General features: G+C 27.9%; 2 long non-coding RNA genes across 2 annotated transcripts; one reads left to right on the top strand and one right to left on the bottom strand.

The window, feature by feature from the left end:
- Nucleotides 1–14140: 14140 nt before the first annotated feature.
- On the bottom strand, nt 14141–44963 carry LOC136081636 (uncharacterized). The gene is made up of 4 exons (XR_010638968.1): nt 44721–44963; nt 34936–34971; nt 14561–14602; nt 14141–14425 (listed from the first exon to the last, which is right to left on the bottom strand). It is a non-coding gene; the product is annotated as an uncharacterized LOC136081636 (long non-coding RNA).
- On the top strand, nt 23782–24451 carry LOC136080942 (uncharacterized). The gene is made up of 2 exons (XR_010638748.1): nt 23782–23944; nt 24312–24451. It is a non-coding gene; the product is annotated as an uncharacterized LOC136080942 (long non-coding RNA).
- Nucleotides 44964–72089: the final 27126 nt, after the last annotated feature.

The following is a 72089-nucleotide window of genomic DNA, read 5'->3' as shown; positions in this document are numbered from 1 at the left end:
CGGGCAACAATTTTATAATTATTAATTAAACAATGCATCCCGATTTGCACTTTTTTAGATGATTCACGTCTTTAAATATTAGTTTCAATTTTCTTATTGATTGCTTATGATAGATTTACTTTACTTTAGTATGTTAAAAGTTTTATTACTTTATCTGATTGCCATTTGAGCTCACTACTTTTGTCTTTAGGATAAAAAAAATTTTTTATCTGAAAAGCAGTGCTGTGATATAATGTTGCAATAACTAAGTTACGCTTCTCTACTTAATTTGAAGTACATTCTGCAATTGCCATGCTAACATAATGCCTTTCAAGTTTTAACGAATCACCGTGTGTCTTCGGCTAAGCTACTTCTGCAAAATGTATTTTATTTAGTTTTTTCAAGCTTTGTCTTATACCTTAACCAAAATATTTAGATCACAAGCAACATAACGTTTTAGCTTGCCTTTACAAATATGAAAACACGAATATCTTTTGAAAAATAGTTTTAGGTGTAGAAAGTGAATTTAAATGTAAAAGTTTGGTTAATCATTTTCTTGTTTATATTTGCTTTAACTAATTTTCTTTACAGTTGTTGATCAAAGTTTTGAACTAGGTTTTTTGTTATGAACGATTCAAAACTTACTTTACCTGATACTGTTTATTTTTGGTACATTTATTAGTAAATTTAAAAAAAGAATTATCATGAGTAAAAACTTTTAAAAAAAAAACTTGGAAGTTTGTTAACGAAAACAACTATTAAAATCCTTTGAAACTGAAAAGGTAAACTTCAACAAATGGTGTTTTAAAAAAAGAAGCAATTAAGAACAAATCATTTTTGAACAAATTCATGCAAATATGCTATTAAAAGTGGCGAAAACATAAAGAAATAAGGTTGCTAATATCGCTATTATAAATTACCATGTTGCATTTGTATCTTTATATAGGGACATTTTATTCATTTTCAAAGAAAGGTAAAGTAATACTTGAGATCTAGAATATTCAAATAGTTAGAATTTAAAAAATATTTTTTTAATATTTTTTTGACACCTTAACTACTAACGTTTTGAAAAATACTCTAAATAACCAATTCATTTTTTTATACTCTATTATTCAATACCATTTTTTCGTTTAAGTGCACGAGCCCCGATCCCACCAAATATTTTCCACCCGTTTTCCATATTAAGCAGAACAAGTTTTCAGCCTTCAATGATAATATTAAAAAATTCCTACTTAAAAGCTAAAGCAGTTACCCATAAAACTATACAATAATGAGTCTATTAACCTAATAGGTTATTATTCTTATTTTCTTTTTTTTTTTTACATTTGTTGATCATTTTACGATATTATTTATTATACATTGCCAAAAACAAAAATATTAAACTTTCACAAATTTTTGATGAACGATATAACAAATATAAAACAAGGTATCTGAATGAAGATCAAAGGATCTTGTCATCAGAACCTTAAATAAGTTCAAACAAGCATTTAACAAAGGTAACAACAATAATATTAAACTTCTACAAACTTTCATAGTATATAGCATATAATCAAAGGAGAGATCACGCGGATCTACTCGCCAATTTTTTTATATAAACGTGTACGTACCAATATATAATAAAATGTTAAGTAAAAAGTATAACAATAAACAAAATAAATAAGAATAAACTTTTAATAAATGTAAATAAGTAAAGGTAAAGTTATTAATTCATATTATTAATAATAACATAATACGTCATCTAATGAACAAATTAGGGTTTTTAATTTAACTTTAAAAAGACGAAAAGTAATGGGTAGTTCAATATCAAAATTCGGCAAATTTATTCCAAAGGTGTGGTGCCGAATAGGCAATACAAAATTGATAAAAATTCGTTTGGCAAAAATGTTCATTTAAAAAAATCAGTATTTTTCAAATTGTATTTGTTGATAAGTTTCGGAGTAAAATTATCTTTGAAGACAGATAAGAAAAAATCAGTTTTTCACTAGCATAGAAAGAATAAAATATTATATATATTTCGCTCGTATATACTTAAAATTCTCATTTCAATAAAATAATGTTTTGTGTGAGAAAAGCGATTTGCAAAGCAGATTAAACGGATTGCAAGTTTCTGACGGCGATAAAGACGTTGCAATTAATTATAGTTAACAATTTGTTATAGTTATTGTTACAGTTAACAATTAACTATTCTTATAGCCGTAAGTTTACATATAATGTATGCAACAGTAAAAAGAAAAAACACCCCACTATTAACAACCAGTTTTATAAACATTTATTTCAAACTTTTTCCACAACCAGGAGTCTAGTCTACTTTAAAAAGAAAGTACACTGGAGTAGAAAGCTCAGGTTGTTTGTTCCATAACTTCGCTGATCTATTATGCAACTGATTGTGTCTTGAAAAGCAGTTTGGAACGCCTTGTTTTAGAACGGTGACTAAGAGACAAGGAGTTAAAAAATTTTGGCAGATGTATATCATTAACTATATCAAAACGATGTATTGATTTATAAACTTGTAGTAGACTGTATTGTAGCAAGGATGTATAACTGACTGGAGAGAGAACGAAGTTAAAATATGTAATTTCTTAAGGAAGAGCCTTGTCTAGATAAGAATTGGTAGTATTTTTGTTGGATTTTCAAAAAGGTATTTTATATCCCTATATTTCGAATACAGCAATTTGTTTTTAAGTCCAGCAAAAATACTAAAACACAACATAAAATCCTGGAAAAATATATTTAGTTCCTAGCGGAAAAAACGTTCTTTAAGAACGTAACAAACCTATTGCTAAACGGGAAACCAAAAAATTCAACCAAGAAGTAGAGAATGTCTAAAACTTTGATTTTATACCTAGTATTGAGGTATTTAAAAAACGATTAGTTTACATAGATCATGATTTTTGTTGTGATTCCTACTTGATAGTTGGAACAATTATTAAAAACTTATCCAGTTAACTTACCCATTCTACCTTTAAGAGAGTAATTCATTTTAATTACAAAGACTGTACTAGGATTTTAAACGATTTTTTGCTTCATTCTTCCTCCATACTACTATACCTCTTTGATTGTAGGCGCCTAAACACAAGTGATGGTAGATTTAATTTTCTTAGCTTTGCAGTATTGAAGATGCCATATGCTGCAAACAATTAAAACAAAAAAAGAAAGAGCTGGAAACCCATTTTGTTGCTTTGCATTAAACAGATTCAACCAAGACTATATCAGTTTTTTAAAAAAGGAGCCCAAATAGCCGCTGCATATTCAATGTATTATCTTATAAACACTTAATATACCTTGAGAGCTATATTTTCATAAATGAATGTTTATGAAAATATAGTTATAGCCTTTTTAGCAGACTAAGAATTTGTATGAATTTAGAGACAACTGTGTGCTCCATTTGTGGTTAAATGTGGAAATGATTGCCACATTACGCAACTTACCAGAGCCTTTTAGGCATTGGTTTATACCTTGGTCATTTTGCAGAAGATAAGAATTTTTAAGGGTTGGTTCGAACGTTATGAGTAACACAGAATTTTGAAACAGAATTTCGAAAACCTAGCAGACAAGTGCAGGTCTGGATGAAGTTAACCCTGATGTTGTAAAAGCGGTCTCATATATTATAGAGAAACCTCTTTTTAAAATTTTTAATCTTTCCCTATAAAACGGCATTTTTCCTGACCAGCTAAAATTAGCAAAAATAATTCCGATATACAAAGGCGGTGATGACTCAATAAAATCTAACTACAGACCAATTTCCATACTTTCTTGTTTTTCCAAAATACTAGAGCGTAATATGCACAACAGACTGTACAATTATCTTGAAAAAAACAAGATTCTTTATCATAAACAGTTTGGATTTCGCAACAACCATTCCACGGAACATGCAGTAATTGATCTTGCCAACCAAATTTTAAATGGTTTTGATAACGACAGTTACACACTCGGAATTTTTCTAGATCTATCAAAAGCATTTGATACTGTCAACCACAAGATTCTAATTTATAAACTACACAATTATGGAGTAGTTCACTCCAATTTAAAGTGGCTGCAATGTTATTTACAAAATCGTAAACAAGGAGTACCATATGACTTAACATGCACCCCATTTGAATCAATAAATTGCGGAGTTCCCCAAGGATCAATACTTGGACCCCTGCTGTTTTTAATTTATATTAGTGCTATTTATTTGTCTTCAAAAATACTTAATTATAATATTTTTGCTGATGACACAAAATATTTTTTCACTCGAATTAATCAAATAAAAGTTTCACTCGAATTAATCATAAATATGAAACAAGACATTCAATGAGTAATTACTACATCCCACTAACATCACTCAAAAAATCTGACTTCTCGACTATATGCCGGGGACCGCGCTTGTGGAATTCGGTTCTTGACGAAAATATGAAAAAAATAAAATCTATTGCTACATTTAAAAGAACTATAAAAAAACACTTACTAAATTTAAACATTACGTACATTCTCTAAATTTAAACATTACGTACATTTTTTTTTAAAAAAATCGAAATAATTTTGTATTTTTAATTTTTTATGTACTTTATTTAATTTTAATATTGTATTGAATATGTATATGCATATGAAGCGAATTAAATTTTTTTTTTTTTTTTGTATATTGTCTTAAATATGTATACGAATATGTACAGATTTGTAATTTTTTATTTGTTATTTTATATTTTAACTTTATCTTCTTTTTTTAACTTTAAGTTCTTTTTTAACCTTCTAAAATTTCTAACCAAATTTTTTTTTTTTTTCAAACTTATTAATTTCACTATTTTATGTAATATTGAAAGATGTAAAATTTAATTGTATTTTTTTTGTATTTCACAAAGGGGCTTGATGTTAAGTAATTTTGACTTCTACTTGCCCCAGTCAGCTTGTAATTATATATATTTGTTTAAATTTATAGATAACATTGTAAAATGTGTAAAATGACGAAATAAATAGAAATTCTAATTATTTTAATGGATTTGCAGTGGACCTTTATAAGCATTTTTTAGCAGCTTATTGGAGTTTTGCTGAGTGTATATGAGTGGTCAAACACTTAAGTGTTTGACTATACCGAGCGTATAGTCTTATACCGAGCGTAGATGATCCTGCAGATCAACAAAATTAGTATGCAGTAAGGTTTAAAAAAAAAATTGGCATCATGCACTGGCAAGCAAAAGTTTCCGGCCACAACATTTTGTACTCAAGCTAATTAAAAAAAAAAGGTTTTTAATCACTATAGGTTGTTAGTATGAAATAAAGCTAAAAAAATAATATCGTAAAAGAATATTATTTATATTTGTGAAAGCATTTTTTATTATAGTTTTTATATTTACACGTAAAAGGTTTTCCAGTCAGCAGAATAATGTTCAAAAGCTAGTTTAGAAATGATAATGCGTTAAATGTTTACATTTAGTTCTTAGAAGGTTCGAAAAGCCTCGCCATACACAAATTCGTGAGAAAGTCTAAAAAATTTCAAAAGAAGAAAAATCTTGTCGTGAAATTGCTTCACTGCTTTCGATAGGTATATCAATCGTGAAGGATATTATTGTAAAATACCGTTGTGAATATGGTTTAAAAGGTTGTCCGTGTTGTAAAAGACTTAGAAAAACATCTAAAAAATTTTTAGAAAAACATTTTAGAAAACAGCTTGCTATTATATGCTGAAAAATCAATCCCGTAAAATTGGATATTTCAGCAAGATAATGACTCCAAACACACACCGAAGTTCTTAAAATAGTGGTCTTCGGCTTTAAATGTGTCAATGTCACATCTTTGTGTAGCTGTTATCACTGCAAAGGGTATGGCTACAAAATATTAATATAAAAGTATAATTTAATTACATTATAGAACATGTGGACCAATACTTTTTCTAACAATACAAATTAATATTTTGCATGTGTAAATATAATAATCGTAGTAATAAATATATTCACTAACACAAATAATATTTTTTTACTGTATTGTTTTGTCTCCTATTTCTTATCCTAACATCTGATTATGATTGAAAACCATTTGACTTTTTTAAAATAAATCAAAGTAAAAGATGTCACTGGCAGCAAACTTTTGCTGCCATTGTATCTCAGAAGTTGCAAGATCATTTGTGTAGAGAATGAAGAGGAGCGGGCCGAAAACAGAAACCTAATGAACACCACAGAAAGTATCAATTTATTTATCGGGGCATCACAAACTTATAAAATGTAGTAATTGTTTTTATAAGAAATTATCTTATTAAACTTTTTTTATTTTGTATTTAAGGTTCTTTTTAAGAAAAAAAAGTCGAAAATAGCGTAAGAACACTTTAGGAATTGGACGTCTTGATTTTTAGACTATAATCACTGAAAAAAAATGTTTGTTTTTATTACATGTCTAATAACAAATAAGATTAGAATATTTGCGCAATTTAAAAGTTCTGAATATCATTAGTTGAAAAAATGTAAGTCGGGTCTGGATATAATGGGTCCGCCTATTATAAGACCCATACCCAATCCATTCGGTTATTGGGTCTGGGTCTGGTGGGTTTTGTGACCATAATAACAAGACACACCCCGGTTTAAACGGTTTTGGTTGGGCCTTAGTCAAGAAAAACTTTGTTGTCTTTTAAGACTTTTTAAGTACCAACCCACCATTAATTAATTGTCGCCTAATTTTATTTGAAATGTTCAAAGGTTTCTTATCAAATTTTAAATTTACTTTAAAACTTTTAATTTTTTTATATATGTTTATGTTTTCACAACTATGTATGGGTTGCAATTTTTTACACCGAGATAAACAAAACACGCTTTAATTTAAAATGCTATAGTTAAAAAATACTGTCAAGATCTACGTAAAAAAAAAGTTAATTAAAAAGAACAATCCCATGCAATTATCAACATTAGAAGAAAGATTTTTGAATTTAGTTTTTAAAGAAATTTTCTGTATTAGTGTTCATTCTCTTACAGACAATATATTATCTGTCGCTTTTATCCGCGATAAGAGATAGAGAAATAAGATTTTTTTTTTTACCGGGGTATAATAAAGTTTCCAGGTGCTCTTGTGTTAAATTTATTGATGTTAATATCAAAGAGATTTTCCTTAAATCGCGTCGGAACTATTCTCATTAAATGTTTTAGCATTAATGATATGTTAGCGTAGATCTAAATTTGATATTTCATTTGTTCTATAAGGCGTTTAGTATAAGTGAGATTGTTTTTATGATAAATTAATCTATAAGCGTTTTTTTTATCTTCGATACATTGACATTAAATTAGATCCCCGTTCTATGTTGGCATATATAAGTTAGATATCTATAAACGAAAAGTAATGAAGTTTTAAGTTTTTTTGTGATTATATTCATTTAACTTTAATAAATATGCGGCGCTTTTTAAATACTTTTATGTTAATGACGTTCATGTAAGCTGCCGATGAAATGTTTTAATTAATGAATACACCACAAAAATTTTGGATTCTTTCAACTTTTGTCAGTACTTAGTAAAGTAGTTTGTCAGTACTTAGTAAAGTTTTTAGTTGACTCCAAAAAAATAAAAAGTAATGTATGGTAGATGAATAAAACAAAGATAAGTTTTTGGATGCTTTAGAAAGGTTATTTAATGTAGATAAGTTCTTTGAAGCCTTTAGAAAGGTTGTTTAATGTAGATAGATTTTTTGGAGGCTTTAGAAAGTTTGAAGGTTAGGAAGGTTTTTTAGGTGGTTCCCCTTAAAAAAATGTTTTTCAAAGAAAAATCAAAAATGTGTATTTCTTATTTCTGAAAATGCCATTTTAAACTATTTCTTATAATATATTATTTGATAAATCCAATGAAGTATAAAGCTCCCAGAGGGCACAGTACGTTTTTAAAACGTTCTTTGGACGTTTTTATTAGGTTTAAACCTTATAAAAACGTCTAAAAAACGTTTTATAAACGTACCGTGCCCACTGGGATGAACAACTAGGATTTTAGAAATTGAAAATTGCATTCTTTTTTTTGTCTTTTAAGTTTAAAACTGCATTTTTTACAGTTTTGAGTACTACAAACATATTTTCACAAATATATATATTTTTTTGTATTTTCTTTTTTTTTTTTGTTTGTTTATTATAATATTTAATACAATATTTACAAATATATCAATAAGAAAAATTACATGCAAAGAAATCGTTAAAAAAAATAAATAATAAAGAATAAAGATAAAGAACGCGGATACTCAAAGAAGACCATACAGGTCTTGTCACCGAGAACCGCTGTTGAAGAACTTTGAACTTAATTTAGATTTTAGAAAAAACAAAATTAAATAAATATAAATTTTAAACTTTGCTTTAGTTATGGTCTTTACGGCTTGAATTAAAATACCAATTCTTCTGAACCGCAGGACTCAAGCGAAAACAATAGTATCAAAATATTCTTGATAAACAAATTCGTCTCGCATCTTACTCGCAACTATACGATCACTGACTCTTGTTACTCAAATGTATCTTACAATTACACTAATCTTAATTGTTAATTAATTAATAAATAAACGAAAATAGTAAGAATATGATTGCATTAGGTACATCCAAATGCAATTTAAGGTTGTCCAAAAGATTGTGTAGAAGAATTTATCAAATGTTAGTGCGTTTACGTTTACACTTCCACTAACAAAAATGCTAAACCACTGTCAAAGGATGGTTAACTTCCAAAAGTATCATACATACAATATTTGCAGACACATCCATTCACATGCATCAATTTTTTTTTTCATAATTTTTTTTTTTTTATTGATATTTTTTTTTAACTTTTTATTTATTTTTTTTATTACAAAATTAAATTCAATATTAAAAGTATATACCGTTTGTAATACAAATCATTTACAAATATTACGAATTAAAATAAAAATTAAAGTAAACAAGTAAGTAATAAATGACTACTGTACAAATAAAGTCAGTGCAACTTTTAACAAAATTCAAATAATGGTGTTTAAATATAGTTTCTCACATAAACTTTAAATCAATATTGTATAAAAGTAAAATATAAATGAGTGATGACAAAACTGGGTATAATTAAAAGTATATAAATATATTTTCAATTGAGAAAATTACTTTTTTTAATTTTCTTTTGAACATGTAATAATTCCATTCATGAGGAAAATCAAAATTTTTTAAAACTATTTGGTTCCATAAAAAAGCTCCACGAAAAGAAATGCAAAATTTACGAAAGTTTGTTTGAAATTTTGGTTGTTTAATAAAATTATCATTTCTTAAAAAATATTTATTTATTTCTTTTAAAGAATATAAATCAAAAAAGGAAGCTAGAGATGAGTTGGTTTTACATTTAAACATAAAACAAAGAACATTATAAACATTTACTTGATATATATTAAAAACATTCATGTTAAATAAGAGTGGCCTTAAGTGAGTAAAACGATTTTTGAAATTTATAAGACGTGCTATATGCTTCTGCTGACAATAAAGTGACTTTAATTTACTTTTATGGGTACTACCCTATGCAATATTAGCATAATTAGTATGATAGTGTATAAAAGAGTAATATAGTTGAGTTTTTGAATGTTTGTTTAAAACACTTCTTGCTTTATATAAAACTCCAATGCTTTTGCAATTTTGTTGCATAAATTTCCGATGTGATTCTTCCATGACTTATTTATTGATTAAAATTATAATTTGAAATTTTCCGGAATCGTTCTTCAAATATATACCTAGAAACTGAGCGGAAAGAAATTACTAATATTTTGTTTGATTTCATTTATTTTAATTTTATATTTTTTAACTTGGACCACCATTAGGAGTTTTTTAGACAGTACATGTAATTATTTTTCTGCTCATTCTCTTTACATATTTGTAATTTAACAGTCAATCAAGTTTCATATTATATACAAAAGTATCAGTAAATAATCTGATTTTATTTAAATATTCTTGTTTTTCGAGGTATACCTAGAAATGAGTCTGTCATTATATTTCGAGGTATACCTAGAAATGAGTCTGTCATTATATTTCGAGGTACACCTAGAAATGAGTCTGTCATTATATTTCGAGGTATACCTAGAAATGAGTCATTATATTATCTTTGGCAGTTTTTGTTAAAGTTAAACAGCTGGGTTTATTGCTAAAGAAATGTTTTGCGTCAGCAATTTTATTCTATTTTAAGCAAAATATAATTTTTTTCATTTTTTATTTTTTTCACCATTTACTAATTGTTACAGATCACTTGATTGCAATGTTTTCAAACTTTGCAATTATTTAAACCAGATTTTTTTTATCAAAAACAAAAATGAAAAAATACTGTGTAGGAGACGTGAACATGTTTTGTATATAAGACATGACCCTAACTTTTCGAGTGCCTAAAAAATGGAACTGCTCTTAAAAAAAATCATTGCAGTATGGTGAAGTTAGTAAATTCATTTAAGTTTTGTATAAAAAGAGAAACTTTGAAATCAAATGAAAGCTTTGAAATTTGATATATACACCCTTTTATTAATTAAACTTAATTTCTTATATAATATTTATATAGATATAGTATATATCTATATAAATATTTTATAAGAAATTAAAACTTTTTCATAGATGCTCTATGAAAAAGTTGTGATAAAAAAAGCATCATCCGTCTTCTTAGAGTTCCTGACTGATTATAACAGATTATAAATATATATTATATATATATATATATATATATATATATATATATATATATATATATATATATATATATATATATATATATATATATATATATATATATATATATATATATATGTATATATATATTATTGACTGTTATAATCAGTCAATAATATATATTATAAAAAAAATTAAAAACGTTTTTATCAAGATTTTTATGTTTACGATGTTATTTATTTTTTACATGATTATGTGAAAAGTTGTAATATTGTTTAGTCAGCGAAATAAAAGTAAATATTAAAAAAAAAAATTCAATTAAATTAGTTAAATGCTTTTCTGCGGTGGTCTGTGACAAGACCGTTAGGTATTCACTTAAAATAAAAATTAAAATGCACCTAAAACAAAAATTTAAAAAAAAAATAATGATAAAATTTCAAATTTTAAAATATTTTGTATTGAAACATTTTTTATTAACTTCTTTTTATCCGTGTGATAAACGTCGTTAGGTAACATATTATTTGTGGTTTTAAAATACTTGGTGTGATAAGTTTCGAAGTCTATTGCTTCGTAAGCCGTTTTGTCAGTATAAGAATTTTCGAACTACAAAGATTAAGTGTTTTTTTTTAGCTCTCCGCTTTCTTTATTTAGAAAATTCTCATACAAATGTTTATCATATTTTATTATAGCGCATTTATTGTCTATTCGAATTCATTTCACATCTTCCAATAGCTTTTTTGTTACCAGTTTTTCGTACGCCTATTTTTTGTTGATACATATATATATATATATATATATATATATATATATATATATATATATATATATATATATATATATATATATATATATATATATATATATATATATATATATATATATATATATATATATATATATATATATATATATATATATATATATATATATATATATATATATATATATATATATATATGTGTATATATATTGCGGCTAGGGTAGATTAGGGTAATATAAGCACTTTGATAATATGAGTATACTTTAAGATTTCTTAGATTTAAACAGTGAAGTTAAAGTTGCTTTGTATTTTTTGAATCAACTTTATGTGGTAAATACAGGAATCAGTACAATTAGCGTATATTTATATGCGGCAATAAGCGGCTATCACCTAATTAAAACGCTGTTAAATTTTTTGCGTTGTTAAAATGATATACCCATAAATAAATCAGTGGCGCGAAATTTTGGTGCTAAAATAAAAGAAAAATTTTTTCATAAAGAAAAATATGTTAGCTAAAAATACAATCTATTTTTGTTTGAAAGACAATGCATAGAAACATTTAGTTTTGACTTTATTTAAAGATGCCACCTTTTATTTGTAATATGAGTATGCTCAAATTATTACCCAGTGCTTTTCATCGAAATTACCTAGTTTAAAGTCCTAAAAGAACGGTGATTTTAATTACTTTTTGAATAAAGACACAACATAGTAAAAAAATTTATTATTTTAACAACTCTGAATATTTTTCTGTAATTTAGATTCAAAAAATTTGAATTTTTATTGTTTGAGCTAATAAAGTTGAATAAATAACAAATTAATTTTATCTTTTTTTTTTTATTCTTTTTTTATTTTTTGGGGAAAACATAATATTGTTTTAACAAAAAGGGGCTTAAAATTCAATCTTTTAATGATAAGTTTTGTTAATCACGAATTTTTATATCCCAAAAATTAGTTCTTATTGTCAGGTTGGTATTTTTTTACTTAATAATTGTTATTTAAATAATTAAATAACAATTATTAAGTAAAAATAAATGTTATTTTTGAGCTAACTTAAAGTGCTCATATTACCAAGTGGTCTGGGTAATATGAGCACTTTTGCTACTTTTTTAAAACCTCTGTGTTTTTAAGAAAAAATTTCGGGTGCCCAAATATCTATGTCGGTCATGAGTAGAGATTCCTAAAAACGGTTTGTTCACAAAATTTTGGATACAGCATAATTATTTTTGAAAATATCTCAGCAAAATTAGGTATCCATAGCAATAAAATAAAAATAACAACATCTTCTTAAGAAGCGTAGACGTCGTATAATACTCATGCTAACTTTCGTGATTACAGCCCTGATATTAAATTTGTTATGAGTTTTGTTGAGTAAAAGTGAATTCTGGCCAACTGTGGGGTGGATCAAGTTTCCGCTTAGAACTTATTAAATTTATTCATAATTTTGCTCGGTTCGTTTCAGGTTTTACTTAGTCTATAATAATTTTTGGTAGAAAGCTTGAACGTGTCTTATAGGGAATTAATTACTTATAGGGAAATTTACATTTTCCTATAAGTAATTAATTGTTTTGAAATTTTTATAATACAAGTTTTACTTTTAAAAGTAAATTATGTAAAAGAAGATTACATCAAATAGTAATTAACTTATACATGTAAAAAAAATCACATGAAAAAGCTGTTTACTCTTACATGAAAAAGTTCCTTACTTTTTAAAATTACATTACATAATAAATTGTTCCTCAAATTGAAATTTACCCTTACGTATAAAAATAACTTCTATATTAACTACAACTCACAAACTCTAACCACTAAAAAATTATATTACCGTAGTTGTAAAAAATTATATTACCGTAGTTGTAAAAAATTATATTACCGTAGTTGTAAAAAATTATATTACCGTAGTTGTAAAAAAAATGCTTGCATATGAAAATGAAGTAACATGCTAACAAATATAAATTAAATTTACAAATAAAATAATATTCTTTAAGTAGGCATTTTTTATTTTAAAAGTAACGAAAAATTTTTAGTAAAAACAAACTGTGTAATATAATATTTAAATTGCATAAGCTTGCATTTTATGTAATTTGAAAAGTAAATTAAAAGTAACCTATATAAAATAAGTAAGTAAATTTACTTATATTCTGCAATTACTTTAAGAGGATCTTGTGCAACAGTAATGCAAAAAAGTGAAACCTTTAGTAACTAATGTTTAGTTTGCGGCGACATTTGGTCTGCACGGATAGGTATTTCTTCCCTGTACAAGTTGAAATATCAATAATAGATTTCTACCTATTCCAGAAGGCACATTAAGTTGTAAATGCGTATTTAAAACTTGTTTGATTACGCTTCATTCTGGCATGTATATTAACCATTTTATCGTATCAAACACGCATTAGAAATACGCTTCAGATGGGTTTAAAAACGAGTATGCAATGCGAATCCTACTGAGTATCAAACTCGTGTTTGAAACGCATAAAACATAGTAATTAGTTATTATTCGATACGGTGTTTGTATTAAATTTTAAAACTTTTCAGAATACGTGTTATTCACGAGTGTATGGTAGCCAATTTACCGAGTAGAAATACGTTTTAGACGCGTAGAATATTGGACACAGAACACGCGTCTGAAATGTGTTTTTGTTAGATCTATTTACAAACGCGTACACGCATTGACTCTAAAAATAATAACAAAAAACTAACACCTGAAAATTTTATTAAATTAATTTGTACAGTGTTCAATATGCACATCTATGTTATCGTTTTTATATTATAATAAAAACACATCTTATATTAATTTTATAATAACAAATTAACACCAAAATCCTCTACTAGTATAATCATTACTAGTGCTCTACTAGTATAATCGTTACTAGTACTCATGTATTATTTACCTTGTATTATATAAATGTATTATCTCTTACAATTACTGTTTATACAACTAAAAATATACTATACAACGTAATATTCAAAAATTACATTAATAGGCAAACAATTGAAATCCGTTTTAATGAAAGATTTGACTGCATTCGCCTTTGGTGGTCATAAAGAAGGACGATTTCGACGAAAAACAAAACTTCTGATGTTTTTGGATAATTCTTACAAATTTAAGAAATCTAAATCAGAAAAAAAGAAATTAATTTAGCCAAAAGAAAAGTTCTTACTTAAATCTGAATGCATGCAGCCAGTTTAAAGTGACAGACATACCACATCCACAAAAATAATAAAAGTTTCAATCGAATTAGTTTTACCTTTTTGTGTTCTTTGTCGCTCATTTTGCCTTCATCGTCATCCTTCACAAAACAAACAGCAAAGAACTTAATATTTTGTATAACACTATATAACTGGATATGTAAAAGCAAAGATTAATAACAATATAAAAATTTCTAATTTTTGTTCGTTTAATAATTTTTTTATCAATTGCAGCTTTAATATACATATCATTAACAACCTTAACATAAATACAACAATTACATAAATTCAATGATAACTTTAATGTATATCTAAATTAGTGAGTTTATTTTGCATTTATTATTGGGTATATATAATTTTAGTTATATTTTAAAAACTGATGTTATTATGAAACTGCAAGCTTATTACAATAATAAACATTTTTTCTCTCCCTCGCTAAGAAGTGTTTTTATTACTTTACAATACATAGAGATTCCATCTTTCAATGTAAACCCTCTGTATGTAAAGTTTCCATCTTTACATGGAGTATTTTGTTCCTTTTAAAAATTAAAATTTTGCAGTTGTACATATTATATTTCACCTTGAAGAGTTTGAAGAGTGTTCATTAAATCATTTAGCTACATTATATTTTGCATTTGTTTTTGTGAATTTATTATTTATTCTTTCTTTGTTAAAAATTCTTACAATAACAGCAAATGTAACAAACAGATTTTAAACTTCATTGTCTAAAACTTGCTGGAACACAGTATTTCTTGTATATAAGATTAATTGGCAAAATTCACGGCTAGAGCAGCCGTGGCGCAGTGGTTAGAGTTCTGGCTTAGAACCCAGAGGTCCTAGGATCGACGCCAGCTCTAGCTTAACAAGCGACATTGGTACGGAAGGAGGCGTGAACTTCCTGTTAAATGCTCTCCCGCGGTGCTCTGTGATAAGACCGTAAGGACTTCTGGGAGCATCTAAAATAACTACAAAAAAAAAAAAAAAAAATTCTGTTGCCTTCCAATGTTCTTGTTCAAAAAGACCTTTTCTACTTTTAAATAAGTCAGAAGCATTGAACTGATCAATTTCCAGCATTTGATTTAAAACCAGTCGTTTTTGAGCAAAGTTATATGAATTTTTGATTTAAATTTTACACATAAGAAACAAAATTGTGCTCAATCCAAATTTGCAATACAAAATTGTCTCAATGGCAAATGAAGGAACCATATTTAAACTATTTATAAACAATCATATGCTGTTCCTATTTTTATGCAATGGGTAAGCAGTTGACCTAAATTCAGCTTCTGTTCTTAAAAAAAAAAACAATGCAAAATAAATCAATACTGTTTTTCATTATTAAATAACCCAATAATTGTTAGATTAATAACTTCTGCTACAAAATCTTGTAAACAAAATTGTGTCATGAAAACTTGATGACATTGCATTTCCAATATAAATAACCACTGGAAAAGGAGAAGATACTATATTTTACTATTGAACAAAAAATTGGCTCAAATTGCTAACTATTGGAGCACTGAATAGGAAGTCCATTAGTATTTACATCAAAAGTTATAAGGTTTGTATTTATATATCTAAATGCCATTACACTTGTTCAATACAACGTGGATACATTACAACGCAGAGTTCTAGTTAATGCTTGGACATCTTTTGGTATGTTATATTTTTCAAATTTTCTAGACTGTATTAAAATTAGTTGTATATTGTTTAAGGCATCTCTTATTAAATTGTGTATAACATACACTGGTTTAGGTTCAGAATCAGTATCACTGAATTCAACATCACTAGAAAAACCAAATATATATTATATGATACTCTAATTTAACTATCACTTAAATATATTCACTTTACAGGTATAGAATTCTTTTAAATTGTTTTTACTTGTTTTCCAGTAACGAAAGATCTTCAGGTAACAGCTCATCTAATGAACTTGACAACATATCAGGACAACAGTACTAGAAGTATATTTATTATCACATATAATATATGTGATAATAAATGTATCTCCAGGAATGGAGACATATCTCTATAATATATCACATATATTATATGTGATAAATAATATATCTCTAGTACATGTTGGTATATGTAATAATACTTTAGTAGAACAATAAACATTGTTTGCATACACTTCATTATCATTATATTCATCACTATCATGTATATCAACATATCAATGGAAACTGTAATTACAGTTTGCACTAATATGTAGCTACAACAATAACAATATATTTACTAGAAGATATATAGATTGATTTATTATATCTATACTTCTGGGTATTTTTTGCGTCTATTATTTATTATCACATATATTATGTGATAACAGATATATTCCTATTTCAATTTGCACTGACGAGTTGTATATAAGAACATCATATAATAATAGCAAATGATAACTGTGATAACGGGTGATGCGGAAGTTATCGGACAAATCCTAATTTTATTATTTGAGCATAATAATTAGTTTTTTTGGTTTTATGCGTAGGCATAAACGTTCTATAAAATATAAACTTTATTATTTGAAACACAATTATTTAAAATGAGGTTAAATGCAGCTGAACGAGAATCTTTTCGAAAGCGACTAAAAATGTTTTTTGTAAATAAACCTAATATAAAAAATAAAAAAAATTGTAAATCATTTTGAAAAGGAAGGATTTACTCGAAGTACAATATATGATAACCTAAAAAGACTTGAAACTGTTCAATCGTTTTCTGATAGAAAGCACCCTGGTCGTCCGACATCCTGGACTAGAGAAAAGAAAGCCGAATTAACGAGACTTGTCAACAATCGAAAAGGGGTCAGTCAGAGAAAAATAGGTATTAAATTCGGTGTAAATCAATCGATAATTGGTCATCAGTTAAAAAAAATGAATATTAAATATAGAAAACGTGAAAAGACTCCAAAATACACTATAGAACAACAAACAAAGGCAAAGAAAAGAAGCAGGAAACTAGTTAACCAACTCTATAACACAAAATCGCTTCTAGTCATCGATGACGAAAAATACTTTTGTTTTGCAGGGGACAACATGCCTTGAAATTCTGGATACTACACAAACAACAAAAAGACATGCTCAGAAAGTGTTCGTTTTATAGGAAAAGAGAAATTTCTAAAAAAATTATTAATGTGGATAACCATATCTGACCGTGGTATGTCCGAGCCATTGTTTTGCACTTCCAAGGCTGTAGCGATCAATTCATCAATCTATGTTAATGAATGTTTAAAAAAACGACTTCTTCCATTTATTCACAAGTATCATGGAGACTTTAACTATTTATTTTGGCCAGATTTAGCAAGTTCTCATTATTTTAAAGGTTCTCTAAATTGGATGGACCAATATGTCTATTACGTAGATAAACAATCCAATCCCCCAAATGTGCCTCAAGCACGACTTGGGGATTGGATTGTTTTTTATTTTGTCCGATAACTTCCGCATCACCCGTTAGTGCTTTAACTGAACGATATCTTTTCTTATAACTTAATATTAAAATAATATATATTAATGAACTTGATAATATATAACAATAATATAATATTAATTATATATTATATAATATAATATTATATTAATGAAAAAAGCATTGATAAATGTGAAATGCTTTATCAGAAGATTACATTCTCTGAAGAAATATTGTTCTGCTGAAACATTTCACATACATGTATATCGCAACATTTCACATACATGTATATCGCATTTCACATACATGTATATATGAAACATTTCACATACATGTATATCGCAAAAGCTATTTGAAGACTTTTCATATAGTTTCTCGTATATACCTGAAAAAATATTACTTTAAATTAAAAGATTTTTTAATGTTGTTACATTCTTGGATACATTCATTTACCTTGTTGATACATCAATGTATTCGTGTATCTATTTTTTTGATTTAATTTTTTATTTAGAATTTCAATACACTTTGCTTACAGATTTGCAAAAAATTTTTCAACGGATTCAAGATTCGCAAGTCAAAATCCTTCATAGGCTTAAAAACATCAAGCAAAGTGGAGATGGTGATTTTAATTTGAAATTGAAAACCAATGAATTCATTTGAGAGATTCAGTATTATTAATATTATTTTAAAAACAAGTTCAAATGCAAGAAAATACAAGGTAACTTCTAATGTTCACTATTTGACAAAAAAAATCTATATTCCAATTTTTATTATTGCTGAACAGTGAAACTGGGTGTCTAAGAATTTTAGTGAAAATAATAATAGTTGTATTGATAATAATAATAATTGTGGTGTTGTAGCGCCTTTGCTTTTTAAAAAAGAAAATCTAAGTTTGATACCCTACACATCCCTTGAAGCACCGTGCTCAACTTACGTATAACCACAGTGACCTTGTTCGTCAGGGTTGGTGTTTAAGTTTAGTGTTCAGTTAAAAGCTAAAAGTTTATATATACATTTATGTATATGTATATATCTTTAAATTGTTTTATAAAATTAAAAGATCATAAAGAAAACTTTACAAATAATCCAACTGTCCGTTTATTAAACCGCGTCAAAAATAAAATCGGCAGATTTAGTAAAGTTATACTTCCCAATATAAACTCTGAACTTGCAAAGAAACTTCATTGTAGCTGGTAGCTACAATGAAGTTTGGTTTAATTGCATCAGTGATAAACGCCTTTATAAATTCCTTATTTTTGATTTTGTTGATTTTTACCCTTCGATAACAGAAAAACTTCTTAATCACGCTAATCATTTAGATGAGCAGCATCTAAACATTGACCATAATCATAAAACATTGATCTATTACGCAAAAAAATTATTATTATTTAATAATGATCAAGTTTGGATTAAAAATTCAAGCGGTTTATTTGATGTTTCAATGGGAGCAAGTTTGTGAACTTGTGGGAATTTATCTTTTGTTTCAAATTGCACAATTTTATAATAAAAATGATTTCGGATTATACCGCGATGATGGTTTAGCAGTTTAAAAAAAAATGAGTGGCCCCCAAATGGAAAAAATCAAAAAACATTTTGTTGAAATATTTAAAAAAAAAACGAACTCCTTATATCAATACAGTGCAATATGAAAATTATAAATTACCTTGACGTCACATTAAATCTCAATGACCATACTTTCCAACCATATTCAAAGCCCGGAATTTCTTTAAATTATATTCGTGCTGATTCAAACCACCCGTCTAATATTTTAAAGCAGCTTCCGCATTCAATTGAGTTAAGATTGTCTGCAAATTCGTCAAGTAAAGAAATTTTCCAAAGATCTACTCTTATATACAATGACGTGCTATTAAGATCCGGTTTTAATCACAAACTTTCATATCATCCTAATTTAAATTTACCTCATGCCAAAAACTGTAAACGCAACATCATATGGTTCAGCAAAAATGTTAGCACCAATATAGGAAAAATCTTTCTGATCTTGATCAACAAACACTTCCCAATAAATCATAGACTCCACAAAACTTTTAACAGAAACACGATAAAAATAAGTTATAGCTGTATACCAAATATGTAGTCTTTTTTAAACGCACACAATCAACAAATTATGAACAACAAAGAAATTTCACCTAAAACCAACTGCAATTGCCTTAATAAAAATACCTGCCCTATATCAAACCAATGCTTAACAAAAAACATTGCATACCAAGCCAATATAAGTTCCAATAATCCTACTAACACTCCTGTCAACTAATCCTACATCGGTATAAGTGAAACACCATTCAAAATTAGATATGCCAACCATATAAAATCATTTAACATTCTAAAATACAAAAACAACACCGAATTATCAAAAGAATTTTGGAAACTTAAAGATGCCAACTTATACCCAGTTATTAAATGGAAAATAATCAAGCAATCCAATGCTTACAACCCAACCATCTGCAAACTATGCACAAAGGATAAATATGAAGTTTTTTTTTCCTAAATTAAAAATCTGCTAAACAAAAAAATTTAAATGCTATCCAAGTGCATCGAAAAAAATTTCTTCTCGCCCTATTCGACACGGGTGATTTATGAATTTTCTAATTAATTAAAAATTGTTCGTTCTGACGTCATTACATTGCTTTGTTGTTTTGACGTTATTACATTGCTTTGTTATGTTTTTTCTGTCAATTTTTGTATTTTGTATTTTTTAACGGTTTTTTCTTAATCTAAAGAACAAAATATGGCTGATGATTGCCGAAGGGCATGAAACTTTAAGTTCCATCACAAAGTTGTATTTTTTCAAATATTCAAACTCTTTATATATTAATACTGATCTATTTTGTAAAGAATTTAATTAATATTGATCACTCTCAAACGAACAAGAGACTTTGTATCATAACTTGGTACAATAAAACAACATCATATATATATATATATATATATATATATATATATATATATATATATATATATATATATATATATATATATATATATATATATATTTTAAATGTTGACATCTTCAATAGATTTTATTTGTATAATTATTTATAAAAAATATTTATACAAATAAATTTGTAAAAATAAAAATAAATGTATTTTTAACAAATAGAAGTTAATCCATAAAAAGAAGTTTTTTTAAAAATATTTATACAAATAAAATCTATTGAAGATGTCAACATTTAAAATTTACATTGAAGCCAAATATGGTAATGGCGTTTACAAAGAAACCAACATGTTAAAAAACCTTAAAAAAACAATTGCAAAATCGAAAAATCAGTGGGTATTTTTACAACGATGTATAAAACATCACATACTTCCGAAATCATTACGACTAATATGTCCAGTAAACTCGCCTTATGCAAAACAACTAAACGAAAAGGATAAACACAACCTATTATACCATATAAAGAACGAAGCTAAAAAACGTTTTTTTCAAAATACATGCAAAGCAAAGTTTTGCGAGGAACAAATACGAGCAATTGTTGACAACTCTGACAATTTCAAAGCAATAACATCTATCACTGATAAATCCTATGAAAATATGTTCATAAAATTTAGAGAAAAATTAAAGGATAAGTTTGAGAGATTAAAAAATAATGGCACTATAAACAATAATAACAACAACAATAAAAAGAAGAAAATTACAGAGATATCGCTTAATTTAGCTAATTCCGAAATTCCAATGCATCACAAAAAATTACTTAATCTCGGACCTAAGTTTGTTCCAACACCAAAATCTATACCATATTTAGATACCATTTCAGTTACCGAATCATGTGCCTCAAAATTGCAATATAGTAAGAAACCAGCTGAAGGAGTTAAATTAAGACAAGAAGTTTTATCAATTTTAAAGATGGCCAAACCAGTTAAAAGTAAACTTAGCAATGAACAAAGAAGAGCTCTTTATGAAATTAAGAAAGATATGAATATTCAAATATATCCCCTTGACAAAGGATCTGGATTAGTTCAAATTGATCAAAATAATGCTTTAGAAAAAATTAAAGAACACTTAGGAGATACAAAAAAGTTAAATTACGACCCAACTATTCAAATTCTTCACAAAGTTCAAATCACTCTCAGAAAGTTAAATAAACTAGGACGTTTTACCAAAAAAGAATATAAAAATATCTACCCGAGTGATGCCGTTCCACCACGTTTATATGGAGTAATTAAAGCCAAAAGCCTGAAAAAGGTTACCCAATTAGGTTAATTGCAAGCACCATATAGCATCTCTAAATATTTAGTCAATATGGTACAACTTAAACTTAACTTAAATGAAACGCGTTTAAAAAATTCTCAATAATTTGTGGATACAGCAAAATTATGGGAAATTGATAAGAATGAGGTTCAGGTCTCCTTTGATGTTGTCAATTTGTACCCTTCGATCCCAATTAAAGAAGCAATCATTATACTAGTTGAAAGATTAAGAAACAACCAGAGCTTTATATCTAAATTAACTTTTGAAGAGATCAGGTTACTTTTAGAACTTTTTCTTTCTCAATGTTATTTTTTATATGAAAATGATATTCATGAGCTTGAAAACTCCGGACCAATAGGGTTAGCTCTTATAGTGGTAGTTGCTGAGCGTTTTTTACATCATAAAAGTAATTGGCGCTTAACAACAATATCTATGTGAAATCATTTAAAAGATATGTCGATGATATTCATTTAAGGTTCCAAGAAGAAGAAGATGTGCAAAATTTTTTACATCTACTTAACAAACAACACAAAAGTATTCAATACACTATGGAATCTGCCGACTCAACCAATACATTAAACTACCTTGTTGTTTCAGTTACCAACAATAAAACCGGTACATATAGTTTTAAAATACATTGCAAAAATGCGATCATAAATGTTCAAATTAAAGCGAACTCATGCCATGACCCTAAATTATCTAAGGTATTTGTAGAAAACGGCTATGAGAAGGAAAGTCTGGAAAAACTAGTTAAGTTTGCAAAAGAAAGCGCTAATAACAAAAAAGATCTCATGAAAAATCAATATTTCCTAATGTCTCCAAAAAAATTGTGTCTTTACCCTGGATCCTCGGAATCAGTCCTAAGTTACAAAGAGTTTTTAAGAAAGCAGGATATGCACCAGTGTTTAAGTCTCCAAAAAATCTCCAAAGTCTACTTAGTTCTAAAAATAAACCTACACTACCAGGTAATTCCTATCCTGGTGTTTACAAATTAGAGTGATCTTGTGGTAAATGTTATGTAGGTGAAACTGGACTGAAGATATCGTCTCGGATATGCCAACATCAAACAAGTGCACAACAAGGTAAAGTGAAAAATTCAGCTTTAGCTGAACATTCCAAAATTTGCCAAGGAAATTTCCACTGGAATGGTCGCAATACCTTAAAAATAGAAATTAATAGTTTTAATAGGAAAGTTAGGAAGGCGTTGGAAATACAACACAACGAAAGTACCTTGCGCGACAATGGTCTTAACCGGAATGATGGCGATTATGTGACGACGTCATTTTGGAAGCGCATGTTCAAATTCTTACGTCACAAAAAACTCTCTTAAAAAACTCTCAAAAAGAAGCTCTTACAAAGAACATTGTTTCGTAAATTTAGACAGTTTTGTATAATATTAATTTTTTTATAACGGTTTTTAATATACTTAATATACTAACGAGGGTATCCATATTCCCTCGAAATATTGTAAAAATAAAAATAAAAATATTTTTAACAAATAGAAGTTAGTCTATAAAAAAAAAAAAAAAAAAAAAATATATATATATATATATATATATAATTAGTACTTATAAAAACTTGTAAAAAAAGGTGACTTATTTTCTCACAATATATTGTGACTCTATATGGTATTTAAATTTGGTTCAGTATTTAATCATGCTTTTAATTCATTTTAATAATTTTTAAGGTAATTAAAACAGGAAGAGAGGGAGGAGCCATTCCACAGAAAGCAATTAAAAATGTTTTAAATGCTATCATGTTATACAGGCATTATTTAGCGAGGATGGAAGAAAAGGAAAAAGTAAACTTACAAGTACTGCTCATTATAAATGCGCAAAAGGTGAGCATTGAATGCGAGTTTGTAGCTATTGTATTTTATATAAGATTGAAATATTTTTGTTAACAGTAAAGAGCAGAACGCGAAACAGTAGTACATTGCTCATTTACTCCTATTCATTATTTGCAAATATATTTGCGGTCGTTTTTTATTTTAATTTATTTTTTCATGTATGACTTTCCAAAACAAATAACAAGTATTTTAATATAAATTTTTATTGTGTGTGTCTTTTAGTTTGTTGACTTTTTGGCAATTAAATTCACAAGTAAAGTTTCTTTACTTTGGTTTTGAATTTTATCTTTTATTTTTAATTTTCTTAAATGTGCTCTATGATTAACAGACAATTTTGTGATAAATATTATTTCTTTAGATACTATTGCTGGTGACAAAATTGGTTATGATGCAAGCAACATCGAGTGCCATTGGCGACATATTAAAATTAGCCAAAAAATAATGTTTTTTCTTGATTGTATTTATATAATATTATTGTCAAAAATATTATTCTTTTTATGTTTTTGTAATGATTTGTGTCAATGCTGGGATTTAATTATTTATGCAATAACATTATTATCCTAATGCGTGTTGAATGCTGTGTATGCAATAACATTATTATCCTAATGCGCGTTGAATCCCTAAATACCTATATATTAAATTTAGTCACTGTGGGAAAAAAAATGACTTCATTTTTTATATCAAGACTACATTTTTTATAGTTGTTAGAAATAGTCTTTTTTTTGTAAACTAAAAATAAATAAAAAGAATTATACGAGGCTTGGTGACAAGTCTTCTTCTTGCCCCGGCCAGGATTTTTAATAATAGTAATCAATGACCAAATAAAATTTGATTAAAAAAATTTTTAATATTAAAAATAATTTGATAATATTGTTAGAAAAGTACGACTGATCTAATATATTAAGAAAAGTACGACGAAGAAAAGTACGACTGATCTAATATATTAAGAAAAGTACGACGAAGAAAAGTACGACTGATCTAATATATTATGGTCAGTTATAAAAACTAAATTTTCTTTGTTATTCCTCGAAAAACTTTAAAGATGAAGTCCGGGTGATTTAATTACTTATTCACGAAAAAAGGGTTAAATTAACTTTTACTCGAAGCTATTGAATGGGAAACAGAACTTGATTGTCAGACCAACTTATAACTTAGTTAAGGTGGTCAACCCCAATTCAAATGAATTTCTTTAATAATTAATTTTCATTTTTTTAAATAGTCAACTTATGTTGTATTTTACTTTAATTTAGCATTAAAAAAAAAAAGTGTAAAAACTTGCCTCATTTATTCAACATTTCTTCTATTTTACCATGTTGTTTAAAAAAAGGATTTATCCGATAGATATATATATATATATATATATATATATATATATATATATATATATATATATATATATATATATATATATATATACATATATATATATATAAATATATATATATATATGTATGTATGTATATATATATCTACATCTTTTTCAAATAACACCATTAAAGCTTTCATCACTGTTCTGTATTTTACAGCAAAGACACTTTTTTAGTAAATCTTGATTAGATAAGTTTCTAAAAATTGGTTTTAAAATTTTGTGAATGGCTAATTAAAGGCCTAATTTTGTTTTGTATTTAAATAAGTTTGTTAGTTTATCAGACTGCCACAAACAGTATATGACGTTGGACGAAACTTGGTGACATATTCATAAGTGGTGCAAAAGTACACAAAGATTTACGACATTTCCCAAATTCTCTAAAAGCCACAATAGCATTCAACTCTACAGCAGCAAAAGGTTTTCCAGGAGAAGTTAAAATTGGTTTATGGCTTGAAAGAATTGTATCAAAATTTGCAATGAACTTACACATATCAAATGACAACTGTAACTCATATGAGAACCCATTTTTATTTTGTAAATTACACCATTTAATGAACAACATTCACTAAGTTTACAATCATTAAACATTGTCTTTAAAACTTTAAAGTTTGTAATTATATTGTAATTATACTTTGTAATTTATTCTTCAAGTTTTTTATCTACATTATGAAACTCAGTATTATCTTGCAATTTTTTTTGACTTGTCTATACTTTAATTGGTAACAAGTTGGTTTCTTCTAAGTACTTTTCTTTAAAATATATTTTATAAATCTCTTCAAATTTTTTCAAATTTTTTTTACTTTTATATCAATTTATCGTTGAATAACTTGTAAATATAACTTGAAAAGTTTACACTGCTGTTGTTACTTTACACAGCATTCTACAGTGCTATACATATCAAACTTTCGCGGCAAGGAGTTTAAAATATAGCAAAAAGTTACCAAAAAACCACAGAAGACTTAACAGTGTTTGTTTAGTATACCATTACTAAATGTATATTGGTTTTTGAGGTGATAATCAACCAATTATCTTGAAAAAAAATGGTTGCTATGGGCGTTGCTAGGTAAACAAAGTCTACCCTAATCATTCCTAAGATGAATTAGACCAACTTATGTACAAATTTGATAAATGTAAGTACTCTAATTATGTTCTACAATGATTGAAATAAAAGAAAATCACTTTTTATAAAATCGCAAAAAAAAAAAAAAATTTAATACGTTTTGAATTGGGGTTGACCACCTTGAAGATGATATTTTAAATCCTCTAAATAATTGGGAATGTTGTTCAAATTTTATTTTGTCATAAATTTTGAACACTACGAGATTATTGCACGACATAAGAGACTTGTTAATGAAATTAAATTTAGTTTAAAATGTTAAAAAGTATATATATATTAATGTTACAAACACGTCCCTCTCGTCCTAATGGCATGAAGGGGAGTTAAACAGGGGTTTATAGTTCACAGACTCAAAATAATGCGATTTTTGGCATTATTTTTGGGGTTTATAGTTAACAGACTCAAAATAATGCGATTTTCGGCATTATTTTTGCAAAGCTTTTATTTTACATAAACATGAATAAATATTTGGAGTTTGCTCCGTGTTATTTAAAGTTAAATTCTCAAACAAAAACAAAAAGCTTGCTACGGGCCTAATTTTAAATATGTGATTGGAATCTGGTTGTTTAAATATTGTGATTTACATTTTTGTGATTTTTTTTTACTTTTAATTTTTGAAAATTTTAAGTAAAAAAAGTAACAAAAATTTACCGAGAAAAAAAATGAACTTGATGTAATTTCATCATATAGAACACTTTTCTTTACAATCGACTATATAATTTTAAATCAAAAATGTTTGTTTTTTTGAACCACCCTACTTAATTCGCTATATTAAATAAATTAAACGTCTGTTGTAGTCATGAAAAGTTGTTGTAGTCGTGGAAAGTTATTGTAGTCATGGAAATCCATTTTTTTTAAGTTAATTACTTTAACTTTTACTATTTTAAACTGAACTTTTTTTAGTTATTAAAAAGTGTGAAAAATTAATTTTTAATTTGTTTTAAAAGACTGTTTATTTTATTGTTCTTGCTTTAGACATAGCTCTGCATTTTGCAAATTTATTCTGCTTCGTATTTTGGCTTCTTATTTTCAGCGTGGTTGTTGTTAAAAACCAATCTAACCAAATTAAAAGTTGTATCTGGAAATAACCAACTCGAATAACTGTTGTCTGAAATAGACTAATTGAAATTAGTTCATTCAAGACAACAGTTTTATGAATATCTATTAATAAACAAAAAAACAAACGAACAAAAACAAATTAGTTTTCATTTCTGATAGAGCGGTTGTTAATAACGACCACGCTGAATAAGAGAAGCTAAAAGCAGCAGCATAGCTTCAAATATGCCCGGCTTCAAATATTTCCTCCTGACAAAATAATTAATACTAAGGTAAGTAAATCAAAATAATGCCTTAGTTGTTTATAATAAATGCTTAAATATATATGAGAAAAAAAACAAACAAAATCAAGAAATAAAAAAAACCGTTCAAATATAAAGTTACAGTGAATATACATATATAGATATATATATATATATATATATATATATATATATATATATATATATATATATATATATATATATATATATATATATATATATATATATATATATATATAATGAATTTAGGTTTGATCATGTTGGAAGTTACAGAAAAAAAGGAAACTAGCTAATTTTTGTAACCTGTGGCTTCTAATTCTTATAAAATTGTTTACGACGATGATAGAAAATGTTGTAAATGCGCTGAGAAGTTAAGTAAAACTAGTGAAGGTGGAGTTTAGTTCAAGAGATGACAACTTAACGTGAGTTTTTTTTATTTGCATGAAAAAAAAATTATTGATAAATTTTTTCAATATCATTTTCATTAGGAGACAAAACAGCAAGACTATTATTAGTTAAGTGGCTTAAGCAGCAAGGCAATTTAAGTCACTCAACTATGGAACAATGATAATAAAACTGTTAAAAAAATATTTCTCGAAATTAAAAGATTTTTTAATGTTGTTGCATTCATGTATCTTGGATACATTCATGTATCTTGTTGATACATGAATGTATCCGTGTATCTATTTTTTTTTGATTTTATTCTTCTTTAGAATTTTGATACGCTTTTTTTTAAATTTGCAGAATAATATTCAGCAGATTTAAGATTTGCAAGTCCAAATCTTTAATAGGCTTAAAAATATCGAACAAAGAGGAGATGGTGATTTTATTTTGTATGATGATAATATGGAAAAAAAAACAATAAGTTCCTTTGAGAGATTCAATATTATTGAAAATATTTTTAAAAGAATTTTAAATGCAAGAAAATGGGTTTGAAATGATATTGCTGAAGAGTATTGCCAGGGTTTGTAAGAATTTTAGTGAAAACTATAATAGTTTTATTGATAACAGTAATAGTCGTGGTGTTGTGGCGCGCTTGCTTTTTAAACAAAAAAATCCAAGCTTGATACCCACGACAACCCATAAAGTACAGTGCTTAACTTATATCTAACCGCAGCAGCCTTGCTTGTCAGGGTTAGGGTGTAAGTTAAGTGTTCAGTTAAAAGCTAAAAATTTATATATATATATATATATATATATATATATATATATATATATATATATATATATATATATATATATATATCAGGCCTTGTTAAGAAGCGTTACACTATTTGAACTTTACGTACGTATTCACCGTACGATTTCACCTATGCCTTTCGTAATTTAAGTTACGCTAAAACTTTTTTCAATTCGTTTAAGGAATCGACCGTAAATTACGTTGCGCAAACTTTCATAATAAAAAAAACATAAAAAGAATAAAAGTTTTCCCTTGCAGAAGTTTTGCCTTGAATTTAAATAAAAAATCAAAATAACCTATTAAGTTAAATGAAAATTGCCGCGTAAAAGAGCTAAATATCTCGTACTTCTGTTTTTTAAATGTATTTTGCGTTGCGTAATTTATGGACGATGCCTAAACAGTCTTTTAGAGCAGTTTATCGGGAAACATTAAGACGTTATTAATTATTGAAAAAACATTTGTGGAATTTTTTTTTTATTAGATACCGTAAAATCGCCTAAGCTCGGTCACGTGACCGAGTAAGTGATCATTTTAAGTTTAAGTGATCACTTAAGCTTTTAACATTTATTTATCACCCAAAAATAAAAATTTTCAATATTTTTTTCTGAAACATACAGAAAATTATATTGACAAAGAATTATTTTAGCAGTTAGCATAAAAACATTATTTTTTTTTAAAAGGTTCATATTTACGAACTAATTACAAATGTTATATTGATAAAGAATTATTTCAGCAGTTTGCATATAAACATTACTATTTTTTTTATAGGTTCATATTTACCAACTAATTACAAATATTATTTAAGAAAAAAAAAAATTGTAAAATTTGAGTTTTGCATACTTTTTTTTCTATTTTTTCTTAAATGACCGAAGTTACATGTCACTTTTGAGGCGAAAATCATATATTTGTCGATTTTGAAGCTAAAGAGCTAAATTTTCGGTAAATATTCATTATACTCTGGCCAACAATAACTATCATTGTAATGTTAGTTGTCATACCTGTAAAGGACACACAAATAACATGAAACCAAGGACAAAGGAAATAACGAATAATAAACATGTGATACGTATTTCATATTTAACTTTCAACTTTCTATTAACTATAAATAGTCACCAGCATGTATCAAACATTTTTATTGAATGAATAAATATCATACATGTGTAGAACACCATGAACACATAACGTCATAGCTTACATTTAACGTACTTATTTTAACATAATCATTTTTGGAATACCTTTTAGCTAAATACTCTCTGGAGGACAAATTACACATCTATCACATCTTGATAGATTGCATAAACATGAAGAGTAGCAAAAAGTAGACAAACCATTTAACACAAGGACAACACCAAGGACAAAAAGTAGATACATGACAATGTTTAAATTAATTTAATAATTTCCATGATTTATGGTACACTTACGAATATTATTGTGTAGAATAAACAAACTCTAAAATAACACACCAAGAACACATGACATAACATGTGACTTTTTGCATTTACATTTATTTTTAGATCGATATGATAAAACTTATTTCCATAATACTGATTTTAATAGTTTGACTTTCTGGTCGATTAATAAGCAAAATCATCAAGGACACATATTTTATAATTACCTAGACATGAATATCTTATGCAATGGGAGCACAACAAGAACATATGACTACTTAAAAAGAACGCACAATTTTGGTTTTACACTGAGATTACAAATAAAAATGAATTGTCTTTAATATTTATAATTTTTTTTTTTTTTTTACTAAACTAAGCTATTTAAAAATACATAATTATAAAAGGTTTGATTTTTTAAAAAACAAAAATAAAGCAGGTGTCAAATCCCTACTTAAAGCTAATGTAAACATGCAGCTTTTTACAGATTCCTTTAAATAAAGTAAATTTATTTAGGACCCGAGTTATCAATACTACAATTAAGAATACAATAAAGAATATAATTGTGTTAAAAAAATTACGAAAGAAGGTCTAAACATTCTGCTGGAAGAGCAAGTTCCTTCTTTGATTCAAAAGTTCGCCTCATAGAAGTAATAAAGGGATCTGATGAGCAGAGTAATCTTTGCATTACATCTTCATTTGTAATTTTTCTAGAAAATTTGTAAATGTTCTCGAAAGTTTTAACATCGTTGTTTCTACTTTCCTGGGCTTCTTTAGATAAGAGGCCAATTGGAACTGGCTTGTCCATTACAACCTGGTGTGAATGGACAATCATCAATGTTTTAAATGTATCTTTGCAATATATTTCTAGTTTATCTGGATCAATTGGGTGCTTACAAGACAATACACAAAGAATAATGAAAAATCTTTTAACAAGGTCCTTATCAGTTTCAAGTATTTCAGCAAACGCTTCATGGCTTCTAAATGCCCTTCTTGCTGTGTTTCCATCATTGGATGTACCAAAGCCACCACTTTTTGGTACATCAACAATAAGTCCGAGTGTATCTTTTATTTTTACCTGAATTTCTTTTTTTCGATTTGCAACTATTTTTTTCTTTTCAGGAGTGTTTGCATGAAAAATAGTACATTCTAAATTGTGCTTCAATTTTATTGAAAAATACTTACGAGCACTACCCATATTTTTAACTTCACTTTTGGTACCCAATTTTCTGTTTTCTGAATTTTTTTTTTTTTCCGTTTTTAAGGAACGGTAGGGATGAAGGGCGAGGGGGGGGGGGAGATTTAATAAGTTTACACTCGTAATAATATTATTAACATTAATAATTATTATTATGAGTATAATATTATGATGAGTTTTACGATTAAATAATTTTTTATTTTAAGTATCAGTGAAATTCTGAATTTGTTTAAAAACTTATCTACTAAGCAAATTAATAACTTGAATGATGTTATGTGTGAAAGAATTTTTCGGAGAAATCTTTGCCATGAATGGTATGATACCAAAACAGCAATGACAGTCTTGTATAATAGCAGAGCAGAAAAACTTAAAAAAACACAGAAAGGCGTTATATACACTATATCTTACTGGACTAGAGATAAAAATGATTTTAAAGCTGTTGATCGTTATATGAAAAAATTCCAGCTGGTTGACATTGTATCCGGTGATTTGATGTTTTTCTAATATGAATACATTGCTATATGTGGTAATATGTAAGCAAGTAGTGGAACTTGCTAAAAAAATTTGCAGCGAGTAGTGGAACTTGAAAAAAAATGTACAGCAAGTAGTGGAACTTGTAAAAAAACTTGTAAAAAAATGTAAAGCGAGTAATGGAACTTGTAAAAAAAAAAAAATACAACGAATAGTAGTAGTAGAGTATAAATAGTAGTAGAACTTATAAAAAAATGTACTGCGAGTACTTGCAAACTTGCGGAACTTGCAAAATAATGTAGAGTCAGTAGTGGAACTTGCAAAAAAAATGTGCAGCGATTAGTTGAACTTGTAAAAAAATGTATAGCGAGTAGTGGAACTTGCAAAAAAAAATGTAAGGCGAGTAGTGGAACTTGCAATTTTTTTATTAGATTGTTATTGTTACCAATGTTTAATATATAATATAAAACGTTTTTTATATTTTATTAATTTTATTATTTTAATCAATAGCATTTTAAATATTTTTTCAAAACTCATTAAAAATAGATTTTTTTTTTTTTTTTTTTTGATTGTAAAGGAAGGGAGGGGAAGGCAACGATACGCCTCTTCCCACCTACACCCCTTAAAACAATGGGTGCGCTGCTAGTGATGTTGTAAAGTAGTAAAATATAATTTTTGATTTTAATGCTAGATTTCTTTTTAATTACAAAGATAAATGTTTATAAAAAAAAGAGTCATTTTTGATAATAGGGTGTTTGAAACCACCACCCTTACATCCACCCTAAGGCAATGATGAAACTTCTATATTTGACTGTGGTCTGAAAGCTAATTACAAAATCATCTTGCATATAAAATTTAACATTTTTATTTAAAAAAAAAAACACTTTTTTATAAATATAGTTAGTCATTATTGCCGGCAAGGGTGGTGGTTTTGTGCCCCCTCATGCCCCCAAATGCGCCCGTAATTTAGAAACCTTTATACATTTTTAGATAACTCTTGCATCTATCTTTTGGCGCCAAGATAATAGCTTTTGGATAAGAATTGATTAAGTTATAATTGTTTTAGTTATTGAAAACTTAATATTGACCACAGTTTCTTCAACAAATCCTAATATCAAAAAATCGGTACTTAAAACGTCATAACGTTTTGTGGGGTGGTTTGACTTTGAAAATTTTTTCACTTTTGGAATAACCTTGAATTTTATGAATTTAAAAATTTCATGTAACATACCTAATTTTGTAACTGTTCTCGTTTCTTACATTGATTATACTAATTCTAAATTTTAAAATAAAGACTGTATTTATTTACTTCTTAAATAATGTTCGTTTAATATCTAAAATCATGAATATATACTACTTGTGTGGACTTTTTAAATTTAGAAAGTAAATTAAATTTGAAAATGTTCAAAACGTATTAAGTTTTTGAAATATTACGATTTTAAAAACTGGCCTTCTATTTTTTCCTTCAAAATGCAAAATATCCGGCCGTATAAATAAATTAGGCCATGCAAAATATTCTTTTTAAAAAAGTCATTTATTAAGCAACCCTTGGAATTAGGAAAAATGAGGCTGGCAGTAAATTACCAACCTTAAACTGTTAGAGGTCGGCATCAGGTCTCAAAAAAAAATTAACATAAAGCGGTTACTACAAAACATAGAGACGAGGTCGGCAATTTTTTGTCGACCCTATACTTTTTTAGGTCAACAGTAAGGAAGGCATTGCCGAATGCCAATCCTGATTCCGAGGGTTAAATAAATTTACTTAATTTTAAAATTACTTGTTTAAGAAAACTAAAAAAAATCATGCAAAACATTGTAGACCACAAATTTATAGGAAAGGGGGTCACGCCTGCTCTTTTCCGTAAAAAGTTGATTTTCTCGTCAAAATGTAGACCAAAATATTTTTTCTCTTTGTAGATAAGTCTGTTTATTAGTCCTTAATATCATGCAAATAAAATTTTTAAAGTATTCAAATTTTTAACCTAAATGTACTAAATTTTAATTGTGTTATCTTTCCACGCATGTTGTTAAATTGACCACAAACGAGTTGTTGATTTAAGGCACATATTTTGTACCTCACAAACAAGGTCTGGTGATTATGGGAACCATATCATAATTTTGAGTTTTCCGCTATAGTTTGTACAATAGTTAATGTGTGTTTTGAATCATTATTTTGTTGCAGTTGAACCCGCGCTCCATATTAGACGTATTTCACATAGTGTGAAATTTCTACAAAATATCTTATGATATCTTTTCTTGTCGAGAATTTCATTTACTTTCACAAGATTATCAATCTGGTTAGGAGCATTTGTCTCATTTAAAGTTTTCATTTTGTTCTAAAAACAACAAGTTTGAATTTGTTCGTTCAATAACTTTCGCAAGTCCATTTCTGTCCAATTTTTATGAGCTTGAGTTTATTAAAGCGTTTTTTTTATTAAATGCTTTTAAATTAGGTTTTAGAATAGCTACTCTACCATTCAAGCAATCAACTTTTGAACGATGTTGTACAGTCTTTTCTAAAATAATTTTAACATGAGCGGCATTGAAGCTAGGTAGTATTTCTTGCGCTGTTAATCGACTATTTCGTTTACACAAGAGTATATTTAGCATGAACCCAGCTTTTGATGCTTTGCAGGGCGTCCACAAATAGGATAACACAAATAGGAAAATTTTATACCCAGTGTTTAAGTCTCCAAAATATTTCAGCTTTAGATTATTTCAGGTGCCACGAAAATGAAATCAACCCTGTCAAGTAGCATTATTAAAGATTTAGAATTCCATACAATATTAGGCCAATTACAAGCAAAAGTTTGATGTTTGTTGAAATCCAGAAAAAAAAGTGGTGTTAAATAGGGGTCATGTTCTTTATTTGGCTAAAGCTTAAAAGATACATGTCTGCCAAAAAGCAAACAGCATACCTGCTAAAAAAACGTAAATGCTTACACATTGACTTTTGATCTGCAGAAAGTCCTCCGATTCCTAAAATTAGAAATAGAAATATGTATTGCTATGACTGAGGACTTTACAATATGGCATATATACAAAAGGGCGAAAAAGGTAGGATACACCTATGTCTTGGACAAGACAATGGATCTCAAGATCTCTGTATTTCTTACTAAGAATTTTAAGCTAAACCTTTGTAAACATATAATAATTTAAAGCAAATTGTGTGGCCGAAAGAACCACATTATCAATGTTGCTTTGAGTTTAATAAAGTTGACTCAAGTATAAGTATATTGAAACCATTAATATGAAATTCATGATTTTAGGGCACACACATTAAACTAATAATGCAGATTTGGGAAATATTGAAAAAACTGCATAAAATCATTTTTGTGTACATATTAGATAACCATTATCGAATTTGCCATGCAGATGTCCAGTATTGAATACTGCAAGAAAAATCAATAAACTCTTGTTAGTATGAATGGAAAGTGATGATTTTCTGACTATATTGTTATTGCCTAAGTCAAGTATAAAGATAAAAACAAAAGGAAAAGTAGGGATCACATCAACTTGCTTCAAATGATAACTGTTGAATTTTAACAGGAATAATCAGTTCTCCCTTTAATAAAGTACATACTTAACAAAAAAATGCTCTTTGATGGTATAAATAAAAACTTGATGATAAAAACTACCATATCTGATGATAAACGTTCCAGTCATTAAAGCAAGTGAAAAATAGTTTAAAATGGTACATAAAAAGTGATTATTTTTTTAATGTTGATAAACACTCTAATGAATAGATTTATTCAAAAAAGACTAATTTAATTCAATCTAAACTACCAAAATGTAACTGTAAGAAAAATATAAACATAGAACGTTGTTCTACGTTTATATTTTTCTTTGGCAATATTTGAACAAATATTGTTCAAATATTGCCAATATCTGCCAATATTTTGTTTATGAACACAAATCAAAGGGATTCTTTAAATGGGAGACTTAAATATTGCATCCCCTGCTACAGAGAAAATACTAAATTATCTCAGATTTGATATGATCATTATACAAATGACCGTAACTTTCACGTTGTACATGTAAAAAGCGATAAAAGAAAGGATTAAAAAACAAAATAGATAGCTACAAAAGACTAATAGAACATTTAATTGTGTTCTAGTAAATGTGTTCTAGTAAATGTGTTCTAGTAAATGTGTTCTAGTAAATGTGTTCTAGTAAATGTGTTCTAGTAAATGTGTTCTAGTAAATGTGTTCTAGTAAATGTGTTCTAGTAAATGTGTTCTAGTAAATGTGTTCTAGTAAATATAATGGAGCAGGTTCTAATTATATTAAATAGAACAAATATACTAACTGGGTCTTCTCGTCAAAACTTGATTTACGAACTTATTGAATTCTATTATATAAGTAATGTAAGCATTAAGTAAAAAGAAGTTGATGTTATGGGAGATTTCAATATTGATATTTAAAAGAAAATAACTTTTCAAAAAAAATGGAAGAATGATAGCAAGATTCTTGATATAAAGATCATAAACAATTCTAATGTACCTACAAGAATTACTGAATATACAAGAACCTGATTTGATCAAATTTTTTGACAACTCAATATGGATATAGAAAGTGATGAATCTGTTAAGACAAATATATCATATTGTGACATAATAAGTGTCAAATATAAATTTGATATTAAAGTTAAGAAATATGCCAACGTGTTTGTAAATATGAAACTATTAAATTCTATGACAATATAGATTATAATAAACTAAAAGAGAAAATTATAATGAGAAATGAAATTAAAGTAAGTGATAAAGACATGAAGTAATTAAATGTTAACGTAAAGACAATTGTAATGATTAATAATATCAAAACAGGTAAACTATGAATGGAGGAAATTTTTAAATATGAAGAAAGAAAGTATTGATAATACAATATGTCAAACACAATAAAGAAAATACAAAAAAGAACAGAAATTTAAAAGCTTCCATATCAAGAAAATTAAAACCAAATATTATAAAAATAAAGTGGACATGGTGATACTAAAATCATTTGGAGAGCTTTAAGAAAAATTAATGATACATCAGATAAAAATAAATGTGTATGGGAAAGCATTGAATTTGAAGATGAAAGTATCAAGTCAATAGTCAATACCATCCAAAATACAATAAAAAGCTCTAGAAAATATAAAGTTAAAACCATGTTAGGGTCAAAAATAACATTTATATAAGTTCAAATATATGTTTCAGGAAACACCTGGTCAACTTTTATTGAACATGCAATAACAACAAAAAATTAGTTAAGAAATGGATGTATCTAAAAATTGTTAAAAAAAATACATATCCTTCAATTAAAAATAAACTTACGAAATTAAATGATCTACCGTTGCAGACTGGTTTAGAACCTGATAAATGGAAAATTTCTACTATAATGTCTATTCCAAAGGTAATATCAGTTGTGGCTTCTTAAGATATGAGACCTATTAACATGCTCCCGTCTATGAAAAATTACTTGAAACGGTGTTCACATTCAATTATCTAGATACGTTGAGGTAAATTATTTATTTATTAAAAAAGAGTTAGGGTTTTAGAAAAATGAACAGAAAAAACGATTTAAACAACTGTCTCTGAATAAAGATCTTATATTAAATTTGTAACAATAATGTTTCATCTATAGAGAGCTTTTAAAACAATTAATATAATATTTTTTGCTTATAAATTAAAAATATATAAAGTGAGAGGTATAGCTCTTGAATGGGTAGAGATCCGTGGTTCGAAAACATCTCTGGACAGGTTTTATAACATCAATAAGAAAGGATGCGTGAACTCCCCTTCAAATGTTTTTTTTGTTTTTTTTAATACATGTAGCTAATCTGTGTTTAATTACGCAATACGCAGTAAAAGTAAACAAGACCAAAATACATACATTTCAATGGTGTAAAATTCCAGGTGAAGTGGAATCAACCGCTTGATTAATTCTCTGCTAACAAAGGTATGCTTTAAAACATCTAAAAAAATTTTTGCTTAGCAGTTGTTTTTTTTTTTTTTTAACATTCTCGCTTCTAACAAGGCTACAAGCAACCACTATTAGAGTTGGAAGTTACTGGAGAAAAGATGAAGATTGTAGAGCTAAGAGAAAAGATGAAGATTGTAGAGCAAGAGAAGGATTGACAGACAACTTGGAAGATTGCAAGTTATTTGAATCAGGAAAGCAAAACGAAAGAAGCGAATTCTTAAGAACTGATGTTCGAGGAAAAAAATTAGACAAATAAGAGTTTTTGGAGCACTTAGGAACAGTCACAGAAAAAGAATGAGACTTAATTGAATGATGAGTAACACAAGAATGAATTTTAGTAGATGGCGCAGGAGACACTAGCTCTTTAGAGGAGTGCCCATTATAGTATTTGTAGAAAAGAGAAACAGAAGCAACATTACGACGATGTAGTAATGGTTGAAGGTTGGTTGTAGGAGCAGGTCCAACTATGTTTACAATGCATTTTTGCACCTTGTCTAAAAGAGAAAGGGCATCATTAGAAGATCCGCCCCAGATATGGCAACAGTGTTCCATACAAGGCCGGATTTGAGATTTATAAAGATAGAAAATAGAATCCGAAGTAAGAAAGTTCAAGCTCGATAAAGGGATGCAACCTTAGCAGATGCTAATTTTGCAACTGATTTGATATGCGGTTTCCAAGAAAGATCGAAAGTAAGAGGTAATCCTAGAAGATGAAAGGTAGATGACTCATCAAGTACATCACCGTTCATAAATATAGGAAGATCTAAATTATTGCAATAATGATTGGCTGAAAAAAATTGAGCTTTATCTAAATTAAAGTTCACCAGCCACTGTGAGCCCCATGCTGTAGCAGAAGTGAGATCCTTTGCAAGCTCAAATGCCCCCTCCAAGCAATTAGAGAGTGTTGGCTTCTTATCATGACAAGAATAAATGGCAGTATCATTGGCAAACAATGCTACCTTTGATATGAGAATATCTTGAAAATCGTTAATGTAAATTAAAAAGAGTATAGGGCTAAGGATTAAACCTTGAGGAACCCCTGAAGTTACAGGATGTGGAGAAGAGTGCTGTCCATCGAAGACAACTTTTATACTACGATTAGAAAAGAAGAACTTAACAGTCTTAAAGATGTTACCAGATATACCGTAAGAAGAAAGCTAATGGAGAAGACCAGCATGCCAAACTTTATCAAAAGCTTTAGAAATGTCAAGAGCGATAGCCTTAACCTCTCCATCTTTATCTAATGCACGTCAAAACCTATTGGTTCTTATTTTGCCAATTATATTGTTTTAACCTATATAAATTTCCATACGAGAATTGTTGGAAATGCTTGATATTAAAAAGACAAGGTAAAGAAATAAGGTTTTCTCTAAGGTAGACCTTAAAGATAAAAAAACAAAACAATTTAAAATTTTCAACATCAAAATTTTAAATTTTTAAATATTAAACTTAAGGTAGATTCCAAATATCTTCAGTTTAATAATTATTTGTTTAACATTAAAAAACAGCATTGGTGACTAATCAATGGTTGTGGCGATTATTCATTTCCAAAGAAGACTATACAGTCATATCACCATTCTTAGAGAAACTTACTACAGTAGAGTAAAATATATGTGTAAAGTGGTGGATAATATGTGTAAAGTGGTGGATAATATGTGTAAAGTGGTGGATAATTTGTTTCATGTGAGTAAATGACTCTATTTCTAAATGAACAACTAATTTTTAAATGGAAATACATTTAAATGTTTGATTTATGTTTCATTTAATTAGCAATTTAGTTTTCTTGCTTTTCGATTTTTGTTTAGTTTTTAATTCATGTTATATCATGTGTGTGACAAAATCACACAAGTTTTTTTTATTATTATGTTAGGACCATGTTGTATTGACATTTGGACATGTTTACATTTTTACAACACTTAGCGCCTCTGCTGTAATGGGTCATTTTGTAAGTATACTATAACATTTTTTTTCAATTTCAAGCCTTAATATATGAATAGGCCTTAGGTATCACATAACTTTCTTTGCATTTTTAGACTCAATACCTTCGATACTTACAAATCCTGAAAAAAAAATCGTGTGCAACACTTCCCCTTTAGAACAAACTCCCATTAAAAATTGACAAAACTAAATGTTTTTGAACTATTGATAGTTAGCCAACCGCACAGTGTCACGCAACTTTTTTATATTTTTCTGAGAGAGCTTTTGGGTTACGTCTGATATTAACTACAAAAGATATGTGCAACTTTTTACCTTGCCAAAAAAAGGATCTAGAGGTGGCAAAAGCTAAACTTCTAAAAATTTTCAAAAAATCTCTAAATTTTAAACCCGGATTCCGAGTGAACAAAACATTTTTGAAAACTTTTATTTTAACTGTTAACTTAACAATAAACTTTTATTTTTATTGTTAACTAATGTGGCAGTTGTTAAGTAATTTGACGGTAGCTAACTAATTTGACGGTAGCTAACTAATTTGACGGTAGCTAACTAAATTCGCGCAATAACTAAAGTAACTAACTTTGCGAGTTTTTATTACACAACTTAAGAAGCAAAATTAAAACATTATCTTTGAAATTTTACAATAAAATCTAAAATAAAGTTTTTTATAAAAGTTTACTGTAAAGATAGCATAAAAGTAATAGAATTTATAAATAAATAATAACATTTATAAAAAGATAAAAAAGTTTACAAATACTCCTTGCTATTTAGATAACTCTTTTCTACTTAAAAAAAAAAAGTTTAAAACCACATTTTTTTTTTTGGATATAAAAAACAGAACAAAAACTATTAGGTAACCAAAAAAGTTCGTGCGGTTTTTGGTAATTGAATTGTTTTAAGCATTTTTTACAACACCCACATCGCAAAAGGCAAGTAGCTTTGTTGCGTAATAGAACGCGTGTGTCACGCGCAGTTGCTGCATATATAGTGTAGGCTTGTAACGAGCTTCCAGGAAAGGTTTTGTGTAAAGAAAGGATGGCAACCCAACCAACGATTATTCGATCTTGCTTACTTTACGAGTTCAAACTTGGAAGGAATGCAACACAAGCGGCCAAAAACATCTGCACAGCATTTGGAGAAGGTACAGTAAGTGAACGCACAGCACAGAAGTGGTTTCAGCGATTCTCTTCGGGAGATGAGTCCATCGAAGACCTGCCGCGTTCTGGACGCCCATTGTTGGTTGATGAGGATGAACTGAAGGACGCTGTCGAGTCTGACTCCAGCCAAACTTGCCAAGAACTTGCAGTGAGGTTTGCTGTGAGTGTTGAAACCATCCGCCTGCATCTGCATGCGATTGGGAAAGCGTGGAAGCTGAGTCGGTGGGTTCCGCACAAATTGTCGATCGACAACAAGAAGCAACGGCTTACGATCTGCACATCACTTATATCACGCCACAATGTTGAGCCTTTTCTTGATCGTTTATTGACATGCAACGAAAAATGGATTGTGTACAACAATACCAAGCGTTGCTACCATTGGTTGTCCCCCGATGACCCCATCCCAAAGACACCCAAGCCCGATCTCCACGAGCGGAAGGTTTTGCTCTGCATTTGATGGACTACAGCTGGTGTGGTGCATTACGAGCTGCTCCCAACAGGCCAAACCATCACTGGACTGGTCTACTCAGCACAGCTGCAACGAGTTCACGACCTGTTGCTTGTAAAGCAGCCTGCACTGGTGCACAGGAGAGGAGTTCTGCTTCTCCACGACAACGCGAGACCGCACACCGCTCGCGTGACTCAGGACAAGCTCCAAAGCCTTGGTTGGGAGAGTTTGCCTTATCCACCATACTCGCCAGACCTCTCCCCTACTGATTTCCATTTTTTCCTTTCCCTGGGAAATCATTTAAAAGGACAGCAGTTCCGAGACCAGGACGCGGTTGAAATGGAGTTGAAAGCTTTTATAGACTCAAAGGACCGAGAATTTTTTAGAAGTGGAATAAACAAGCTTGTTTTACGTTGGGAAAAGGTTTTAGATGCTAATGGTGACTATTTTGATGAATAAATGTACTTACTTTTGTCGTTTTGTGTGTTTTTATTATATACGGAAAAACCGCACGAACTTTTTTGGTTACCTGATATTTACATTTAAAATAATATTAAAAACAACTACAGAAATAGATTACTGTTTACATAGAAATTGTTAGAATGAAAAAAAAAAAGAAGATTTTTTTTGTGTAAAAATTTTCAACCTGAAACAGAATTAGAATAAAAAAAACTGAAGACACATGTTCTGTTTATTTTGAGGTCTTAAAAACTTATTTTAATAAAATTCTTATAGTTTTTTATTTTGCGTAAAATGTGTTTTTTGTTGCGCTAAAAAAGCAATGTACTTGGTAACGTTGGTACTTTGCATAGTGCTTTTTCGTATCGTATTACTTTCACATTAGTTAATTTTCTTTCGGAGCCTTTTAAATATTTATTTTTATGGATGAAACATTTTAATAATATTTTCAGAAAACTTTAATTAGAACAAAAATAAATAAAATTTCTTTAAACTGCAATTTTTATGTAACATGTAAAAAAAAAAACAAAAAAAAAATAGTATTAAATTTTTTTCAAGTAAATAACAGTTTAACAAAAGTTTAGGTGTGGCTTTAAAATAATTGTCCATCCTTTAATTCAAAGCATATATAATATGTATAAATATCTATAATATGTATAAACATACGTTCTTAATACTTTTTTAATAAACTTTTAAATGAATACTTTTTTAATATTGTTCATGCATATATAAATGAAAACGGACATCCGACAGGAATTAATAAAAGTTATTTTAGTTTTTATATCAAACTATATAATTATAATCACATCAATAACAATCATTACACAAGCAAAACGACGTTTTTTATCCCTAAAAAAGTAATGTGTTGATACTTAAAAAGCAAACAAATAATTGTATTAACATAGTAAATGGCTTATCAAACGTCAAAGACGCAAATAAACATTAAAAACTTTCTTTTTGCAGTTCGAACAAGAAACCTGGACTGGCTTTTTCTTAAAGTGATTAAGTAAAAACACAAAGAAATGTTCTTTTACGTTTTGTTTATATTTGTCTTTCCTCTATTTAAAGCCAGAGTTATAGTAAATGAAGAGCGAAATAGTAGTACTACAGAAAGTACAAATATTAAAGAGGAAACATTTACTAGATTGTTAAATCAGGAAACGAGCTACCATTGTTCTGCTGTTTCGGTCAACGCTGAAAAAATTAACGTTCCGGGATGTTACGCAAGGAAATTACGCATGAACAAATGTATTGGTGCTTGCCATTCAAATTCAGGATTACCGGATGTAAATGGAAAAAATAGTGTAGGTTTTTGCGCATGTTGCCAACCTATTTTGTTTCAAGAATTTGAAATAGACTTAAACTGTAAAGAAAATGATATGAATGTTGTAAAAAAACTAAAAGTTCAAAACCCTATTGAGTGTAATTGTCGCCAATGTAGTAAAGACAAGTAACTTTCATCGCAAAAAATTTTTTTGCAAATAGAGTTTAAAATGCTAATTAACCAGCTTAGACATGTGAGCAGAAGCAGCGAAGATAGCTGACATTATTGTAAGTTTCAAGCTAATACAAGCCAACGTTTTGTAGCAAGGAGCTAAATAACAGCTGACTGCTATTATTTCGACAATTTTCTGAAAATTTATTGTAGCAAATCAATCCAAGAGAACTTGATAAAGGAGTAGAAGCACAACAATAATTTTTAGAAAAAACATTTTTATTTTAATGAAATTTATTTATGTTTTTTAAAAAGTAAAATAATGCTAGTACGAGTAAATAACGTAATTTTTACGGTTTGTTTCTAATGGTTACATTATATTATTGCTATAATTAAAATTACAAATGAAAAAGTATGTAAATGTATGAGACAAAATAATATTATGAGCTGTGATTTAAACAAAATAAATTTTCCATAAATAAGGGTACACCATTTATTTTATTTGTAGGTCTGTTAAAATTTCAGAGTTTTTATTAAGTTCATTTTTGCAACTAAGAGCCTTTGGATTTGCAAATACGGTCTTTAAGTTATGATTCTATGTTTTGATGTTGCACGAATGTACGAATAATTGAAGGAAAGTAATGTACGAATATTTTAAAATGATGCAATGGTCGATTTTTATGTTCAACAAATTATCTTCTATTTTTTTTAGTTTTTTTCTTTTGATAGAATGATTTAAAAAAACAGTAATTTTACTCACTCATTATTTCACAAAAGTAATATTTACTGTTATAATGCTTGACAAAAGTAAAATTTGCTGTTGTGAAGCTTGACAAAAGTAAAGTTTACTGTTGTAAAGCTTGACAAAATTTGAAAAAAATTTCGAAAAAGTAAATTTGACTTTAATTACTAATCAAAGAAATTTTACTCACAAGAAGGCTTGTAAATTTATTTTAATAAAATTTATAGTAAAATAATATTACTTATCTAAAGTTTTTTTTAACACACGACATCTAATATTACATAGTTATACTTTTTTTAAGCATAAACCAGTATAAAATATAAATCAGTATAAAAAGGGTATATTTAACTTGTTGCAATCCGCAGATGAACAGTTTTTTAAATAAAATATTTAGTCAGATAATCTTAAAATAAACTTACTTATCTGTTCAAATAACATTTTATATACTTTTGTGAAGTTTTTTAACTAGGGACAAGAAATATCACTTAATTGGATTATATTTTTTACAGTGTAAATTTCTCTTCAAGTATTTTGAAGCAATCTGCTTTAGCTAATAAAATCTACGTAAAACTTGATGCTTTTGCTTACCTGTGTTATTCGCATTTTGATATGCTATTTTACCCGATTCAGTAAAAATGCCAAAATGTCGTTTACATATTTTATGAAAACTCATCGAAGTTTTGAAAAAAGTTAACTTATATAAGCCATAAAATGTTAATTCTTCAAATTGATATCCTTTTTAACCTGTAGTGATGTTATGCATATTTAAATCAGAGTAAAATACATTCAAAGTCGGCTCTGCAATACTGTAAATATTTACACATATTCCAAGAATTTGTGATGTATAATTATTTTTTATTAAACATGCTAAAGCCACAGACTAAATTATCAATTTCTTTAAAAACTAGGTGTTTTCGATTTGCAAATGCAATTATAGATGTATTGATTTCTTTTTCAGGGTCACTCTTATATGTTTTTCAAATTCCCTATTAACTGTAGTCTGTTAAAAAGTAACAACAACAACAACAACAACAACAACAACAACAACAACAACAACAACAACTAAAACAACAACAACAAAACAACAAAAACGACAACAATAACATCAACAACAACAAAAACAGCAACAACCAATAAATTTTAATTCAAAGAAACAAACTTAAAATTTCAAATTGTTTTAAATTTCGAATACTCAGAAATTTATTTTTGTAATTCATATTCACCAACACAAAATTTTAATAATGTAAAAATGGTAACTTTAACTCATTGTAAAGTTTAAAAATCATATTAGAGTGATGAAGAACATATAAGAGAAGTTAGAACAGCTATTCATCTGTTTGCAAAAAATATATATATATATATATATTGAGGATTCTTTATCTTACATAAAAAAAAATTTTAACAATAAAAAATTTATTAAATTGAACTTTTTATAACAAAACTAAAAAAATTGCCAAATTCAGCTAGTAGTTAACTGGGTCAGATTATAAGTTAAGTAAATGGAACGATTCAGGAGATAAAATTCATTAAAATGGTTGGAAAAATAAAAAATTTAATCTTAAATTTTGCCTTTTTTTAATCACAACTTTGGCATCAAATCAACAATAGTTGCACAGCCACAAGATGGTTTTTATTTATTTTTTTTTTTTAAATATGATAGGTTTTTATAACAGTTATCTTTCCTAGAACACGCCAAATGTGTTAGCTAAATTAACTAATCTGGTCCTCCAACTAGGATACAATTGTTACTTCCCAAACATTTTTTTAAAAGGAAAATCACATAGTAATGAATAAAGATTGTTGAGTTACGGAACCGATTATGGGTAAAGTTACGGAACCGATTAAAGTTAGATTTTTGAATTTTTGTTAATTGAATAAGTAGTAAATAGTATCTTAAACCAAATTGGTAAATTCAATCACATCAAATAACATCCACCGCTAATCAAAGAGAAACCTGATATTACTATAACGCACTTAAGTAGCTTGCTAAATATATTCGTGCTTTTTATAATCTATTTGTTTTAACAGTTTCAATCTTTGCCAAATAGAACAAGTGTATTTAATTTTTTTTGTGTGTGCATGCTTATTATGGTGTTTTTAAAGCAATATATTTAATTAACTAATACAGTGTCTAAAAATTAGTGCTTAAGTTATGTCCGCTCAGGTCCGTAGCAGAATCATAATAGTGATTTAATTATAGATTTTAAACTACCTCTATCTTTTGTTACATTTTGACGCAGAAAAAAAACTAAATATTTGAACAAAATTAGTATTAAATGCTTAAGTTATGAGTTAATTTTAACAATTTATTTCAAAAAGAGATCTATCATTAGTAGTTTTTATATTTTACCAAATATAATGACAAAATAATCATCTAATTAGCGTTACTAATAAAATTTTTTTACAGCTAGTGAATAAAAGTGGTATTGCAAACTATTTTGAAGTCCTATGTCTTCAATAATTACTAGGTGTTACTTGTAGCATGTCTGTATATAAATGCATTTATGTAAGTCGTTTTTTCTGTAAAACTTTTTTTTGTTACATAAGTTATGAAGAAAGCAGAGTTTTTGAAATTTTGATAGAAAAATTAATTGAGGTTATCAAAGGGTTTTTTGGATTCCTATTAGCTATATTTTTTTAATGAATCTTTTATATCCTTTGATAGACAAGAGGTTTTCACGCTTTGGTTTAAGCTCATAAGTGTAATTTAAATTTCAAAAAGATTTAATTGGAATATTCTTCAATGAATGACTAAAATCATACGATCCGACACAAAGTATTTACATTAAACATTCAAAAATGCTATCGATCATACACACATAAACATTTAAAATGGAAAATTCAGATGATGCCATAAGCTAGACATTAAGATATCCGAGTTGTATGTTAATTCTATTTGCTTTTTTTAAATTTATTTGTTTAACAAATTTATGAGTCGCCAAAAACTCTTAGCAATACGAACGGATATATATTGTTGCTGTTATAAAGTAATAATTAGGTATGTCTACGTCTATTACAAATATTGCGGTCAGGTTAACCAACCCAGCCCCTTTTATATGTTAGAATATTATAACATAGAAGGTAGAAGGAAAAATAGAAATTATAAGAAAAGTAATTTAATAAACGTATTTAACCTAACTTAAAATAATGAACAATAAAGTATATAAAAATATGTATAAAATAAATAAACTTAAAAAAAACAACAGATAAATTGCTTGGTTCAAAAATATTTCAAAAATAATTCAAAAATGATTTCGAAAAAAAATTTTTTTATTCTTTTTTGAAACATCGAAAAAAATATTATTTTTTTTTCGAAATTTCAAAAAAATATTTATTTTTTTTCGAAATTTCAAAAAAAGGAATATTTTTTGGAAAAAAATATTCCTTTTTTTGAAATTTCAAAAGAAAAAAATTTTTACGAAATTTCAAAAAAAAAAAGTATTCCTTTTTATTATCACGTGCTACCTATTAACCAGTTTTACTATTTTTTACTTTTTTTTTTTTGAATAGAAAGTCTTCAGCAATTTTATGTTGAATAACATAGTCGTAATAACCGAGTCGTCATGATTCATTAAATATTTATTTTTTTCCATTAAAACAGTTTATCAAACGAATGTTTCAAAAACACAAACAATGAAACAAATAAATAAATTTAAACTCCGTTAACATGAACCAATGAAGTCTATGGGAAATAATTTGAAGGCGTGTTCAAGTTTAACAGTTAAGATCCAAAAATGTGTTTGGAGATTAAAGGAAACAGTTTAAAATAATGTTTGTAATGTAAAATATGACTTGTGAATTGTGAAATATGAACATCCTACATTTTTGAATGACGGTTAAAAATTTAAAGTTTGTATATTCCGGATAATTTAATGTAAAATACGAACTAAATTAAAGTTTGCACCTTACATCACCAAACTCATTCAAATTTGGCACATACGATAAACTCCTATCCATTTACAGTAACTTAAAGTTTATTCAATTTTGACTGTGAAACAGTCATGGTAATATAATTTGATAATATATCGATAGATCAATATCTATATAATCAAACTATATGGCTATTTCACATGTCTACATTAAACTATATTTTACATGTCTTCATTATCCTTGTAATTATAATAATAAAAGACTTTTTTTCGCTTTACGTTTTGTAAATTTTGAGATGGAGAAATATTTTTTAATATTCAAAATTAGCACATAATCATCAACTTTTGAAAACCAATATATTCAGAGTTGGACTGGGACTAAGGGCCTGGGGGTAAAATATAGATAGGGCTCTAATAATAGCAAAAAATTTAGCAAAAATAAATTAAACTTTTAATCAAAGATACGGAGATTTGCATATACAATAATGTGTATGCAAATCTCCATATCTTTGACTATGCACTCCGTCCATTAATTTATTCGGCACGTTTAAAAAAATAAATCAATATGCAAGGTTTTAAAAATAGAGTAATTCTAAATTGCAGCGTTGCACCACTTTATTTTCTGCATGTTATTTCCATGTTTAAATGGTTTTTCTCAATAACTTTATCAGTAATTATACTTAAATAAATTTTTAATTATTTACATAGACATTAATAATCAAAATTTGAAAAATAAGGTATGTATTTGCACTATTACCCTATAGCAAGTAATCAATAAGAAGTTTTAATGGTTTTGCTAAACTGTGGACAACCTCATTGTAATCAATTTTTAGGTCATCCTTAACATTTATCAAAATAAGTGATTCAAGGTGCTCTTCACCCAAATGACAACGAAGGCGACTTTTCACAATCTTTAACTTCAAAAAAACTTGCTCACACTTGACTTGTGTGCAAGAGAGACTTAATGCCATTTTATATGCAACATACATATTAGAATATGCAGAACAATGTAAATTGATGCGTTGGAGAAAACGAAGAGCCCAACTCAAATATCTGTTGCAGTCTTTTTCGGAGAAACATTTCTTTGATTCAGTTTCATCAGCCTCACTAACTAATGAGAAATTAGTTGCAAATGATATCATCTCTGTGCAAAGTGTTTCCCTCTGTATACCAGCAAAAATATGGCTAAATTATGAAAAATATAGTTGTCAGTATGGTTACGCAAAGATGGAAAGTTTTGACAATCCAGACAAGCAATATCCCTTAAGATACCAACATCAATTCCTTTGAAAAGGTCTTTGAATGCTGTAGTGGCAGTATTCACAATAACATAGAATAAATTAACCTTTAACCGCCTTACTGGATCCTGAAATTAAACATTTCTTTTTTTTTTATTTAACCGTAAAAATAACTACAGTATTTATTGTATTGTCTTTGCAAATTTAATGCTTATAAAAAATAAATAGTTATGCTTAATTTGTATTTTTGTGTCTTTTACTTGTGCATCTCAATTTATAGTGGAGCTCAGGACCTTTAGACTTGGCATGGGGCCAAAATTCCCCTCCCCTAATTTCCCTGGCCAGTCCGATCCTGAATATATTGCAAATCAATTGTAAAATAAAAGTTTAGTGATTTTAATTTTTATATCATATATTTTTTTACTTTCTTTAAAATTAAAAGTTATAAAAAGTCATTTTTTAAAAAGAAGGTTTTAGGGGTTTAATATGTTATATATTCACATTATTTATAAAAAAAGTGCAAAAAAAAAAAAAAGTTTCAAAAAGTATGGAAATGGTATATCATATAAGGTATACTAGCACTAACAAACTTGAAATTAGTTTTAATATAAAAATTTCATTTAGGAAATGTTTTTAAAATGTTTTTGACATAATAGTTAGAAAGTTTTTGTGGTAACTACTTCGATTGGAAAAGATGTAAACGTCTAACATGCAGCATTGGTTGTTCTTAGATAATAATCATTAAATTAATATCATCGAATATTCAACGCTTTTGTTTATAAGAAACCTAGGCACAATCACCTGTTCTAAATTTAAAGTCATTTCCAAGACGTTTTCAAAATTGTGAATAAACGCAAGTTCTTCACCAACACTGCATGCACATATCTAAACAAAATATCAACATTTGCATTAATCTAGTTTTACTGAATTTGAAAAATACAAGTTTTATTTAAAATTTTAAAAGGAAACAGTAAAAGTAAAGATTATTTTTGACAACGTTTTCAGATGAAGTAATACAAAATATTTGAAAAAATAGAGGCAAAATAAATAAACATATTTTATGATCAAGTAGTTCAGACTAACTACGGTAATTATGGGGTCGTCCATAAATTATGTCACGCAGTTTTCGACATTTTTTGTTCCTCCCCTTCCCCCTTATAACGCAAGCGTTACACTTTATTGACCCCCTTCGCCCCAAACATTACGCAACAATTTTGTACCCCCTCCTCCCTAAAATAATTTTTAAGTTTTTTTAGGGAGGGAGGGGATGCAATATTTTACAAAATACAAAATGATTTTAAATATAACAATGTCTATAATTCTCTGAGCTTTTTTGAGTTATTTAATTAGTACTTTTCAGTCTGTTTAATGTTTTTTTTTGCATCCCAATAGTTCCGAAGGTTCGCTTCATAGTATCGGGTTCCAGGTTCGCTTCATAGTATTGAAATTATTATTTTTTTTTATTTAATAAAAATTATAAAGATTATTTTTTGTAGCTGCATATTTTTGTGCATCAACTAAGTTTAACTAAGTTTAGCTATATAAATTCAAAGCGCAGAACGTGCACTGCACATACATCCGTAACAGTCCGTTAAGAGGCTGTGACTATTCCGTTAACGAAGTGTACACATTAACTTAGTAAGAATTAGGCGTAGTTGATTTTACAATCAACATGTAGATACATCAACTGAGGGTATCAGTAGTTATAATTTTTGTTTTAGGTACCCCCAAAAAGACCTAACGTCTTGTCACAGAGCACCTTGGAAAAGCATTTAACTTGGAAACTTTGTACTATTGGTAAGGTCTCCCTCCATACCGATAGCGCAAAATACGCCCAGAGCTAACTTCAAACCCTGGGTCTTTTGCTTATAAAGCATGCGCTTTAACTAAGTATTCAAGGTATAATAATTTCAATGGCCAATTTTTTTTCAGGGTGTTTTTCTGCAACTTGAATCTTCTGATAAAAAGAAAGAAACATCTATATCTGGCATGTGGTATCTGTGGCGCAGTAATTAGAGTTCAGAACCAGGTAATCCGAGATTATTGATGCAGACTCTGCCCAGATAAGTGACATTGGTAAGAAAGTAAAAACTCCCTGGTTAAATTCTTTTCCTTGGTGTTCTGTGGCTTTTAGTTCATCTTAGTGTATCTTTTAACTAAAAAAAATATATACCAGCAATATGACTGTAATATTTGTAAATTGCTGATGAGATAAAACATTGTTACTCTTTGTAGACTTGATTGCGCTGCTAAGTGCTTGATTTAGCTATCTATTCCATCACAAATTTAATTACCACGACTAGTAGCAAAAAAATTCAATTTAACAGAAAAACTCTTCATTATGGAAACTAAAAGTATTTTTACAATTTTTATTACATCCTGCACACTGTAATGAAAAGTATTTTTCATTTGAGTGTGCAGGATAATTTTTTAATGGATGCTAATTTTGTTTTAATATCTTGGTCTATAAAATGATTGATGATCTCAACTTCATACAACATTTTATGTGGAACAATTCAATAAGATTTATGCTTGAGAATTTTAACTTTTTTTAAATAATCACCGATAAAAATGTACTTTGCATTTTTTTTTTTTAAATATATATTAGTAAGTTGTTAAATTTTTTAAGTTTATTTTAATTTTATTCAAGTTCATTTTAAGTTTATCCTTTTTAAAAGTAAATCGTGATCATGCCTATAAATATATTCAATTAAATTTCTGACTTGAGTTTATAACTGTTTGTCATAAACTCCATAATTATTTGCAAACCAGATATTGGTTTCTTTTTTAATGTAAAAATATAGACAAAATAGCCTAACTTTTTTTCTTCTTACGGAACTTTTTTTCTCTTTTTTCTTTATTAATAAAAAGTTTTTAGATATGGAGGACTTTTTTTAAAAACTCGTGATTGTGCCCTCCCACTTCGAAACTCTGTAAATAAAAACAATCTGTTCCTAAAAAATATTTACCATGTTGTTGCATTTATTTTAAACAGATTGTTATAGCAACCTGTTTGTAATAAATACTGCTATTAGTTCTAATAAACAAACAAAGTGCTATTATTTGAAATAAACATACAAATTATAATTAGCTCAATTAATAATTAATGTTAATATGCAATTAGGTATATATTACTATATATATAATATTATCTATATCTGCATAATAGGTAATATTACAAAAATAAGTAATATAAAAAATTAAAAACAACTCCGCATCATAGTTTTTTTGTTTTGTACGTTTTTCTCTTTAATATCCTTATAAGTTGAAGAAGCAGTTCTTTTTTCAAGGGTTAAAACTCTAATTTTTTTCTTATTTGTTATACCCAAGTTTATATTCCGAAACTCAAACGTTGACAAACCGTTGACAACGCTATGTTTTGAATTCGGACATTGTTTGCTTTAATTCTAAGTTTAATCAGTTATGTTAGAAAACACACATAAATAAAACAAATTAGATAAAGTGTGTACTCTTGAAATGGTGTGTTAAATGAAGTATTTTCTCGGTTCATCATTTCTGAAAAGCAGGGCCTGCGCAAGAGCCATGTAAATTATGCGGTCGCATAGGGCGCCGGCGTGGTTGGAGTGTCGGCTAAAAAAAATGTCGGTAACACCGCGTTGGCGTAGCAGACATTTTTTTTTTTTCTTAATTTTTTTTAATAATATATTTGATTAAAAAAAAAAAAAGAAGACATTGAGAAGGATTGGCTGGTGTAATTAATATCAAAAAATTCAATGTTTTTTTGCAAACTGTTTAGCACTGATGAAATATATCTTTCTGGAATAGGGGAATACTCTGATTGGAAAAACATGTCAAACATTTTACGCACATATGGAAGGTCAACACCTCATAGAAAAAGCACCAATTTTTAGTATAAACTTGCCAAAAGCTTACAATTAAGCCATACTAGTGATGTTTAACATCAACATATGATTCAAACTGAAACTGACTATTGGGTATGCTAAAACGACTTGTTTGTATTGTGCAATTCCTTGGTACTCAAGAGTTCCTTGGTACTTAAAAGTTTCTTGGTACTCGAGAATTGAGTACCAAATTGGTACTCAAGAGTTAGCTCATCGTGGAACAAGTGGAACAGTTTTCAAAAAAAAACAATGAATTTTTTTTTCAAACTTGCAGAACGCATTTCAAAATTTGACATAGTTCTTTCTAAATATCTTCGCCGGGTAACTGCTAAAGACGCTTATGTAAATTATTTTAAAAAAAATTCAAATTGAGTTTATTGGTCTACTTTCCTTTAAAGTTACTGAGCATATCTTTTGAGAACTGCAGAATGCTTTGTATTATTCTATAATTCTTGATTGCACTCCTAACGTAAATCGTAAAAAACAAATGACACTTATAGTTCGGTTTGTCTATGCAGTTCCAGGAGAAGAAGTAAACGTTAAAGAAAACTTTCTTGGATTTATTCAAGTCTCCGATACATCTGGGCAAAAATTGACAGCTTGCTTGTAAGACGAACTTTCAAAAAAAGAAAGATTCTTAAAAAATATGCGTGGCTAAGGTTATGATAATGAACTTTTTGGTTCCTACTGGAAGCCATACACTAAAAATTTTTGTCAATGATGCAGCGTTTTCCTGCACTGTAGCTGTTAAATTTTTGGGCAATATTCAGGAGATTTTTTTTCTGGATCAACCCATAAATGAAGTATTACCAAATTGTGTAAACAGTTTGACTGTAAAACCACTAAGCGAAACCCGTTGGAAAAGCAAGATAGAAGCGCTTGAACGTTTACGATACTACATTGATGAGGTTTATGACGCTCTCTATAAATCAACTTTAAATTCCTAATGATCAGATAAATACTTTTGGAAAATGTACCGCTATGAGAATTGCCAAGAATATTACAGATTTCAAAGTCGGTCACTTAGTATGATGTCTAAGCAAAACACTTTAGATGAAAACTGTTAATCTATAGAGCGCTTTGGAAGCAACTGAAAGTAAACATGCACAATTTACCAAAATATATTATGTAATAAATTAATAATAAATATATCATTTTTTGTAATAACTGTCGTGAAAAATTATTGGTTTATTTATATAACCTAATTTTCTAATATGTTTGATTGTTTATTTTAAATTTTAAGAAACCATCAAGTTAATAAAACTTATTTAAAAACTTTTAAAAATATCATACCCTCAAAATATCTTTTTCAGAATTTTTAAAGAATACACTTTTTTTTATAATTGGGGGCGCCAAACCTTGATCTCGCATATACCCAATAAAACCTTGAACCAGCCTTGCAGGAAAGAGAGTTAAAGTTTTAATTTTGGCATCTTGCTATTGCCGAACAACCGTTGAACTTCCATTTGTCTTGCTATTGCTGAACAACCGTTGAGATATTATCGAAGTGAAGGTCAAAAAAATTTTGTAAATTTATTTAAAAAATAAATACAATACAAATAAATAAAAATATATATATATTTTTTTGAAATAAACGTTGAAACCTGGTTCGATTGATTTTAATAAAGACAACACTCGCGCATAAGTTAATCTAAATTACAAATATTAGCGTAAAGATCAGTTTTATGTAAATGTTAAACTAATAGCAAAATGTTAACAATGTTGTTTCAAAAAAAGAATTGAAATTCTAATTGTTGTTAGCAATCTGCAAATCTGATTTATAAATATTAGCGTGGAGCTCATCTATTTAAAAATGTCTGTCTATAAATATAATAACGTCTAACATTAAACTTTAGAAAAGATCTCTTTAATTAGAAAGATAAGATATGATTAAACTTAGTGATTCACTCTTCTTGCGATGATCCTTTAAACTAAAAAAATTTATTAAAAAAAAAGGACTTTTGTAACGTAGAAAGTTAATATATAAACATACATATAAATTTCATATATAAACGTATAAATAAATATATATATATCATATACTATGTCAAGTAATAAACTATTTAATAGCTTTTATATAACGGTTAAAAATAATTTTTTTTTTATTTATTTTAAATAAATAATAATCTAACTTATTTTCTAAAGTTTTTTTTATAGCAAACAGTATTAAATAATTTTAAACTTGAATTTGATGTTTCATCGAAATAAAGTTCCAATTTATCGATTATAATTAATAAACTAAAGATTGCCTTACTTGAAACACGATGTAAAGTCTTTTTATAAACTTTTAAAATTGCTTGTTTATGTCGTTGAGCGTCACTAAAATAGTTATTTTTAGAATTTTTTGCTAGATTATGGATACCAGCGTCAACAACTATTAAAAAAATTATGAAAAGTACGTTAGATATAGTAAAGGATAAATAATAAATAGTAAATGAAAAATAACGGACGTCAACAGCCTCTTTGTTATGTAAGAATTAAAAATGGAATACATTATTTAGTTTTTTTATACTGTTTATCATGTAATTATTAATCACTTTTTTGTAATCTGAAAAATTAACAGATAGCCGATTATTCCAATTAACTTATATATTGCCTGTTTCAGTAAAGACCTTTTATTTTTGTTAACAACATGGTTGGGGTTAACAACATAGTTTGGGTTAACAACATGGTTGGGGTTAACAACATGGTCGGTGTTAGGGTTAGTATCAATACTATGTTCTGATGATTAGCATATTCTGTGAAAACTGAATGGTTTATTTTTGTTTTTTTTGTTTTTTTGAAATAAATTTTTTTACAAAAAGTCGTTTATCCTTAGATATAAAGAACGACAAATCATTTGTACACTATGAAGGGTTGTTTATACTCGTAGGGGATTTGTTACTTAAGAGTTACCATGTTGTGACAAGGTAGGGGAGTGGGAGGTGTGACGTAATTTATGGACAACCCCTAACGACAAACTTTGTTAGCAAATCAATTAATGAAAATTATTTAAAACAGTTTTTAAGTTTGCTTTCATATTTTTTGTTTAAAATCATATTTCAGGTTTAAAATTTTGATGAGTTAAATTAGGTTAGGGCAAACTGGGTTGAAAAATCTAATGAAAAGTCTTGACCAAAACTAAGTAATCGAGTATAAAAATTATTACATTTTGGTAAATACCAGAGATAAATCTCTGGTATTTACAAAAATGTAATAATTTTTAGAATTAAGTTTTTGTAAGTTATAATTTTTTTTCAATAAAATTGTTTTGTAATTCCAACTTTACTTTATTAAAATTATTTTCAATTTTTTACAACAACAACTTAGATTTGCTAGCACATTAGTCAGAAAAGTGATTTGTTTTAATAAAGAGTCCAATTTTTTTTTAACATTTTTATTTTTTTTACGTTTGTTTACTCAATGGTTTTTATCAAAGATTTTATAAAAACCATTAAGTCAACAAATATTTTAATTTTCTCATACTAAAACTTGTTGTCTAATGCGGAACGATTCGCTTTATAATAAATATGTGCCAATGTAGAGACAGGATTACGATTGTCTATGCCTCAGATTAAGGCGTAGACAGTCGTAATCCTACTACAGCTATTCAATTATAAACCTACTACGGCTATTCTTCGTTAATGTGTTTATAGTTGATAATATCAAAATATTGGGCCTTTAATTTAAAAAAGTAAAAAAAAAGTATAACAATTTCGTAACCTTCAAATATTTTGTTAAAAATAAATTTGCAATTTTGTTTTTATTGTTTCAGCGTTTTTGTGCCAAACACTCTAACTATAAAATTATTATATTAGTAAAAAACACTGGATGTTGAATAGTTTTTTTAATTACGCTGTAATCAAAAAACAATATAACACACAAAAGTCTGTTGTCGTTCCTCTGATAACACCAGAATTTTGGGCCCTTTTAGTAAAATTTTATAGTTGGATGCTCAACTCAATGCAACGTCCTTTCAACTTCGATATGATGACGTTGGGCTAATCAATTTAATTAAACACCCTGCTGATGGATATAATATGTATATAACGCCATGTCAACTAGTCAACAATTTCATTAAAAAATTCTCCCTATATTGATAAGACAGCGTCTGAGGCAACAATGGGCTATCATATGAAATACGACATCCTGCTACAGGCTGCCGTATTTACTTTTTATACTACATTTAGTTAACATTTGTTAACAGTAAAGCATAAGTATTTATTTTCTTAGTTATTCAAAATATCAGAACCGGAAATTTAAATAGAATAAGCACTTTAACTTCTTTTTAAAAAGGCTTTGAGCAAGACAAACGGTTTAAAAAATATTGTACAACAAACAAAAAATTAGTAAAACTAAAGTTTAAATAAAGATTCATAAAAGTCGATATCTTTTTACTCTAATTCGACTGTACTTTAAATCTTTCAGATTTTAAAAAGTAAGTTTATGTCCATTACCAACAACTTTTATAAAATATTGTGGTTTACTTTTTTTTGGCATCTAAAGGGAATGGCAATGTAGTGCTGTGCATACACATTGATTGATTCAATGACACAATGACATAATACCTATTATGTTACTCTTCTCAGATAGTACAAAAAAAATTCAACTTATTTCATTATAATTTCTCATCATTATTGTTTGTGTAGTATTATGACTTCTCCAGTCGGTGTGAATTACTCTGATAGCTTTTATTATCAATACAGTGAGCATACTGCGAAGAAATATCAACAAATTTAGAAAGCTCTACATTGTAAAGTTTGTTGATATCTATTTATATAAATGAGTATTTACAGTGAGTATACTCACTGAGTAAAGTCTGCAAAGTGTTTGATTATGCTGTTGGCAATTAGGATAAAATATGGGAACCATATAACCGTGGGGTCCAATACGTATTTGTATTTGAATTTGTATTCGTATTTGGTAAAAATAGGCTAAATTGGCGTATTTGTATTGTATTTGATTAAAAAATTTCTTAAATATTTATCCTTGTATTTTTTTTTGATTGAAATGTATTTGCCATTCCATAATCTAAGTTAAACGGTATTTTTTTGAGAAATACCACGAAGTTTGTTGTTCTTGTTCATTTTTAGCACTAAAATAAAATAAAACTTTGTTTTTAAAGGGTATTTTTTAGAAGACTTGTTTTTATTTTTCTATTTAGTAGACCATGTTATTCGTCTTGCCTTGAAAAAATCTTTATATTTTTGCTAAACTGAAAGTACAAACATTTGTATTTCTATTTGGAAAATACCTATTGAACATATTTTATTTGAATTTGTATTTGAAAATTTAAAATTAACGGATTTGTATTTGATCAAATGTATTTAACCCTAACCCTGATGGGCACTATATATTCCTGTAGGAAATTCATTACGCTTGTATACTTAGTTTAAAGCAGACGTGGAATTTTTTTCGTTATATATATTAAATGGTGAGAGCAACGTGACCATGTATCTGGCTGCTACTTTTGTGCCTTATTGATCAAAGGAAGAAAAATAATCTCTGCTATCCCAACAAGTTATAAGTTATTTAACCATTTTCACATTTCCCCCTGTTGGCTGTGCCTTTACCACCAACATCCAGCTCCAGTTCATTACCTGGTATTAACTGTAACAAAAGTAGTAGTGCTGTTGATATTATTTCATATGACCTCTGTGATTCATTAACTGCACCTCATATCATAAAGACAGGGAAATTGAACAACCTAGTTCAAGACCCTCAACTAACAAAAAATAAAACTGAGCTACTGGCATCTCAACGTCAAGTATGGAATTTATTAAACGCTAATATCAAAGTTACATTTTTTGTATGCAAACTGCCAACCTGCCAATCTATATTTCTTCCGAGTGAAAGTTTGCGTTGTATTGTTATGGCGTTCCTCCTCTGTTCAACAAATTTTGTATCAACTATAACATACAAGCACCTTTTGATTGGTGTACAACAATCTAGTATAAAAGCTGTTTTTCTTTACAACTTTACTTCTTGGCAACGTAATCCATCTGTCCATATACGTCACATTGAGAGAAACATATCATTACTATACAAAACATAAAGAAAAATTTTCAGTAAATTTGCTATGATGAGAGCTTCAGTGAATTTGCTATGATAAAGAGCATATTCGCTATTTGTTTTGACTTCAAAGTTATCGGGATATGACAGGAATACAGTCAGAATACATAAATCACGGTTAGTTTTTTTGCCTATCGAAGTCGAAGTCGTGTTAAGCACTATATAAGTAAACATTGGCAACTACGTGATGTGTATATTCCTAGTATCAGCAGCATTAGAAACTTTCCTTAGTTAAAATGCAAAATGTGATATTGTCACCTATACACATCAAACCGGGTCTTATTAAGCAATTTTTGAAGGTTCAGGTTAAGGAAAGTGCAGTTTTCAGATGCTGGTTTAGAAATTTTCTGCATAAAGAAAGTTCAATATTAAGGAGGGAATTTTTTTGGTGCTTGACATTAGACAGCACATTATCGTTCTGTTAATGATCTTCAAACGGTAGCTTAGAAAGTGCTCTAAAAAATATGCAAAAAAACTCCTTGCCAACCATCGTGGTCCTAGTTATCCTATCCTTACTACATGGATCTCATTTAACAACCGGATGGTACTCAGCAGAAAGTAACCAACTACAAAAATCTCTGACTGAGATAACGACATATAAAAAAAATTTACAATTGAAACGCATATTAACATTTTAAACTGTATTACAAAACGTAAGCAGTGGATATTGGAGTTGGTTCCTTTTTGATAATTATTATAAAAATTGTTGTAAATTCAATGGCGATAAAAATTTATAGCATATCAAATATTCGGTTGGTTCCTTTCTATTGTAGCTCTGGGATGTAGACACCACAGGCAGACAGACAATATTATCATAATTAATGTAGCTATAAATTAGGCTTAAGTATATTTAAGACTTTGAGTATTTATGAATGGACTCCATTATGCCAATTATTTTAATTATCATTGATTTGATGTTTTTCATGATTTTGATGATTTATGTGAGGAAGCCAAGATAAAACTTCTAGATATTTTAAAAATTACTGCTTTTCAATTTGTTTATCATTTATAAAGAGAGCTGGTAATTTAAACTAGGATTTTCTTCTTTATTTTTTTTTTTTATAAAATAATGTATATTGAGTTTTATCTGCGTTAATGGAGAGCTAGTGAGCTCTGAACCATTTACTTTCGTCAGCTCAATATTCATGTCTCCGTATAGCTGATTAGTATCAATATTCATAAACAATTATTGGACATAAATAAATTAGTATTATCAGCATACATAATTGAATTAAATTTATCAGATACATTACAGAAATCATTTATATAAATTAGAAATAGGAGAGGACTGAGGATTGAACCTTGTGAAACTCCGCTCAAAGTGCTTAATGTACCAGAATCCGGATTGACTATATAATGTTTTCGGTTAGTAAGCTTTTAACTCAACTAACTGTTTTGTTTATTCTATAAAGTAACTTAACTTTTCTAAAAGTATGTAGTGATCTACTGAGTCAAATGCTTTTGATAGATCTATAAATATTCCAATTGTGAACTGATTTTTTTCAACTAACTCAATAATTGCATACTCTATTGAAGTATTTTTCTGATTGAATGTCTATAATTATAAATAGAACACAACGAATATATAACGATAAAAAATTAACTTATCTTTTTTAAATTTTTAAAATATGAATCAAATAAACTTCTTAACAAAAAATTTCTTTAAAAGATATTAAATGTTTAAAAGATATTAAATGTTTACTTGGTTCCTGTTAATAGGAATTAGTCATTATGTTCTTCTGAAACAAAATTCTGTATTTCGGTAGGCGTCCTCATTTGAGTTTTTACCAGAACAAAATTTATAAAGTTAGAAAAACTCAGAAAAAATAATTAAATTCTTTAAAGTTATTATTTTTTCATTATCTAAAAAAGTATAGAAAGGGATAATAAAAGATTTTCTAGCAGTGCAACATTTTCTCGTCATTATGGATACATTTAAAAGAGGAACCAACAGCATTTTTATTTTATTTTTTAATTTTTAGAGTATAAATGAAGTAATTAGAGTTCTCTATCTTAACAACAAATTTTTAACATAACATAAAACAAGGTTAAAATAGCGTTTATTTAACTCTTTAATGACTGGTTTACTTGGTTAGAAAACCTGTAATTAATGAGTTAATAAACCAGATTTTAATTTAATATTTCGTCAAATTAAAATTTAGTCAAGACAAAATTTTATATTGCGTATAATTTTAATCACTTCTAGAAATATTTTAGCCAATTTTGTCAGACTTATTTTTTCTAACAAAGTATATATTCTCGTATGCAGTTGTTTTAGTTTTTAAAAAACTTATTTGATTTTCTTTTGTTTGATTTTCTAAAATTTTTAAATCCGTTTATAATCCAAGAAGAATTTAATCTTTTGATCGTCATTGTTTATTCAAGAATTGGGAAGTTAGCGTCGCATTTAAATTCGAATTTATTTTCTCTTCAAGTAGCCCGTTGAGCAAGATGGGTAAGATGACAAATGTTTTAAAAAATTTTAGCTTTTTCAAAACTATCAGTCATGGAATAATATTATTTTGTTAGTATGTTTGTTTAATCTAAAGCTGTTGACAGATTCTTGGGCACCCGGGTATCCACTAGTCGGTTACTGTCCGAGTCGCATTTCCAAATGAATTTTAAACTTGTAAAATGACGGGTAACCGTCATTATATAAGTTTATAATTTTATTCATTCCTTTTATACTTTTTTAACGATTAATCTAATAAATAACAGTTTAATAAAATGAGTTTGGTGAAATTTTTATGAAAAAATTGTAATTAAAAAAGATCTTCAAGATGTTGCTTAAAGCTCATAAAGAAGCTGATAAAAGTTTTGATAGTTACAATTTGTTTATCATCATCAGAATTATTAAAAACATTGAATATAACGTTTGGAAAGTTCTAATTCAAATACCTACTTTTTTATTATTACTCAATATTGTTATTTTCAATCTTGTGTGAAATGTTTGTCTTTACTTAAAACAAAAATTTATATAACTTGTTTAATAATTTGTCTCTCGGAAAAATGTTTTTCAAAACTTAAGATAAATAAACTTAAGAAGATATTATTGTTACTTTAGCGCGCAAGAATATGTTCATACATGGGATTTCAGAGTCATCATTATACGCTTTCTCAACTGCTAGGCATGAGGTTAATCAACGACGTGCATCTTTGGCCGTAATAGGAAATTGTGTAACCTGGACTCCTGAAGTAAAATAAAATTTAGAAAAAACATATCTAAATAAGTGACATCATTGATTTAAAAGTTTGTATAGGAATAAAATTTGATACAAAACACAACGAATATCCGGGTAGAAATTTTCACAATGTCCAACAACCCTAGTTTGATCATAATGATTCAAAACATGCACGAGTTTTCAGTTTCCAAGTAAAAATAGTTAATATGTTTTTTGCAATACTTTTCCTAAAGTATAAGAATAAACACGTGTCTCAAAAACCATCTCTAAAAACAGTCACATTGGTTAGAGTTCTGGTTCAGAACCAATAGGTCCGAGGTTCGACACCGGCTATAGCCTAAAAAGCTACATTGGTTAGAAAGGAGGCAAGAACTTTCTAGTTAAATGCTCTTCCGCGGTGCTCTGAGATAAGACCGTAAGGACTTCTGGGAGCACCTTAATAACGCCAATAAATTTAAATAATAAGCAATAAACCAACCTGTAAAAAAAAAAACAATAAGATGAAATAACTGGATCAGATGTACTTAAAATTTTTCATTTTTTTCGCCTTTATTAAATTGACCTATTGGCAATAACAGACTTTCTATTATTTCTGCTCCATGAATTAAAATTTTGTGAAAGCTCTGAGGCCTGTGGTACAAACATGAATAGAGCTTTGCGGTCTCCAGAAAAAAAAAGCTAAACTTATTAGTAACTGTTTAAAATCCACTTGATATACTATAAAGATTTTGTACAACTTTACAATTAGTTCTTTATTTATTCCTGTAATATCAGTAAATTCAACTTCATGTTAAATGGCTTTTCGAGCAATATTGCCATCATTATAACAAGTCAATAACCATTTTTTATATTCATTTTTTGTTCTTTAACAAGTGCCTTCTCTGCGTCTCCTCTCGCTTACCGTTTATCATATATGAAGTATGAATGAAGCATTAAAAAAATTTTATCCATTAATTAAGTGTAGAAAATTCATATTGAAGCTTGTTAGGTGAATAAGGAAGTTTTGTAACTTTTTCGATGTTGTTCATTTCTTTTGATGATTATTCACATACACAGCAACATTGGCTAGAGCTTAATAATGCTTACATTTGAAAAGGCAGTATGAACTTTGCCATCTATCATTTTAGCTTGAATGATATATTTGACTAAAATAGACTCGCCATTAGATAACTGAAAACAAGTTTCTACAAGGTTAAAGGTCTCATCTTTCAAAGTAGCTACTTCAATGGGAAATAAATTTGTTGTTTGTTTTTCAAGTTTAAAACTCAAAGGTCGGCAATATAAAGTAGAAGAAGGTTTTGGATTTCTCCAAATAACATTTAAAGTTTCTCTAACATAAGTTGCAATCTGAAGAGGCAAGTTAGAAACATTGATTCTTTTTTTTCAAGCTGTGAAGACTTTCAACAGACTATTTTGTTGATATACCCTTTGACCAAAAGAGCCAACAAAACCTGCTTTGTCATAAAAAGATATCAGGTCAAACGTTTCCATCATACATAAAACATCATTTTAAACTTGACAAAGTCTTTAAGCAGTGTGATCACATAAACTTTGCAGTGGTATGCTTGTTGTATAATCAGTAAAAATCATGTTTTTAGGGTAGTACAACCATAAGAAATAAACCAACCGTTAAAAAAAAGGTGGTAAATTACCAAATATTTTTTTAAATTGAAAAAAAAGTGAACATTTGATATTTAGTTCATAAAAAGATATAAGGTCAAACATATGGTTATTTATATTTTCATTATCAAGCCATTTAGCGTTGTTCTTAATAAAGATTCTACGCGTTTACAGATATTTTAGCGCAATTTAAGATGTGCTAAAATATCATTGAGTCTTGCTTTCCTAACAATTATATTGTTCTGATCATAGCAGCGACGGATTTAGGGGAAGGGGTATGGGGTATGCATCCCCTCCCCCACCAGAATCTGAAAGTCCTAAAATATCTTAAAAATTAAGGACCTTTTTTTTTTGGAGACGCAAATGTGTATAAAATACAAAAATATTTCAAAATACCACCATGGCAACTCAAAGAATGTTAGCAAATGAAGGTATGACTTCTCAGTGTCTTCAATAAAAATGTTATTATCTCTTAATGAATATATTATCTCTTAAAAAATATATTATCTCTTAAAGAATATATTATCTCTTAAAGAATATATTATCTCTTAAAGAAATGTAAACATCAAAATATTTTATGTCAAAATAAAAATAAAACTTGTTTTTTTCCGGATATACATCAGTAAAAATAATTAGTTCATAAACTAAATGTAGTTACATTAAAATACTGAAAAGGTTAGAAAAATGTTTGTATTTATTTGTGGGAGGGGGGGGGGGAACAATCACCCTATATATAATAAAAAAGTTATTTTATTAAAACCATTGGTAAATAAAAAGATCATTTTATATTTGTAGTACTTTGATATATAAGATCATTTTATATTTGTAGTATACTTTGCATAATTGGTTTGTAGTTAAAAAGTTATAACAAAATATTAGAGTCTTATGAACTTCAAAATATGTTTTTGCACTAAATACTATTAATCGAAAATGATTTACTTGCAAAATATTTATGATGCATGGATATTTACATACATCGAGGATTAGATTTAAATAATCAAATGTTTGGAGGATATTTGAGAATGGTTTATCTGATACCTAATAGTAAAGGTTAGTATCAAAAAAATATTGAAAACTGTTTGTCACTGATGCATAAAAATTAAGAATTACACTTTACAAGTTAAATTGTTTTGAAAAGTCTGAGTGAAAAAAACAACGTTAAATAAAATAATATATTCTAAAATGATACTCAATAAGTTAGTTTAAAACAATAGTAGCATAAGAAAGGTGATAATTAAAAATGTAAAATAACGTTTTAAAACACCTGTCAAATTCACGTGTAAACAACTGCATAAAATAACTTTTAATTAATGTTTAATGTTTTTTTGACTAGATATTTCCTCTAATGAATATGTTTTCATCAATATGGCGAATTTTCAGGATACAATGTTGACAATTATTTTTTGGTATTTCGGCACACTCTGTCCCACCGTGTGCTGAGAGATAATATTATGAAACTTAAAATTTATCAATGAATATGAGTTTAGTTGAGAATAGTACAAAAAATATTTTTTCAACTTGTTGTCCTCGCGTTTAGGGTTGGGATGGGGGAAGGGGGAGAAGTTTTGTTCCCAGCCTCCAATCCACAGTAGGACAAAATCGAGTTTTTTGTGCCAAAATTATTTTCGTAGTTTTTTTTATTAGAATAGCTATATTTATATATAAATTGTATAAATAAAGTAATAAACATGTAATTATATAATATAAAAAAAAATATTAAAAATATTAAATTTTGGTGAAAAATACGAAATATTTTTAATGGACAAGACAACTTTTATCAGTGTAAACATTAAAAATATTACTTTTCAATGCATATATTTGTCATAAAATAACTTTTTTAGATTTATATTTACAGAACTTATAAATCATAACAGTAATGAAAGATTTTGTAGGTATTCTTTGTGTACGAAACATCTTTTTTACATGTTCAGTATTTCTCATCAACTGACCATTAACCGAAGACCAATCTTTTGTTATAACTTTTTTTTATTGCAAAAAGTAGCAAAATATTTATGATGCATGGCTATTTACATACATTTAGCATGAGATTTACATAGTCAAATGTTTGGAGGATATTGGATATTGGAGAATAGTTTGGAGGATATTGGAGGATAGTTTGGAAGATATTGGAGGATAGTTTATCTGATACCTAATAGTAAAGGTTAGTATCAAGAAAAATATCGAAAACTGACAGTTTTCGATGCATAAAAACTAATGATTACACTTACGTTAAATTCTTTTTAAAAGTCTGCGCGAAAAAAACATTGTTAATTAAGATAATATATTTTAAAATGAAATTCAATAAAGTTAATTTAAAACAATAGTAGCGTGAGAAAGTTGATAAGTAAAAAAAGCAAAGAAGCGTTTTGGAACACATGTTAAATTAACGTGCAAATAACCGCATAAAAATACGCTTAAATTGATTTTTTTTTTTTTAACACTCTGTCCCACTTTTTCAACTCTGTGTCCCACAAGGGTCAGCAATCATTGCAATTTTTTGCGAAGCATCATTATTAAGTTGGTATAAACATACAAAGGTTTGAAGTATCCTCCATATCTTGAAGTTAGCTATCTCAAACACCAAAAAATGCCGAATCCGTTACTAATAAAAGATAATGAGCCCATTTGCTATATTAGTGTTGTTCACCAGGATATTATTGAGACCAGTACAAACATAAAAGAGTTTGCTATTCAGTTCCACGGTTTTAAGATTTTAAGATTATTTAGCTCCAAGAATTTATTAAACCATTTGAAGTTAAAAATTTTTAGGGTAGAGCGAAACATAAAAAGACACTTAAGAACAAATTCTAGTTATGGATCAACTAATCATAGTTAACAGTGTTTTTTAAAAGTTTCTTTTAACTCATTTATATAAGAAAACGATAAAACCAAAAAAAATTCTTAAAGTTTGTGGGGCGATACGGGACTGTTAAAAAGCAGCAGTTTTCCTTTCATGCAAAGCTTTAAAAATGATAAAAAATTTAGGCTATCTATCATTTAAACATGCTCAGACATTAAACTTTTAAAAGAGTAACATTACTATATAAGCTACACGCTCATACACCCATACATCACAAAAAAGAAATAACAACTAAAATAAAAAAAAGATTTTGTGTTTTATTACAAAATAACTCCACTTTACCTTACCCTATATATTATTAAACTGACAACCACTAAATTTAGAATAAAACAAAAAATATTATGGATCTCATAAATCATACAAAAAATGTCCAGAAACTATTTGAAAACATTTTTGATGAGTAGGGTTCCAATGTAGAGCAAACTTACTAATGCATTTTTGTACTTTTAATGCATTTTTGTATTTCTAAAATTAAATTTTTTTTTATGATAATGAAGCACAATAACCCAGTGGGCATCGGACTAAAAAAAGACGTCTTTTAAACGTTCAAAAGACGTTCGAAACGTTTAAAAGACGCTCAAAAGACGTCTTTTTTAATATATCTATATATCTTTTTATAGGTGCCCGAAGAAGTCCTAACGGTCTTGTCACAGAGCACCGCGGAAGTGCATTTTAACCAGAAAGTTCACTACTCCTTCCTTACCGTGATGCGAAAATATTTCTAGAGCTTGTTTCGAACCTAGATCTCCTGCTTATAAAGCAAGCACTCTAACCACTGCGCCACGGCCGCACAATCATTATGTCCCCTGCCCACTGAGAATTTATCATATTTTATCAACAAAAAAATTTTGAAAAAAAAAAATTTTTAGGTGAGATATAAGGCTTCAGACATGACTGCCCACTGTTACGATTTGCCCCACTCTACCGTAAATCCGCGTTTTTGAAGTTTTAAAAATTTTGTTAAATAATTTTTAGTATTAGTAACTATTTAACTAAAATTTATAACAAAAGTAAATATATCTTAAAAAATAGTAATTGTTTGGACATTTAAAAGTTTTATTAAAATAAAAAAATATCAAAATAGTTTTGTCTACCATATGTCTAATATCCGGTCCACTATGCTATGTTTAAAATACCTAATTGGTCTTTTAAAATACAAGCTATATAAGCAGTTGTGTTTCCACCTATTTTTTAATTATCTTCTTGATTTGCTATAGAAAAAACCATTTAGCCAAATTTGCCATCTTGCTACATATTCCACTATATAAATACATTAATACTTTATAGTGAAATCGCAGGAATAATTCGTCAATTTTTTCATTCTTTCTAGGCAGGGCTTTCCTTAGGGAGGGAGGGGACGTAGGGGTGTCTAACCCCCTGACTATAAAAAACATGTCGGCAAATATCGGCTATATCTACCTTGTCGGCAAATGTAGACTTTCAATCGGCAAATATTTAAAAACGAGGATCTTTTTTTTTTTTAGTCTTTTTCTAATAAAATATAAATCTAGTCGGCAAAATGTCAATTTCATCCTTCCCCCCTCCTCCCCAATACCATTCTCCTCGGGACGCCACTGTTTCTAGGTCATATATAATATCATTTCAAATATTTGAATGATTTTATAATCATGACATTAATTATAAAACAGGGCGTACTAAATTAACAGACCTCCTCATAGCGCAAAGGCTCGAAAAATGTGGAGGCTGATGTAGATAGCGGCAAAAATTACTAAGAGTAAGAACAAGTTGTATCCATATCAAGACTTAAAAATGCCCAGAAAATGTTGTGTTACTGGTTGTAATTCTAACTATGACTCAGTAAAGAATAAGCCCACTACTTTCAGATTACCAAGAGGTCCTGAAGAGCGCTAGAGATAGATTAAAGCAAAACCAAAAGAGAATATACCACACAGTTATGACACAGTGGTTTGTGCAAAACCTTTTCCATAAAACTAAAGTTATTAAAGTAAAAGGAAGAGAAAGACCTCGAGATCCATCTAGTCATCGAGATCCATCTAGTGTATTTGAATTATTACCCAAGAGTTTAGTGCCAACTCCTCCACCAGCAAAAAGAAGAACAACGAAAGCTAAAAGCTCTGTAAGATTAGTTAAAGAAGATGAACTTTCAAAATTCTTGACAATATTGAATCATTTGAAACTTTTTGCAATTCATTATCTTAAGGAAGACTTCATGATTCAATATTTTATTATTCTTGTTTGAATAGATGTTGTATTCAATCAAAAGAACATGAAAACAGTTCTGGCATCAATAAATTTTGTCGAATAATATTTAATGACGTAACATAGGAAGCCTATTATGCTGGAGTTAGATGCACTATTACCTCGTTAGTTAAAAATCGTATTCATGAGTTCAAATGTTGGTCACAAGTTCATGAGGCATTACAATATTTGACATCTTTTGAAAAGTCAGAAAAGAAAACCATTTTATTTCAGCAAGTTGAATGCATGAGTAATATGAACTCAAGTAATTCTCGAGCAAAAGTATTCATCTGAAGTTATTATTTGAGCTTTTGAGTACTTTGCATGGTCATGCAGCATATATAATCAACCAAGAAATGATTTTCAACTTCCTAGTATTGCTACCCTAACTCGTATAACTTTAAAAGTTTCAAACATTGATGATAATGCTTTTACTTGTAGTATTTTTTCAAATCTCAACAATGGTCAAAAACACTCTATACTATTATTAGATGAATTTTATGTTAAACCTATGCTAACTTATCATGGGGTACAGTTGTTTGGTAAAGCAGTGAATGACGAATCAAATCTTCCAAAAACTGTCCTGGCTTTCATGGTTGTATGTTTTTATGGGGGACCAAAATTTTTAATTAAAATGTTACCAGTAAATAATTTAGACTCAGATTTTATATATGATCTAGCTATTATCCTAATCGACCAAATTAGGAAGGCAAATGGAAAAGTTATTGTTATAATAAATGATAATAATAGAGTAAATTAAGCATTTTTCAAACGATTTGATTGCTTATATCTATGGTTAACAACTGATGGCATTTTTTTACTTTTTGATTTTGTGCATTTATTGAAAGTGTATACGAAATAATTTGATTACTGAGAAGTCTGTTGAAATTGAATTTAGTTATTGTGGAAAAATCTATACTGCTAAATGGGATCATATTAAAAAGCTTCAAAAGTTGGAAGATGGTGAGCTGGTTAAAATGTCTAGCTGACTTATGTTGCTAACCCAAGACCGATGAGAGACAAAACGTTAATACATGTTTGAAAGTATTTTTTGAAGAGACTATAATTGCATTAAAGTGTCATCAAGGTGTGAAAGATGATGATATTTATAGAACTATTATTTTCTTTACTAAGGTGGTTCAGTTTTAGAAAATAATCAACGTAAAAAGTTCATCTGAAGGAATCTATTTTAAAGACCACTTACGAGATCCCATATCATCAGTTGACGATTTATGACTTAATGATTTAATTGAGTTTTTTGGAATATTAAAGTCAGCAATGGTTCAAGGAAAGAGAATTAAAAGTATAACCATGGACACATGCAATACATCATATCAAACATGTAACGGTTTAGGTGAATTAAGTAAACATTTGGTAAACAATTTTCATATGTATGTATTACTTGGGAATTTTACAAAAGATCCCATAGAAAGAGCATTAGGAAAGCTCAGACAAGGTAGTGGGGAAACTTATTTTATAAATACACAACAAGTAATTGAAAAGTGGAATATCAGCAAAACCAAACTAGTTCTTCAGAAAGTTATTACCATTTCGAGTGCTGCTGTTTCATCTGGCCATGCCTGTGATAACTGTTTTCATAAACTTTCAGAGGATGAGTGTGAAGTGTTTAATCGTTTACATGAACTTTTAGATCAACTTCCATTTGATATTAAGTCATCGTTAGTTTAATAGCAGGATATGTTTCTAGAAAAGACAATGAAGATGATGATGACACTTTTTTGCATTATGGTACCTATGGAAATTTTACATTTGCCTTGAATCGTGGTGGCTTATAAATACCCAATGATACATATTGCGAATGGATATTCTTGAGTTACATTTTGTTTAATTATGTTAGCACATCAAACTTTTGTAGATATTTTATGTCCTGTTTATTTATGGATATTGCATGTACTTACGATTTCACCAAAATTACTAGAAACCATTGTCATATTCTTACAAATATTTTATTTAACAATCATTGCTATATGCATTCACCTGCGTCTGACAAGGAAACCAAAGTTAAAGCTTTAAAACAGTTATGTTAGCTTTTGGTTAATAAATATACTATACAAAGTTTGCGTTTTAATTTTAGATAATATTTTGTTTAAAAATTGGTAATTTTTTTTTTTTTTTTAACTCTTGCTGTCAATATCTCAATGTACATAAAGTGTTTAAACTCTTGCTGTCAATACCTCAATGTACATAAAGTTTTTAAACTCTTGCTGTCAATATTTCAATGTACATAAAGTTTTTAAACTCTTGCTTTCAATATCTCAATGTACATAAAGTTTTTAAACTCTTGCTGTCAATATTTCAATGTACATAAAGTTTTATTACTAGTTATTAATGTCAGTTGTTTTTGCTTTTTTCAAAACATTTCTGTTTTATAAACGTTTTTGTAATAAAAATATCGATTTCTTTATTAGAACACAAAAAATCAGGCCTAGACTAGGCGCTATATTAAGTCTTCTTACCCTTAGCCTTTTATTTAATCAGGTAGTACTTTTTGAGTAAGACTTAATCAATATCGTTACATAAATTTTTAAGTAGATATTAAAACTTTAGAAAAAATTAATCTAATAGTTTAGAGTATCATAACAAAAAACATCGGCCTCCAAATTTTTCGAGCCATTGCGCAATGAGAAGGCCTGTTATTTCAGTACGCCCTGTTACAAAACAATTCAAAACTCGGCGAGCAAGTCAATCTTCTAATTATACTCCGACTCGATTTTTATTATTACAGGGTTTATGCGAAACATAAAATATAAAACATTTTTTAAGAAAATATAAAACATTTTTTAAGAAAATATAAAACGTTTTTTAAGAAAATATAAAACATTTTTTAAGAAAATATAAAACATTTTTTAAGAAAATTAAAACATTTAATTACGTAATTACTCGATAACACTTTGGAATTTATGAATTTATGAGTACCAAAAGAAAGGTACTCGCTGCAAAACGTTGATTTAAGACAAAGTTTTTCTAGAACTATTAATTCGATTCATGACAATAACTTAGTATTTCTAGATGAAACAGGCTTTAACTTACATA

Source organism: Hydra vulgaris, chromosome 06 (assembly GCF_038396675.1).
Source record: "Hydra vulgaris chromosome 06, alternate assembly HydraT2T_AEP".
NCBI classification, from domain to species: Eukaryota; Metazoa; Cnidaria; class Hydrozoa; order Anthoathecata; family Hydridae; genus Hydra; species Hydra vulgaris.
The sequence above is the reverse complement of the archived record's forward strand: the minus strand, read 5'-3'. Positions and strand labels throughout refer to the sequence as shown.